A 72,089-nucleotide genomic window follows, 5' to 3' on the forward strand; every position below is an offset into this window, starting at 1 on the left:
ACTCAAAACCCTCAACAATCATATAACAACAATAACAACAAGGATTTTAGTTAGGAATTCACTACAGTTATGGGAAAACAGAACGATGGAGCGGCAACTGCATCAATACCGGCGCGACTAAAAGCAGAAGCAAAACAAAAGACAACAGTGATCCGGGACAAGGATGAATTGCATCAGAACTAGAATAGCAACTCCGGTGTTCTTCTCCAGCATCAAGGATGACAGTTCAACTTACCATCATCAACAGCAACGAGCTAGGATCCAGATTGACGACAGCGACGGCAGCACTAAACAGGAACATACACTATTTTATCCAAAATAAAAATATAGAAAAATAAAATCAGGAAGCAGAGTACGATCAAGAGTGTTATATTTTCAAGAATAGGAGAATTGAAATCAGAATAAGGCTGGTGCTGTCTTCGACTCTGGTGGCGGTGCACGACTCACCGGTGACTGAGGCAGCAACAGCTTCAACCGAAACAGAACAGAATCAGAATCAACGGCAAAAATCTTGGAACAGTTCCGGTTATCCCCATCAACGGCGACTTGAACCCTTTCTAACGGCGGTTCCTGCAATGGCTTCGTTCACCACCTCTCCTCTCTCGCTCCCTTACGTGACAGAAACGACCATGGAGACGCGGCGGCGGATTCGACTCCACCAGCGGTAGCAAGGGGACCCGCCGAGGATGACGATGGCGAGCCTTGAGGCGACGGCGGCGACCTCGCGCAGCACAGCGGCGGAAAGGGGACTCACGGCGCGAGGTAGCGGCGGCTCGTGAGGACGGTGCGAACTCCTCCCTCCACCGGCGCGCTCCTTCTCTCTCGGATTCCCTCTTCTCTTCTTTCATCTATTTCTCTCTGGTTCTCTTTTCTTCAGTGTGCGTGTGTGTTTGTTACATTGAGGGAGATGAGGTTGTGTGTTGGTGTTTCAGAAAGGTGAAAGGGGTAATGACAGCTGGGAAAGGGAAATTAGGTTTAAAATTAGGGATTTGGAATTAGGATTAGGGGTAGTTCAATCATTTTACTAAAATTAGGAGTAATTGAAAACCAAAAACTAATTTTTAATCCACTAATAATATTTATAAAAATACTATTTAATTATCAATTTATAAATTATTTTCAAATAAATACTCTAATTCAATAATTAGAGATAATGTAATTAATTTTCTTTATTCATAAAAATTAAAATATTAAATTCCAAAATCTCTATTCTTTAAATCAATTTATACAAAATTCTTATTATTTTGAAATTACTAAATTTTATAGTTCAAATATAGAAAATTATCCAACAATTATAAAATTATAGAAAGATTCTAATTTAATTATCAAAATTTGATTTAATTAGCTTTAATTAAATAATTTCTAAAATTAAAGTCTTTAATGAATAAATAAATTGAAATTAACTCATAATAAGGCTTTTCAAAAGTTTTGGGTCTTACAGGTAACATAACTAAGACAACAACTTTCACACTAATTCTTAGAAGCATCATTTCTTGAAAGGCTGGTTCAACTCTCGTGTTGGAATGAATTTGAACAACTTAAATACTGTGCCACTGGTTGCAGCTGATATTGTCTCAACACTAACACTCCGCGAATTCTTTGCCCTAATTACTGTCTCCTTTAGACGTCTAAAAGAAAGCTGAGCTTGGAATAAACAGTATTGTTATCATCATGTTTCACACAAAATTTCAGTATTGCTGAAACATGGTGATAACAATACTGTTTATTTCAAACTCAGCTTTCTTTTAGACGTCCAAAGGAGACAGTAATTAGGGCAAAGAATTCGGGGAGTGTTAGTACTGAGACAATATCAGCTGCAACCAGTGGCACAGTACCTAAATTGTTCAAATTCATTCCAAAACGAGGGTTGAACCATTCTTTCAAGAAATGATGCTTCTAAGAATTAGTGTGAAAGTTGTTGTCTTAGTTATGTTATCACCTTTTGTTATGTTGGAGGAAGAAGACGTTATGTTATTTAGAATGGTTTCGTTTAGTTTGTGTTGAAGAAAATAAACCTTCTTTTGACTTGATTTGGTTTGTGTTGCTATTGAAACCAAATATTTGTGTGGTTAACATGTTTGGGTTCTCAGGTTTATGTTACCATTTTGATAAATTAACAGGCCAATGTCAATGTATTTTTAAGGTTTGCGTTGAAGTAAATATAGCTTCTTTTAATATCACGAATTATAAGTCAAATAGGTCCCCTATGATACTATTATAAGGCAAATAGGTCCCCCACATGAAAACGACTTCGTTTGCATTCTCTGTCTAAGTGGGGACGAATTTGTCCTCCCCGAAACGACATCGTTTTACCCCTGGTTCCAATATGACGTCGTTTTGTCCAACGTGGATGGGGACCAAAATGTCCTAAAGGTGACATGTCACAGTTAACCTGACACGTCACCACTCTAACCGGATCAAACGGTTTTGGAGACGTATCTAGGAGATATCTGAGAATCTCAGGGTCGAAATCTTAGTTAAATTTTGTGAGAAACAAAATTGTCAAATGATAAATTTTTTGGGGACCTATTTAAAGTATTACTTTATATATATTTATTCACGGTCACACATATTTAATATCCTGTGCTCATAAATCGTTGAATTAACCCATGCTTAGGTCTGCATGCGATTTTGGCATAAATTATAGTATAGAAGCATGATTTTTCCCTTCGTTTACTAAAAGCATAAAACTTGATTTTAACCAACAATTCATGCATGTATTTTTATTTTATAAATCGTGTTGATTTTACAGGTTTTTTCTTTTAATTTGTAGGGTAAAGTAGTAAATTGGTCCCCTAGGTTTGGGCGTAATTCTGTTTTGGTCCTTAAGGTTTAAAGTGTTCTATTTGAATCCAAAAAAGTTTCATTTAGCATCAATTTAGTCCCACAGTGAAGTCAAAATTAAATAATTAACAAAATGTCCTACATAACAACAGTTCAAGAACAAAATCGATAATCTGGAGAACAAGTACAAGTTCCAGAGGCACAAAATCAATCATTGATACATCAATACATTTATTTATCATTTTCTTTAGTTTTATAGAAAATATTTTATTTATATTATAAACAAATAATAAATAAATGTATTGATGTATCAATGGTTGATTTTATGCCTCTGGAGCTTGTACTTGTTCTCCAGATTATCGATTTTGTTCTTGTGCTGTTGTTATGTAGGACATTTTGTTAATTATTTAATTTTGACCTCACTGTGGGACTAAATTGATGCTAAATGAAACTTTTTTGGATTCAAATAGAACACTTTAAACCTTAAGGACCAAAACAGAATTACACCCAAACTTAGGGGACCAATTTAGTACTTTACCCTAATTTGTATAAAAATCACGATTTATATAAATATTGAGAGGATAAAATTATAGTGCATTCAATTTTAGGATAATCTGATAATATTAATATTCAACTAATTTATTTAAGTAAATTATCCCTTAATCTATAATAGATGAATTTTAAACTCAACAATTAATTTTGTATGTTACTATATAATTAATAATATAGATTAAAAGTGGCAGTATTTAAATATCGATAATGTTATTTTAAATTTTGAATGAAGATTATATTTCACGATAAAAAAAATGCATATAAGTATGTTTCAATATAATATATTGATTAACTTTCTTACAAAATATGAGATACATACATGAAACATGTTGATAATTTTGTTTAAAAATCATCTGTCATGCATTTATAACACCAAGGTAGAGAGGGCTAGCTGTTGATTAAGGAGCATAATTATAGGGGTAAACAAAACATGAACGAAGATACTTGCCTCTACTATTGAACAAAAAGTAAAATGGGCATTTACAATAGTGTCACCCACCAATAAAATAAATATTTAATTATTCTGTGGTTTCTTATAGTTTTACGAAATTTTTAATTAGATTTTTATATATTTTTTTAATTGAATTCTTGTACCAAAATTTTTTTAATTAGGTTTTTATATCTTTTTTATTTGAACTTTTGCACCAAATTTTTTTGTTTTAGTTAGGTCTCTATACAATTAAATCAATTACTATCAAGAAGGACCTAATTAAAAAAAAATTTAATGCAAAGACCAAATTAAAAAAAATATAAAAATCTAATTAAAAATTTTACACAACTATAGAAACAAACAAATAATTAAATCTAAAATAAAAGATGAACAAATTAGACAATACTTCAAAAGGAAAGAAGAAGTTGCCACAAAATATAGTGATGAGGACCCAAATAAATGAGAAATAATTATAATATTTATACTATTTTTTATGGTATGAATATAAAAGATAATTTTTTTATTTTTTATCTTATCAATTATTATTGACATTAAAAATAAAAAATATAAAAAAAAAACATACACAAAGATATGAATATATTATTTCTAGGGGTTTAAGATTCGATCCGATATGGATTCAAGACACATTTTATCAGTTTAAATTTATTATTTTTGTTTGGTTTATTTTTGAGTCTGATTCGAATTATGTTTCGAGTCACCCGATCCAATTTAAAGTTATTTTTTACAGTAAAAATATATATTTTAATTTAAAATAAAATTAGTAATATCATATTATACTTCTATATTTTTAATTAATATTTTTTGTATTATATAAAATTATTTTTGTTTTAAAATAATTTATTTTTGTATAAATATAATATAATATTTGTTAAATTTATTTTTTAAAAATAAAATTTTATTATTTTAATATATAAAATTTACATATTTATATATGCTAATTTTATATAGAGTGAATCCAATTTAACTTAAATTACTTTCAAATCGAATTAAAATAGACTTATCGTTTATTTAGAGCAGGGTCTCAACCATGAACATCCTCTTAATAAATAGGGCGTAAGGATTAAGTGGGAAGACCAAACAACAATACCTTAGCTTCAAAGTGGAGTGGGGTCGTGGGGAGCGAGAGCGAACGCTTTAAAAGGTGCTACTTCAAATCAGAGTAAAATTTCAAATACGGAAAATCTAGGGCCAACAATCTTGTTAAATTCTGTCCAGTATGTAACTAGCAAAAAAAAGTGAGTCATTAAATAAAATTTCACACCAATCTCACACTATTAAAACTATTTTAATGGCTATTTGATGACTACAAATCACAAAAATTGCTGGTCCCTAGCATTCCTCATTTAAATAATTAATCTCCAAATATTTTTAAGTGCCCACTTCAGTTATTTATTTATGACTTTATTGATTTGTTAGTGAATTAATTTCTAAACTTACAAATCATAAGAGAAATAAATATGTCAATATACATATAAAGAAACTACTTATTCTTAATTACTTTTGTTAAAGTCTTCTGTTATTTAATTTATTGCACTTATTAAAATAAGACGTTAATATTTTGTGGCGATCACATTATATATTTGCGTTAATAAAACTTATTTGGAAGATAAAATGGTAGCTTAATCCTCTCCCAAAAAATGACTTTAGAAACTATTGGTGGTTCCACAAAATTTATTTTATCTTATTTTTTGTAATATATATATATATTACCATGATTAAAGTAAAGTAGTATTAGATATTTATCACTTCAACAACTAACTGTATGAATAAGAAAATATTGTTATTTCTGTCCCAAATTTCGGTCTATGAATAACAAAATATCGTTAAAACTTCAAAAGACTTTATCAATAATAATATAATATAGAGGAATGCTAGGGGCAGTAATTTTGGTGTTTTGTAACCATCAATTGACCATCAATAATGTTTTTAATGGTGGGAGATCACTCACTTTTGTTTTGATGGTTAAGTGTTGGCCAAAAAACATAAAAATTGCTGGCCCTAGACTTTTCCTATAATATATTCTTGCTTACGAGATGATGAGTTCAAATATCATTTAAACAAGGAAAAATACGGTAGATAACGAGAATACTAAACAATATGAATAATGAATATGCCAGATATTTAATTTAATAGGTATGCGAATAGTTATCTTAATGTTAAAATTTAAGAATTTAAGAGATCATTTAAAGTGGAATATTTTTTTTATTGGATCAATTTTAAAATTTATTATTTACAAAAATCATTGTCTATCTAACAAAACTATTTAAACAAAACAAAATGAAAAGTTAAAGTTAGAGCAATACCTCCAAACTTTTACAAGAAAGGATTTCTAAATTCTAATTGACTATCATTTAATTTGCAATTATATTGGCACCATACAAAAGAGATAAACGCCATTGGCTTAATTTGTTAGTGGTGGGGATACTTGAACACAATGATTAAATGAAAAAGTTTAACCAATAATTTCCACTTTTTCGTCAATAAATATTTAATGTATATCATAAGAAAATTAATTATTTATTTTATTTATAATGATAAAATTTTTATAAAAACAATACTAAAAAGATAATTACTAATATTATTTTATAATACTAATTAAATTTTAACGACAAATTGTTTTTTTTCTTTTAACAAAAAACTCAACCTAACAAAATAGAGTAACTAAAAAGTTACTAGTCAAACAAAAAAAAAATTAATTTATAATCATTTCTGCTATCAACAACTAAAAGCATCAAAATCAGTTCACAATTTGTAGCTCCTATTCCCAAATTATTTTATAATTAAACATCAACGTGAATTGAATGATAGAGTAATTAATATTCCCTTTAATTTCTTCAGCATATATAAATACCCTTTTGGTAAAGCAGCTATAGGCATGTACACATGTATCTGATCTAGTCCTCCTCTTAAGCTTTTTCTCTGCTTATCATTTTGATCTGCCATGGCAACTATGATTATCTCTTTTTTTAGGCCATATGTTATTTTCAGCCTTATATGGGTTATGATGATTAGTAGTCAAGCCTATTCCAAAGATGATCGAAAGGTAACAAACATATTCATATTTTAATCTCCTGTTAATTATTATACTAGTAGTGTACATGTTCATGGAGCTTATAGATAGATAAAGTAATACAATAATTATGGTGTAGAATTTCCTCCCTAATATCATACTTTAATTACAGACTTACATTATTTACATGGGTGATCATCCTAAGGGTATGGACCCAACGTCATTACCTTCTCTTCATACAAGCATGGCTCAAAAAATTCTCGGCAGGTTTGATAGATATTATATTTGTTTTTATTTGTTCATCAATTCATTTTTCAAGATAATACTGATAAGTGGCCATGTTTATATGAATCAACAACTAGCAATACATTTCAGTGGGTAATAACTTCACTACTTTAGAGTACACAAGTTTTAATATCTTAGACTATATACTAAGGTGGAAACTCAGGTACAGTTGACTTCACATAAAGTTGATAGCTGAGAGCCGTTAGATGATTTGACTGATTTGATTAAATTTTTATCAAACGACTCTCAGCTATCAACTTCACGTAAAGTTGACTTCACGTGAAGTCGACTGTACCTGAGTTTTCACCATACTTAATAATAACAAATATGAGATTAGTTAAGATAACGATTAATTTATACTCTAACTAAGATGTTTTGGATTAAGGAGTCTTAATTGATAATATCTTAGGTAAGAATAATACTGTAAAACTCAATCTATATTCTTTTGTTCTTTATCCTTAAAGCATATTATAATTAAATTGACCATCCAAATATGCATTATTTATCCAGTGATTTTAAATCAGAAGCTATACTCCATAGTTACAAAAAGAGCTTTAATGGATTTGTAATGAAGTTAACAAAAGAGGAGGCAAAAAGGATGTCAGGTATGATAATTAATTTCCATTGATCATACAAATTATTACAAATAGCATTTTAATGTTTGACTTTGATATTGCAATAGAAATGGAGGATGTTGTGTCAGTTTTTCCAAACAAGAAAAATGGGCTTCACACAACAAGATCATGGGATTTTATAGGGTTTCCCCAGCAAGTGAAAAGAACAAATAAAGAAAGTGAGATTATTGTTGGAGTATTAGACTCTGGAATATGGCCAGAGTCTGAGAGTTTTAGTGACAAAGGATTTGGTCTACCACCCAACAAATGGAAGGGATCATGTCATAACTTCACTTGTAATAGGTAATCATCTTTACATTCAAATTCTTTGGATTAGAAACTCTAATTTTGCAGCCAGTTAATTCAATTAACGAAAAACAATGCCATATTAAAGTTTCTTTTTCACCTTCACTTGCCACCTAAAAGCTAGACTAATTTCTTAGAAGGGCCATAACTAAATAATATAATTTAAAGAGGACATAACTATTAACTAACATATTGAGGGTCACAACAGTAAAGTTTTTGTTTTTATAAGATAAATTATAATAATTTTGGGAGCCACTCTTAAGTCATATGAAGAAGCTTCGTCCCTGCATCTAAACAAAGCTTCATGGGCCTACTTTTGCAACTTAGATACTAATTTATCTTTTAATTCAATAAAGTTTAAAAGCTAATTACTAGTAAACAAAAGAACAGAAATTAAAGTAGCCACTAGTAAAAATTATTATTTTTTACTTAGATTTATTATTCATATATCTTTATATAAAATTAATAATGATAATATAAATTATAAATATGTATTATATTAAAGTATTCAATCAAATATGTCAAATTAAAACATCTCAACTATTATATTCATAAAAAAATTCTTAAGTGTGCCAAACATAAATTATAACTCTTTCACTAATGAATATTTATATCACAATTATTTTAGTATGACTCACAAATTGGTTGAACAAAATAAATTATTTTATTGAATCCGTTAACATTTAAGAATAACCGTATTTACACAATTTTGAATAACGATTATGTTATATATGTGTATATAAAAAAAATTAATTTTGATATATTTTTAATGTAAAATCGTTTACACGTGTATTCAAAACTAAAATTTTTACTTTCTGAAAATAATGAAGTGACTAAAATTTGGTGTTTCAAAACTAAAATTTTAGTTCTAATATCTAACTATCAAATACAATAATAAATCTTAATCTCTGTCTCTACAAATAAACACTAATATAGTATCCGATTTAACGACTAATTTTCTTAATGCACGTATTTGAATAATTACCGGTTAAATAAAGAGTTGATTGACACAATAGGAAAATCATTGGAGCAAAATCCTACAACATCGAAGGTAGCTATGCCAAAGATGACATTAGATCTGCTAGAGATTCAAACGGCCATGGATCACACGTTTCATCAACAATTGCTGGGAACTTAGTTGACTCTGCAAGCCTCTTAGGGTACGCTTCAGGATCAGGGAGAGCACGTGGAGGAGCACCCTCAGCACGCATCGCCATCTACAAGGTCTGTTGGTCATCGGACGGCTGTGATGACGCCAACGTTCTTGCGGCATTTGATGACGCTATCCATGACGGCGTTGACGTCATCTCTATTTCAGTCGGGGCAGATGTGGCTTTTCCCTTTTCGTATTTTGAAGATGCAATTAACATTGGGAGTTTCCATGCAATGAAGAAAGGGATATTGACTTCTAACTCTGCCAATAATCTGGGTCCTGATCTTTCTTCTATGACTAATTATTCACCTTGGTTGCTCTCTGTGGCTGCCGCCACTATTGATAGAAAGTTTCTTACAAAGGTTCGGTTGGGCAATGGTATCACTTTTGAGGTAGCTATTCACTTTCTAATTAGTTTTAAGACACATGACTTGCATGTTTTTTTTTTTTTTTCTAAAATTAGAAACGAGACTATGCCATTTGAGTTATAATTCGTTGGCCACATGTTTTGCATGTTATTATCTTGTATTGTATAGTTTTTATTAGAAAAAATAATTCTATTGATTTTCTAAAAAAAATTGGAAAACAAATAACTATGTCATATGGACAGGGGGTTTCAATAAATACATTTGATCTCAAAAACAAAATGTTCCCTTTAATTTACGGTGGAGATGCACCAAACACTGCTGGTGGGTATAACAGTTCCATATCCAGGTATATCAACAAATGAAATTTTACTACTTTTCTTTAATGGATTGTCATCTTCTTTTTTATTAAAATATTCATTATTTTGAAATGTATGTGCTTATTAGGTATTGTTATAAGGACTCATTGAATAAACATTTGGTGAGAGGCAAGATCGTTTTGTGTGAGAGCATTCTTGTTCCAACAGATATAGAGTTACTATCCGGTGCAGTTGGTATGATACATGGAGCCATATCCCCAAAAGATTTACCAAATAATTATGCAGTGCCTTCAACTTTCTTGAGTCTAAGGAACTTTAGATTAGTACATTCTTACTTAGCTTCAATGGGGTATGTATAAAACATATTTGAATACATACACTAGTGTCTTGAAATTAAAAATCTTTTTAATTGGATCTATATTATATATTGCTTTATCAGTAATAATGCAACAGCTACAATATTCAAGAGTGACGAAGTTAGAGACTCATTAGCCCCATATGTGGCTTCATTCTCATCAAGAGGTCCAAATCCAATCACACCAAACATTCTTAAGGTAATTAACTTTTAATTGTATATAATTCCGTAACAAATAAATTAAATTATTAATTACTAATTACTTCATAATTTTAATTTGTAGCCCGATGTGGTTGCCCCAGGAGTTAACATTTTAGCCGCATGGTCTCCAATTTCTCCAATTTCAGATGTTAAAGGTGACAAAAGATTAGTCCATTATAATATTATTTCTGGCACTTCAATGGCATGCCCTCATGCCACTGCAGCAGCTGCATATGTCAAATCATTTCATTCTAATTGGTCTCCTGCTATGATAAAATCTGCACTCATGACCACAGGTATATTTATAAATAATGCATTAATTAATTAATTATAACTTAACAAAATGGTTTATCTAAAAAAAATGGCCTTTAATTAGACCACTATTCTATAAATCATATGTTTAGTTAATATATAAATATTAAATTTTACTTTTTTGTCATTATAAGTCTATGAAAAATTACAACATTTAGTCACAATTTATTTTTTTGTCAGGAACCTATAAGTCTAATGTTGCAACTTTTCAAACAACTATTTTTTTTTCTTAGAAACTATACATTACAAAAAGTTTTCAAATACTTTTTGAGAGATTCATTTATCTTATAATTTAATTTTGATATACTATTATAGTAAAATAGTTTTATAAATATATCTAATTATGTAACGTTATATCAATAAAAACCATGAATAATCATCCAAAAGTTTGTTGTAAACTTTTTACATGCCTAAATCCTAATTATTCTTTTAATACTTTGTGTTACATCATTTGAATCAACAGCTACTCCATTGAGTGCCACTCTTAATCCTGAGGCCGAATTTGCATATGGTGCGGGACTAATTAATCCTATTAAGGCAGCAAATCCTGGTTTAGTGTACGACATTAACGAAGTTGATTATGTCAAATTCTTGTGCCAGGAGGGAATTGAAACTAAAAACCTTGGGATTCTCACTAAAGATAATAGCAGTTGCAAGAAACTGGGAAAGACAGAGAGTGTATACGACCTCAACCTCCCATCAATTTCTCTCTACACAAACGTGTCATCTTTCACTCGAATTTTTCATAGAACAGTTATGAATGTTGGGTCCGCAACATCTACATATAAAGTGAAAGTGATGTACCCATCTTTTTTGGATATCCAAGTGAAACCGGATACGTTGTCGTTTGAATGTATAGGCCAAAAGAAATCATTCTCGGTCATTATAGAAGGGAGTTTGAATGTAAACACAGCTTCTGCTTCGTTGATTTGGGATGATGGAACATTTCAAGTTAGAAGCCCTATTGTAATGTTTAACCAATTGCCTGTCCCACCATTTATCTTTATCTAAATGTGGGATAAGGAAAGAGATAAAGATTTTTTCAAGGTTTAATTGTAGGTGAAAATTCACCGTTGTTTTCATGTGAAGTTATAATTTAGTCAAATCTGTAAAATCATCTAACTATTTTTAATTATCAATTTCACATGAAAATATGTGGACGTAAGTTTTCGCCTTATTGTAATATAGATAACTTGTTATAAGTTCTTGATGATGGCTGTGCTGAAGGATTAGTGGCTAAATTGCTTCATTTGCTCTGTTTGCATTCAAATCAATAAAGGATGTGATCATCAATTAATCTTATTGCAATGCATTTTTTTGCCTACAATAATAAACTAGGCATTATTGTGTTGCATTGGTAAGAGAAGTTAAAAAATTTTTATGTAGGATACCAGTTATCATATATTGCTAATCACATATGACATATGCATCTATACAATTGTTTAGACATGACAATTCTAGATCGTAATCTTGATAGTGAATTGATTATTAAAATACACGAGTTAATCTGTCTAAAATAGATTGTGAGATTCTCCTTAGTTTGTCGAACAACAAATAATTATGCATATATACTTGTAAGAAAAGGAGCAATAGATATATAGTGGAAATTCACATGTAATGTAGTTCTGAGTTTTTAATATCTATTTCTCAATAGAACATAAATTTTATGTATTTTTTCTGTATTTAAATTCAATTAAAATATATTTATACTGTCAAATTTATTTGAGTTTAATTTTAATATATTGATAGTGTAAAATATTTTATATAACTGTTTAAACATAACTTTTTTTTAAATGATTATTCATAAAGTTAATATAAAATTTAGTTATTTTTGTTAACGTGATATTATATAATTAGATGCATGTATGAAACTGTTAATAATATTTTGTTGACGTGATATTATATAATTGGGTAAAGTATATTTTTTGTTCCTAAAGTTTGACAAAAGTTTCAAAAATATCCCTAAATTTTATTTTGTTTCAATTTTGTCCCAAAAGTTTTCGATTTGCATCAAATATACTCCTAATGGCTAACTTTTTAAAAAATTTAAGACCAATTCAACAACAATTTCATAAGAATAACCCTCAATACAAGCAAATCAAGGATAATTTTCATACATTATTGTTGAATTAGTCTTAAATTTTTTGAAAATTTAGCCGTCGAGGTATATTTGATGCAAATCGAAAACTTTTGGGACAAAATTAAAACAAAATAAAACTTAGGAATATTTTTGAAACTTTTGCCAAATTTCAGAAACAAAAAATATATTTTACCCTATATAATTAGATGCATACATGAAACTGTTAATAATATATTTGTTCCAGATCGTACTTGAAACAAACTTATGAGTAATGAGTTTGAGAGATGAGGTTGGAGGTGGTGATGAAGCTATTCAAGTTGGTTTCACATTAGCTCTAAAATGATGGTGGAGTATTTATAAGGGATTCTAATTCTTAAGTCAACAAGAATTTTAGACAAATTTAAGTGAATTATAATTGAAAAATATCTGAGTTTACTTGAAAATTTTTAGTGAGGATGGTGGTAGTTATTTATTGAATGTTCAACTAAATAAAAGAGAATGGATCCTTTTAATTTTTTTTAATTAAGTGAGTAAAGTATGATATTTAATCTTTTAATATTTTTTTTTGGGCAAAAAACAAAAATAAACTAAGGGAGAAAATAATTTACGTGAATAAACCAAAACGAAAACTGCTTCATGAATCTACCAATGCACGTTTATATGTAGTTCGAACCAGCTTGGTTCGAACTCCATTTTTACATAATTCGAACCAGCTGGGTTTGAATTATACACAAACACACGCACACACTAATTCGAACCAGCTTGGTTCGAATTACACACAAACACACTCACACACTAATTCGAATCAGCTTGGTTCGAATTACACACACAGTAATTCATGGTATAATTCGAATTATGCTGTTAAAAAATTAATAATTTATTAAAAAAATTTATTAAAAAAATTAATAATTTAAAAATTAAAAAAATATATATTTTATTTCATACGTTAAAAAAAGCTAACAAAATATTTAATTACGAGACTTCTTTAAAATATTAATGAGCTATCAATTCGAATTCCATACAATACTTTTCTGTCCATTTTTAATAGCTCATGAATATCTTTTAATAAATTTTTTTAATAAATTTTTTTAAATTATACTATAAAAAATATTTTATCCTATCCAAAACAATTTAAAAAAAAGGCTTAAAAAATGTTAGGATTACTATAAAAATTTGTAATGTTCTAATAACTTAGGTAAATACATGCATGTACTCAAATTTTAAATAAAATATTCTACATAGTCAATAATAATTTAGAAATGAAAGAAAATATTTTATTCCATACAAAATAATTAAAAAATATATTTTATTCTATACAAAATAATTTTAAAAAATAGCTTAAAAGATGTTATGAGTACTATAAAAGTTTGTAATATTCTAGTGATTTAGGTAAATACATGATAAAAATATTTTTTCTTTAATTTCTAAATTATTAGTGACTATGTAGAGTATTTCTTTAATGTCCTAAGTCATTAGGACATTACAAATTTTTATAGTACTTCTAACATTTTTTAAGTCATTTTTTAAATTATTTTGCATAGAATAAAATATTTTTTTGTGGTATAATTTAAATAAATTTATTAAAAAATATTCATGAGCTATCAAGAATGGGTAGAAGAGTATTGTATAGAATTCGAATTGTTCACCATATAATTTGAATCAAAGTGATTTGAACTTCCCCCATGCGTAATTCGAATCATGTAATATCTCACCATATAATTTAAATAATTTTATTAAAAAATTATCATGAATATTTTTTAATAAATTTATTTAAATTATACTAAAAAAATATTTTATTCTATGCAAAATAATTTAAAAAATGGCTTAAAAGATGTTAGAAGTACTATAAAAATTTGTAATGTCCTAATGACTTAGGATATTAAAAAAATACTCCACATAGTCACTAATAATTTAGAAATTAAAGAAAAAATATTTTTATCATGTATTTACCTAAATCACTAGAATATTACAAATTTTTATAGTACTCATAACATCTTTTAAGCCATTTTTTAAAATTATTTTGTATAGAATAAAATATATTTTTTAATTATTTTGTATGAAATAAAATATTTTCTTTCATTTCTAAATTATTATTGACTATGTAGAGTATTTTATTTAAAATTTGAGTACATGCATGTATTTACCTAAGTTATTAGAACATTACAAATTTTTATAGTACTCCTAACATTTTTAAGCCATTTTTTTTAAATTGTTTTGCATAGGATAAAATATTTTTTGTAGTATAATTTAAAAAAATTTATTAAAAAATATTCATGAGCTATTAAAAATGGACAAAAAAGTATTGTATGGAATTCGAATTGATAGCTCATTAATATTTTAAAGAAGTCTCGTAATTAAATATTTTGTTAGCTTTTTTTTTAACGTATGAAATAAAATATATATTTTTTTAACTTTTAAATTATTAATTTTTTTAATAAATTTTTTAATAATTTTTTTTAATAAATTATTAATTTTTTAACAGCATAATTCGAATTATACCATGAATTACTGTGTGTGTAATTCGAACCAAGCTGGTTCGAATTAGTATGTGCGTGTGTTTGTGTGTAATTCGAACCAAACTCGTTCGAATTATGTAGAAATGGAGTTCGAACCAAGCTGGTTCGAATTACATATAAACGTGCATTGGTGGATTCATGAAGCAGTTTTTGTTTTGGCTGATTCACGTAAATTATTTTCTCCCTTGACTTATTATTGTAATTTGCCCTTTTTTTATATTTTTTTTATTCTACCTATAAATATATAGTAAGAGATTACACTTTAGCTTCTCAAATGAAAAACAAAAAAAAATTAAAAGATCCAATTCCCTAAATGAAACGAGTAGTTTCTTCCCTTAATGCATGGATAATTTATCCCACATTGTGTAAATGTTATCATGTGATCGATAAATAACTATGATAGTGGAGGAAAGTAATGACTTGTTCCCCAAGTTAGATTGAACATGAACTATAGTACCTGTGTCCTAAGTAGGTAGAATAAAATAGACACACACTTAGAAGTTAGAACTGATTTGTTAGATCAAAGGTCTTAATTATTTGGATCTTGGTATGAATTATGAAATATGAATAATATTAAAATTATTTACATTATCATTATTGTCTCTCTTTTAACTTATAATCAAAATTTTAGTCACTATTCAAATGGGCACTCAAAATTTTTTATATAAAATATTATAAATTTTAGGACAAAAAACTTAAATAAGTCAAGCTGGGTAATTTTTTACAGAAATCAGCCAAAGTAAAATCTGGTTTATCAATCAACCAATTCACGTTTATATGTAGTTTGAAGCAGGTAAGTTCAAACTCAATTAATATATAATTCGAATCATGTAGATTCGAATTACACAGTGACACGCACACCAACATAATTTGAATTCACCTGATTCGAATTACACAGTAACAGTAATTCGAATCAGGTTTATTCGAATTACTCCCCAACACGCAATTCCATGTAATTCGATATGGGTTGATTCGAATTACATCAAGTATAGTTTGAATTAGGTTGGTTCGAATTATAAAGGACCAGAGGTGTATATATATGGTGTGAACGTGAGTTGATCTCATTAGAGGGGGAAAATGGCTACTGAGGAGAGTTTTGTAGTCTTGGTTCACCATAGAGGAAAACACATTCCGGTGTGAAGTTCACTGATAAGGATCCTCTCAGTATTTTTATGAGGCCTACGACGAGGTATGATGACCTTGTTAATTCTGTACTGCTGAAACTTAGTCTGGAAGGTGTGAAACGGGTTAAGAAGTTTTACATTCGCATTCCAATCACGGTGCTCCAAGAAACCGTGAAGTATGATTGTTTAACAATCGGGAGCGATGAGGACTTGCAGGTCATGTTTCATTGTCGCCAGCAGTTTCCCGAAGTGAGGACACCAGAGCTGTTGGTAAAGTTGGTTGATGTGGTATCCAGCTCGGGGGGTTCGAACCGGAATACCCCCACTTTAGGCATGGTAGCCGGTTCTAGCTCCAGACCTGTCGGTGCATATTCGTCTGTCCCTGTGTACGAGTGACCGGTCCAGCCTGTTGCCTCCCCTTCGTTCGCTGTTGATCTCAACGGCAGTGTAGGCGGCGAGGTTGGAATAGGGGATTTTGTGCCGACCTCTTTAGAGTGTGCTGCACCGGCCGGAGTTGGAGATGGATTGTTGGATGATCAAGAGGACGATGATGTGGAGCCGGATATGATTGCTGATGACAGTGGCGATGATATTGGAGCGAGTGAGCCTGCTGGGGCGGGAGGTGGTTCTAGCTCTGGCACACAGCAGTACCCTCCATATTTTTCATCTTTGGACTTGGATGCCATGAGGTAGGAGGGGGTTCCTGGGGAGCCTGCTGGATTTGGCGCTAGAGATGCGGAAGGGTCTGCAGGTCTGACAAAGTTTCAGGTTGGTCAGAAATTTCAGGATAAAGATGAGGCCGTGTTAAGTGTCAAGACTTACAGCATCTGACGATGGGTACAGTACAAGGTAGTGGAGTCTGACTATCGCCAGTATGTTGGCAAGTGTTCTGAGTTTGGGAATGTGTGCACATGGTTGATTCGGTTTAGTCTCCGGCAACGCAAGGGCATTTGGGAGGTAAAAAGGTACAATGGACCGCATACGTGTCTCGTGACCTCCATCTCCAGCGACCACAAGAGTTTGGATTATCATGTGATCTCGGTATTCATTATGCCAATGGTTAGGGCTGATGCATCCGTCAGCATCAAGGTGCTCCTAAATGCCACGGCCGTACACTTTGGGTTTAGGCCGACGTACATGAGGGTCTGGTTGGCGAAGCAGAAGGTTGTTGCCCTCATCTATGGTGATTGGGATGAGTCGTATAAAGAGCTCCCTAGGTGGGTGTTAGGAGTTCAGTTGACGATGCCTGGTACTGTTGCAGTCCTTAGGACGAGCCCTGTTCGAGTTGGGGGACAGCTGGACGAGTCTCAAGCTTATTTTCACCGACTGTTCTGGACGTTTCCACCATGTATCGAGGCATTCCGTCATTGCAAGCCGTTGGTTAGTATTGACGGCACCCATCTGTATGACAAGTATGGGGGAACGTTGCTCGTCGCGATTGCACAGGACGGAAACTCCAACATTCTTCCTGTTGCATTCGCACTAGTTGAGGGTGAGAATGCCGAGTCCTGGTCCTTCTTTCTCTCCCACCTGTGTCAGCACGTGACACCGCAGCCGGGTCTGCTAGTTATATCGGACAGGTATAACGGCATCAAGGCCGCACTTTAGGCTCCCGACGGAGGATGGCTACCTCCAGCTGCATACCGTGCATTCTGCATTCGACATGTAGTAGCAAATTTTGCCCTAACCTTCAAGGGCAAAGATGCAAGGAGGCTTCTTGTGAATGCAGGGTATGCTAAGATCGAGGTAGAATTTGATTACTGGTTTGATATTCTGCGGTCTGAAGACCCTGCCATGTGTGAGTGGGCGAACCGAATTGAGTATTCATTGTGGACATAGGGAGTCAGGAACCTCCCTGTGTGTTAATTCAAATATCTCTGAGTGTGTTAATTCAATCCTTAAGGGGGTCAGGAACCTCCCTGTGTGCTTGCTGGTGAAGGCAACTTACGGAAGATTGGCCGAACTATTTGTCTGCAAGGGGAGAGAGGCTAAGGCCCAGCTGGATACCGGACAACAATTCATTCAAACACCTGGTGAAGTGTATCGAGGCCAATTTGAAGACGATGAGGTGCTTCACGGTGACTTTGTACGACCGGGATAACTCGGAGTTCACCATCACGGAGATAACTCCCACTGGTTCGTTCTCACTGGGTAGCTACAGGGTCTCACTTGGATCTCAGACATGTGATTGCGGATACTTTCAGGCACTTCATTTCCCGTGTCCTCACGCCCTGGCATGCTGTGCCTATTCACGGCTAACTTCGCAGCCGTATGTCCACCAGGTGGATCGTCTTAGTTCGGTGTTCAGTATGTATCGGATGGGGTTCACACCTCCCATTTCCGGGGGTTTCTGGCCACCATACGATGGGCCGACAGTGATCCCAGACCCGAACAAGAGGCGTGTAAGCGAGGGTCGTCCCAGGTCCACTAGGATACGGACCACTATGGACGAGGCAGATCCGAACCGGCCGAAGAGATGTGGCCTCTGTCGGCAACCCGGACACACACGTCGGAGTTGCCCACAGGTCGGAGGACCAACCCGTACAGGGGGACATGAGTAGGTGTATTGTCAGCTTTATTACTTCGTTGATTTCACTTTTGCTTTTAGAGTCCACTGTTATAGGTTTTGTTAGTTGGAGTTGATAAGTGATAAAATTTGTTAAACTTAATGTGATGTACTTTGCATGGGATATTAATTAATGAATATGTTCCGTTTCTGACTTGAAGTATGAAATGTCCAGCCACCTCCACTCACACTGGCTCCGTCGTGTCCCCACACGAGCTCTCCTCTCAACCCGACGCCTATCTGGCACGTCGTCAACACGATCCATATCAGGAACTCGCCCAGCACCCTTCTGCGTCGCCTCCACAGGAATAGGAACGGCTCTCAGATCCCCAGGTACATCTCTGGTGACAAGAACCTCTTTCCATGCTGACTCCACCAGTCCAAGAAGTCATGTGAGGGTCCAGGGTCTACGACAACATCGAACCAGAGAACGTGGTCTGCACGGCTCTCCCAATGAAGATGCCAGAACTACAAACTGTACGGGAACCAACGATCACCTCCTCTCCCATCCTTCGACATTAGAAAGTCGATGATCAGGGCGGGCTGGGGACGGGACTGGACTCCGCCGAATTGCGGTAAGACCATATCTATCTTATGCCACTCTATCACGGCAAAATATATCAGTGACGTCACAGACCACCATAACGCCGTATGACGAGGCTCCAACACCTCTGGATGCACAACCTGAAGGACGTCGGGGGAGCTATAGGGCATCCAGATGAACTGCAAAAAGATTTCAACATTGTCAGGCCAAATCATGATCTGAAGTCCTAAAGCTTAATTAACTAAACATTGGCGGTTAGTATACTCACATCCCTGGCCTGTAACATGTCTATCCTCAGCCTCCACATCTGCACTCTAGGTCCCTTCTCGCTACCGAAAGGGTTGTGACCTGACCACCTGCATCTCACATCGATGTTATAGCGTGTTAAGAGTGTGACAAAATAGTATAACATTATAAGCGGACATGGAATTAAATAATTTAACTTGAAATAGAAAAGTCTGAGAATGGTACCTCGAGGCCAACGGCCAGCTGAACGTATCATACCCAGCAGGCCTAAACCTAGGAAAGCGCCAAAATATCCAAGACTGAAGTAACTGTAACGGGCCAGCTAACTTCACCACATGTCTGTTGGCCACTCGGTACATGCACCGGTACAACATGCACATGCACATGCACTCGGCCACATGCACATGCACCACATGTCTGTAGCCACCCATCTCCTCAAGCCTAGCCACGTAGGGTAGCCATCTGATGTGAATACGGTTGCTGGACTTGTCGGCAAACAGCTGAGTGTCCAACAACATTATGATATAGGCACGAGCAAAGCACCACACAGTCTCCTCATCGGCTCCCGCGGGGCACTCTCCAAAAGTCTCCTGGAACCAGGTGCAGTTTACTGCGAACTTCTGAACTTGGTTCGTAGGAAGAATCACTCCAAGCAACTCCTGGAACCACACCCAAGCTGGACGGCCACCCTGGATGTATATCTGAAAATCTGTCAGGCAACCACTGACATAACATCCGTCGACTGGCAACCCTAACTGGTAGGCCACGTCCTGTAGTGTGATCGTGCACTCTCCGAACGGCATGTGGAAGGTGTGCGTCTCAGGACGCCACTGCTCGACGAAGGCACTGACAAGGGGCTCATCCAATCGGAACCATCTATCGTTTAGTCTCGCCAGATGGTATAAACCGGCCATCTGCAAGTACGGAACGTACCTCTCATCTAGTCGCATGCCTTGCTGCCGCCGCATGCTCGAGATGCATCACTGGGGCTGCGCATAAGATAGACCGCATAATTAGAACCACTTACAAAACCGCTAACAGAAACCACTAACAACGTAAACCACATATTGAAACCACTAGCAAAACCGCATGCATAAACTGCTAACATAAATCACTAACATAAACCGCTAAGATAAACCACCGGCCAAACCGCATACAAAACCACTAAGATAAACCACTTGCAATACCACTAACATAAACCACTAAAATAAACCGCCAACAAAACCGCATGCAAAGGCACTGAATAAACCACTTGCAATACTACTAACATTAACCACTAACATAAACCGGCAACAAAACCGCATGCAAAAGCACTGAATAAACCACTTGCAATACCATTAACATAAATCGCCAACATATATAAGGTGCAAAACCACTAAAATAAACCGCTTGCAATAGCACTAACATTAACCGCTAACATAAACCACCAACAAAACCTCATGCAAAACCACTAAATTAAACCACTCGCAATACCACTAGCATAAACCACTAGCATAAACCACCAACAAAACCACTAGCAAAACAACTAAATTAAACCGCATGCAAAACCACTAGAATAAACCACATGCAAGAAACCACTAAAATAAACTACTAGCATAAACCACCAACAAAATAAACCACTAGCGAAAAATTTTCATATCTACTAACCTCGTCGTTGATGACCTCGGCTATATGAGCAACTCCGTCCAAACGATATAGCTTTTCCGGATCGTCCCCCATCGGTTGAGTATTCTGATCGGGTCTTTGTCGGAGCGAATCTGGGTCGTTTTCTCTGGGATTTGGTGGGGTATGAGAATGGATAAGGAGTTCGAATGAGGTGGGTTCGAACTCCTTATATAGCCGAATCCAGTGTAATTCGAATCAACCCCATTCGAATTACTATTAGAGGCAAAATGTGAGTAATTCGAATCAACTAGATTCGAACTACTTAGGGAATAGTGCACAAGTATAATTCGAAGTAACCTGGTTCGAATTATACTTTTTTATAATTCGAATCAAGTAGATTCGAATTAGTGTGTGCGTGTGTTTGAGTATAATTCGATGTGAGTTGATTCAAATTATGTACAAATGTAGTTCGAATTTACCTGTTTCGAATTACATAAAAATGTGGTTTGGTTGACTCATGAAGCTGTTTTCAGATTGGCTGATTCGTGTAATATTGTGCTCCCCTTGGCTTAATTGGGGTTTTTTGCCCTAAATTTTAGTTTAAAAACATAAAAAAAATATATAACTTTGAACAATCTTTTAAATTTTGTAAAAATATATATATTTTTTGTTTTGATAATTTAATTTTATTTTCCCTTAAAATTTTGGTCTATATAATGTGTTTTCGCCATAACGGGCATAAAGTACCATTATCATAATTTAAATATGAGAACAACTAGGGAACCAAAAGCATATCAGCCAAAAACCAGCCAAAATGTATTTGAGCTCCATAAAAAATTGGGTTTTGGTTTGTGCTCCGTGATTTCAGGAGCAGTTTTCAAACATATTATTCAAAAATGATTCTAATTAAACGGTTTTGTTTATTTTTTGGCTGATTACTTTTGGTTACGTATACTTTTCCTTTAAATATTTACGTGACAGACTAAAACATATTAGGTCGAACAAAAATTGAATAAAACAAGAGAATCTCATAAAAAACATTTACTAAGAAAACGGAAAAGGAAAACATATAGATAGCGAATTTTGCGGGCAATGAAAGGGTGGGCGTTTCAAAAGTGGTGTGTCGTCCGTTAATTCAGTTATTATTGGGGTGGTTCCAATGTTAATGTGCGTCTTTTCTTTTCTTCCCTGTTCTTCACTCGTCTCTGATCTGCAGGGAAAAATAAAATAACGCTTCCGCAAACTTGGAATCTCTAAGCCATTCCATTTTGGCAATTGTTCTGTTGGCGTAATAATAATAATAATAATATTAATAGATATTAGATGGCGTACAAAGTGGACCATGAATACGACTACCTCTTCAAGGTTGTGTTGATTGGGGACTCTGGGGTTGGAAAATCCAATATCCTTTCCAGGTTTACGCGCAACGAGTTTTGCTTGGAGTCCAAGTCTACCATTGGTGTTGAATTCGCCACCAGAACATTGCAGGTTTTTTCCTCCTCTTTCTCTTTTGTTTCCTTCTTTTCTTTTCAATCGGTTTTCGTTTGATTTGGTTTGGTTCAATTCGATTCCATGATATGACATGAAAATTCACTACGATTACATGAATTTATCAATCAGTTAGCGTACCGTGTATCAATTTATCTGTGTAGAACATTAAATATACATATATTCAGAATAAAATATTTTACATATGGTGTACTGCGTACTGGATACACGTTTCTGTACTGGAACAATGTTACTATGTGATGGTGCGTGGATCACAAAATGTTTTTGCATTCCTGTTGAATCTTATATTGAAATGTTTTTAATGTAAAATTTTGGAAAACTGACTACTCATATAAAGTTGTCTTTTATACGAAAATAGTTGAGAATCGTTAGATAATAATTTAGTCAAATATGTCAGATCATTTAACGATTTTCAACTATCATTTTGTGTGGAAGCAATTTCAAGTGAATAAGACAATTCTAAAAATGTAAAAATATTTCACGAAACACATCCCTTTCTTATTTGAATTTTTGTTATGAGATAGATTAATGTGTTATGTTTTAACTAAATTGTTTGGATCCATACATTATAGAGTTTAGAATAATCAAATGTGTTAATGATTGAAGATTTAATTGCTGATGTTAAAAACAATATAATGCAGGTGGAAGGGAAGACTGTAAAGGCACAAATATGGGACACTGCAGGGCAAGAGAGGTATAGAGCCATCACAAGTGCATACTACAGAGGAGCAGTTGGTGCCCTCTTGGTGTATGACATTACCAAGAGGCAAACATTCGACAATGTCCAGCGATGGCTTCGCGAGCTAAGGGACCATGCCGACTCCAACATTGTTATCATGATGGCCGGAAACAAATCCGACCTTAATCATCTGAGAGCAGTGTCTACTGAAGATGCTGAAAGTTTGGCTGAAAAAGAAGGACTATCTTTTCTTGAGACTTCAGCATTGGAAGCCTATAATGTTGAGAAGGCATTCCAAACCATATTGTTTGATATATATCACATTATAAGTAAAAAGGCGCTCGCGGCGCAGGAAGCCACTTCTGCCGGTGTTCCTCAGGGAACCACCATAAATGTCGCGAACACGGCCAATAATGCAGAGAGTAGATCTTGTTGCTCTAATTAACAATTTGTAGAAAAAGAGGTGACACAGAAAAAATGTTTGTTTTTTTGTTGGAAATTTGAATACACATGATGAGTAGTTGCTAGTTGTTGTTGTTACCATTTGCTAGTTGTTGTTACATTCTTTAATTTCTGTAAGATGGGAGAGGCAGATCAACAATTTACACCTTTGGCATTAACTGATTCTGAAATGCTTGCAATTCAGAATTTGATGAATCTTAGTTCTCTCTAAGTCAGAGTTTTAGTCACAGATATTGTAACTTTAGTTTTTCAGTGAAATTGTTAATGCAGCTTTCTTCTGTAACTTTCATCATAATAAATTCTTTGCATTTGTTCTTTGTAAAACACTTTCTGTAATTGCTGAAAAGAAGGTGCTTGAAATTGTTTGTACTGATTTCATCAGTGTGGTGTTCATCATGTGGGAAATTTGATTCTCCAATGAGTCATATTTTTTCAGCTACTAACTAGAAAATGGTCCAAAAACCAGTGTTTAGTATAGTTCATACTTCAAACCGTAGGTTCAAGGTGGAACTACACGTCTCTTACCATAAAAAGGTTTGGACAAACACAAAAATTGGAAAAGTTCAAAACTGTTCAAAGTCCCTTCAACTGTTTCTTCTGCCAAAAACTGTTCATAAATAGTGACTCTACTAATTAACCTCACACCAAAGTTCTCTAAGTTTCATCTCCTTCACCATTCATCACTACTTCACTCACCTTCCTCTTTTATCACCTTCTCCTTCATCTCCACCACTAAGCAAAGTTCATTGATGGAGGAAAATTTTGAGTCCTCTCATGTCCCACAACAAAGCAGAAGGAACAAGCTCAGAGAAATGGTCCAAACCCAAAAACAACCACCACCACCACAACCATTTCCTCCATCATTTCAAACCAGCATAGCTCAACCCTTTGAGACAAATCCAATTTCATCTACATTTATTAGCACCAAACCACCCTATCATGACTCCTTTCTAGCAAAGAGTTCTTCACAACTAGAACATTACCCTGCAAGCTTTCACAATCTTCTTCTTCCACCCTATTTGGTGGATCAAAATCATCATGTGCCCCAAGAACCATGCAGTGATGTTAGAAACATTGGTCCTGTGGTTGTTCCTTTTACAGGGTATGCTTCCATATTGAAGAGATCAAGGTTTCTGAAGCCAGCTCAGCAGATTCTTGAAGACATGTGTGGCAGTGTTTTGGATCCTCCACCAAGATTGAATGAAAGTGGTGATGATCATGAAGAAGATCCCATCATTGGAACTAATGGTAGGGATGGAGTTCAGCATCATTGTAGGGATTCTGTACTTGGTTGCATGTTAGATGAGGTATGTGAAATGTCTTTGGTCCCCCCATTTTTTTTTTCTTTTCTTTTAATTAATGGAAAATCTTAGTCAGACTTTCAACATTAATTACAAATCTGACTATAAATATCACTATCACTAATTGTAATCTTATCTAAAGCATGTTTGGAAACAGTACATTTATCTTTTTTTTCAAAAATTGTGATCCTAGGTCCTAGCAAACTTCTTTTGTATAAGCTAATTTGGACCCAAAATATGTTTCTTTCTAAATTCTAAAGTCTAGTACTTGAGATATCAATTGAATTCAGTTTTCTATCATTCAAGCTTCAAATATATAGCAGACTACACCCAGAAGGTGTAATGTGTGCGATTTAAGCCCAATTTGGGTAAACAGCTTAATTAAGCTCCTTTTGAAAAAATAGCTTAAACAATAATGGTTATGTGAAAAAGTAGCTTATAAATAAGTTATTTTGTATTTGAGTTTTTAGTTCTAAAAATACTTATTTTATAGAAATGTGATAAAAAATAGTAGTATTATGAGAGAAGTTATTTTTTTTTACTCTTCTATAAGTTCCTAAATAGCTTCTTAAAAAGTTGCAATTTGATTTTAAAAATCGCACTAAACACTAATACTACTATTTTTCATAAGTCAAAAGCTCAAAAAAGTTACTTTTAAAGTTTCTCAAACGGACCTTAATATGGTAATTAATGGCTTGAACCCGTGAGACCATGACCTTTAGTTCACACGGAAACATATCAATCGTTGCTCTAAGGCTCCCTTTCTAATTTGCAAATAAATGGGTTAAAAAATTTCATAACTTACCCAAAATTGAAAGAATAGGTAGTAATTTTTTTTTTTTTTCTTAAGGTATACAAGAAGTATATACTATACTGCCAACAAATGCAATCAGTGGTGTCATCATTTCAGAAAGTAGCTGGGCTTGGAAATGCCACTCCTTACATATCCTTTGGAATCAAATCCATTTCCAAGCATTTTGGATGTTTGAAACATGCTATCTATGATCAACTTCAGTTCACAATGAAGAACACTACTCCTGCATCTAACAATGTTGTTGAAAAGGGTCTTCAATCAGTGCAAAGCTTACACTCAGTTCAACCTGTTTTGAGATCCCAAAGAGGGCTTCCGGATCATGCTGTAGCTTTGTTGAGAAGATGGCTCTTTGAACACTTCTTACACCCGTCAGTGATTCTAGTTTTGAAGCTTATTTTTGTAGGGTTGTTAATGTTTTCGCAGACTCTCATTCTTGTTTTATGGCAATTAAGCTAAAACAATCCTTTTTTGTTATTAGATAAGATGTGAAACTTATTCTATTTGAGTTTTACATCTCATCTAATAATAAGAAAGATGTGTTAGCTCAATGCACGACAGAAAAATGAGTATATAAAATATTTCTCTTTGCTATAAATGATTATTTTGTTTTACTTTTCTTAGGCTATGGAAACTATTTATTTTGGTTTATGTGCTAATGATTGTTACTTAAACCTGTTCATGCAGTTATCCTACTGATTCTGAAAAGGATACATTGGTTCAACAGACTGGCCTATCAAGATGTCAGGTGATTCTTCATTCCTTCCAAAATTGTGTTACAACTTATAAGCTTACAATTTGAGATTTATAATTCAATATGAGAACATGACCTAACCAACCTAAAGCTCTAAAAAGTTGAACGAGTGAATGCTTAAGTTGGTAGTAAAAAAAAAATACATGAAACAAGAGTTTAGTCATTTATTGTATTTTTGCATTAATTTGGTTCTTTAGAGTGTAAAATACTAAAATAGCCATCAACTCAATATACATTTAAAAGACTAAATTGATGTCTCTTTTAAATACTAACAGGCAAATTGATGTGCAAGCTCTTAAAGAGTATAGAATAAGATTAATAGTCAAATTAGTCTCTAAAAAAATAAGTTATTTTTTAAATTCGTCTTTAAAAGATTTTATCAATCAAATTAATCATTTAAAGATTATAAATTAATCATTTTTTACTTTCTGTCACTCCATTAATAATTTTCATCAACTATTGATAATGTAAAATGTTGATTAACAACATACATGATCTCTAACATGTCTATGTTTATGAAATTTTATCAGTTTAATCTATTTTTCCAATTACATAAACCCTAATCCCAATATAACATAGCGATTAACTTGATATATTTTTATAAACATATTTATTCAACATCTAACTAAATATACTAAGTATCATGTATGCTGTCAATTAATATTTCATATTATCAATAGTTGACGAAAACAATTAACGGAGTGAATGAGTGATAGAAAGACAAAAATAATTAATTTATAATTTTAAAAGATCAATTTAATTGATAAAATCTTTTAAGGATAAATTTAAAAAAATTTTCATTTTTCAAGAACTAATTTAACTAGTAACCCATGCATCATCTCACATCAATGTTGCATCACTAAAATTAGTAATTTTAACAGGTTTCAAATTGGTTCATCAATGCAAGAGTAAGAATCTGGAAGCCCATGGTGGAAGAGATGCACATGAATGGGTTACAGAAGACTCAAGAATCAGAAGTGATCCATCATGCAAGGAAGCCCACTATTGGCCCTTAAACCACAGTTATTAAGCCCATGTAAAAAGCCTGCCCCAATAACCAAGAAGAAGAAAAAATTACTAAATCCCAAACTCCCCAAGCAATGGTTCAAATTCAAACATATGTTACGTATCAAATGTTGCTTGCATTATATTAGTTCTTGTTAAATCAAATCCAAAAAAAGAAAAATTATAACATGTGAATTGGGAAAGCAATGGATTATCTTTATAGCACTAAACTAATCACCTGAAAAATTTGGGCAATTATTTTCATTTGGGTTCCGTTTCAATTCAGAAAAACCAAAAACCATAATGAAACCGTAAATGGATGGTATAACAGCATGCGTGCATTCACGTGTGGTATATATGTGTGTGTGAGACAAGTGACAACACTACTTTTGCCAATTGAATTCTTCCAACATTAACAACGGTTAGTTTTTATCTAATTAATCCGTAAAGGTTTCTAACTAAATAAACAGTGATATATTCTTGTTAATTTAACAAACTAGTATATTTACCTGTTCATTAAGAGCAACTCTAATGCTAAGAAATAGAGTTCCTCTTCAGACATATGGGAACTTAATTACCATTGAAGTGAAAAGGAAAAGAGGGCTCTTCACGGGATCAAGGTTGAGAGTCTCTCTAAGCAGGGACTTGCAACAATCAATAAAATCATGCCATATACTAAGTTAATAAAAAAAATAATAAATATATTAAATATATATATTAAATACTTATATATCTATTTAATTAATTATTTATATTAATTATTTAATAATTAGTTATATTAAATTATAATTAATATAAATAATTATATTAAATCAATATCAAATATTATTTATATTGTTATATTAAATCATAATTAATTAAATTTATTTTACATAAAAAATAAATTTAATTTTTATATATTATAAAATAATTTTTAGTTGGATTATTTATTTTTATTTATAAAATTTAAAATACTAATCAAATTTAAGTTATTTATTTTAATATTTTATAATATTAAATTATTTTGAATTTATAAATTTAAATAATATTATTATAAAAAATAATAATTATATTAATTTTAATTACTTAATTAATTAATTAGGTGGGACCACAATAAGGATTAAAGTTAGTTCCTTCTAATGGAGAAGAGAGAGATTCTTTGAGTTCCTATTTATTGGTTATGACGCAAAATCTGATGTGGAGTCATTTTTTATGTCAGGTGGGCCATAAATAGGGATTGAAATGAGTTTCCTACTAGAGATGGTCTAAAGCCCAATCAATAAACATTATTCGGATGGACACCTACCTGACTTTATGAAGGTCGGACATAGTAATATTGAACTAGTTTTACTTTTTTAAATAAATAACTAATTCTTACAATTTCTCTTATTCATATAAAAAGGAGATCTCAACAACCTCTTTATAAAAAAAGGAGTAAGTAGTAACCAACAAGGCAACAACCCACCATTAAAATGGGACGAATCAAAAAGTAATTATTGACTTTATATCTATACTTATAAATATTCTTATGTCCTCAGATATTATTTGAACTCCAATCTACTAAAAATCTACCTAAAATTCTTACTAACTTAAGCATCGGAGTCCCTTGCAGGTACCACCCCATCTTTGCTTACAAAGAACTCGGACTACTTCACCTTGACGGAGAAGACGTTGAATCAATCCCTCTTAGGAGTCTGAACCTCAAGTTTAAACCCAAATCCATCAGTTTCAGTTAACTCTCATAACATTGGCGCCGTTGCCGGTGACTTAGTAATCGACATCGTATGATGGCAGACGACATTCCAGAAAACAAACACACTGCTTCTGATTCTGAAACCCAGGAAGAAGAGCAGTACAACGACAACTGCAGACTAGTCATACCTCCCCGACCTGACAAAGGGAAAGGTATCGCTGGGGAGGCACATCCCGCAAATCAAAGAGGACGGAGAATAAGTTCGAAAGTCCATCAATCAGGAGAATCAGGAAAAAGAGATACTACAGAGCTCATGAAACTGATTCATAGACATCAAGGTTGGCTAGAGCAGTTCAAGAATGAATTTGAACGACAACGTGATCAAAAAGAACTCTGTGAAGGGAGGTACGACGGCGAAGAAAATTGGAAGAAAAAATCAAGAAGCTGAAATCCGATCTAAAAGGTCGGAAATCCTGAGCTGACCGAGCAGAAATGTCTTTGGGAGGTAAAGATCCATTTACGGAAGAGATCATGCGATCAAAAGTTCCCAAAAACTTTAAGAGCCTCGATATGGATCTCTATGACAAAACCACTATCTGAGACACCACTTAAGTAATTTTAAGAGTCGCATGTACTTGGCTGACGCGTCGGACACAACTCGTGCAAAGTTTTCCCGACTACGCTAACCAGGGCGTCAATGAAATGGTTTGATAGCTTGCCACATAGGTCAGTCACCTGCTTCGACGACTTAGCAAGGAGTTTTCTTACCCCATTTTCCATTCAAAAAGACAAGACCAAGCATGTCTCGAGTCTCTTGGGAGTAAAACAAGAGGTTGGAAAATCTTTACGAGCCTATATGAAAATGTTCAACAAAACGTATTTGGAGATCCAAAACCTACCTACACCTACGGAAGTGGTCATTATGGGGCTAATTAATAGCCTCAAAGAAGGCATGTTCTCTCAATCCATATCAAAGAGACATCCAATATTTTTGTATGAGGTTTAAGAGCAGGTCGAAAAATATATCAACATAGAGGAGACGACAAAATTAAGAGAACCCACCTTAGGATAAAGCAATCAATGTCAGACTCGAAGCAAGGAAAGAGAGTAAAAAAAAGAATACAGCTCAAAAAAAATTCGAAGGTATTACAATTATATCCTATTACAGGTTTTTATTGTCGACATTTATAGAGAGATCTGCCACACAAAAAATATTTCACCTCCTAAACCAATTAAAAATAAAAAAGGTGAAAGTCAGTCAGAATACTGCAAATACCACAAAATTTACGGTCATTCCACCAATGATTGATATGATTCAAAGTTAAATAAAAACATATATAGTTATTTTTGTTTACAACTTTTATAAGGTTAATTAAATTTAAAGTTTAATTATTTTAATATTAAAAATAATAAAATCAATGAAATAATTTTATTTATTTTAAAGTATAATAATTGACCTAGAAAAGGCTTATGACAGGGTGAGTTGGGAGTTTTTGGAGCAATCTCTCCTAATGTTTGGCTTTCCAGGTACTATTGTTTCTCTTATTATGAAATGTGTAAAGTCTTCCTCCCTTTCTCTAATGTAGAATGGTAACCAGTTGGATGGTTTTCAGCCAAAGAGGGGTTTGAGGCAAGGAGACCCGATGTCTCCTTATTTATTTGTTATTTGTATGGAGAGGTTGAGTTGCCTCATTGTTAGGCAAGTGGAGGTTGGTAGATGGAAACCAGTGACTGTGTCTAGGGGAGGTCCTGTAATCTCCCATCTCCTTTTTGCAGACGACCTTATCCTTTTTTGCAAAGCGAAGAAATCTCAAGTGCTTCATGTTTTGGACACTATGGCCACCTTTTGCAGAGCATCTGGTATGAAGGTGAATTTTGACAAATCTCGTGCTATCTGTTCTATGAATGTTTCTAGACAACGCAAGGATCTCTTCACTGGTATTTCTTCTATCCGATTTGCTAATTCTCTAGGAAAATACCTTGGTGTCCCCCTTAAGCATGGCAGAGTTACTAAAGCTGATTTTAATGATGTGGTTGATAAGCTTACTAATAGGCTAGCATCTTGGAAAGGTCGCTTCCTTAATAAAGCTGGTCGGATTTGCCTTGCTAAATCAGTTTTATCTTCTATACCTATTTATAGGATGCAAGTAAGCTTTTTTCCATCAGGTGTGTGCTCTAACATTGATAAGTTTACTAGAAGTTTCATTTGGTGTGGTAGTCATAATCACTGTGTCTTCATTTAGCATCTTGGAGAGTTTTGACGACTCCAAAAAAGTTTGGAGGTCTTGCTCTGCGGGAGTCGCGGTTGGTCAATTTTTCTTTATTAGGAAAGCTAGTTTGGCAAATTTTGATGAATCAAGAGAAACTGTGGGTCAAGATTATGCTTCAAAAATACCTCCAGAATAGAAACCTATTTGCAGTTAAAGCAATGGGTTCTTCATCGTATATATGGAAGTCTATTGTGCACACAGCTTCCGTATTAAAGGAAGGGTTTGTTTGGGAAGTGGGAGCTCTTTCTAAGAATTTCTGGTTTGACTCTTGGTTGCACTCTGGGCCAGTAGGAGCGAGGGTTGAATTTCTTGATATTTGTGAGACTGCTTTGACCATTGAAGATGTTTACCGTGATGGAGTTTGGCATTTGGAGAGGATTTACTCTTTTATTCCTATGGACTTAAGGGAAGACATTCTTAGTTTAGTACATATTTCGGCTTCTGGTCGTGATTTGGGTTGGAGTTGGGAGCACACTCTTTACTCTGCTAAACAAGGATATTTATGGTTAATTCAAAATAAGTTGAATTGGGATAGGAATATCAATTGGCTTTGGAAGGCGCGGGTCCCTGAAAAGTTGAGGCTCCTAGTGTGGCTTTGCCTTCATGATGTTGTACCAACTCAATATCTGCGTTTTCGGCGACATCTCTCCTCCTCATCCTTATGTACACGTTGCAATCAACTTCCGGAGACAATTCTTCATTGTTTTCGAGATTGTGAAGTGGTGCGATCAGTTTGGGTTTCTCTAGGTTTTTCTTATGTGTGTTTCTTTGGCTCTCACGAGGTGCATGATTGGTTCAAGCATGGCCTCCTCAATGAAGGTTGTTCCAAATTTGCAGGTATAATATGGTCAATTTGGCAAGATAGAAATATGGGTAATTTTCAGGGAATTTTTGGATCTGCTGGGTCAATTGCATACAAGGCTCGCAGGTGCATGGTGGATTTTGAATATACAACTCAGAATCGAGTGTCTTGCGTCCAGGGATTAAAATCTCTGTCTTGGTCTCCGCCAGAACCTGGTGCTTGGAAGTTAAATTGTGATGGGAGTGTGAACTTGGGAGATGATTGTGCTGGTTTTGGATGGGTGATTCGCGATAGCTCCAGTCAATGGGTAATGGGATACTCAGGAAATTCCTTTGGATCTAGTGTCATCAAGATGGAGTTGTGGAGTATATGGAAAGGTTTGGCTTGGGCTTGGGAGGCGGGTCTTAAGCTTGTTGTCTGTGAGACAGATTGCGCATCAGCTTTTGAGCTAGTGACTAGTTGGCAAGTTCCACTCTGCCATCTTGAAAAAGAAGTGATACAACTGATCTTTGACTTGAAGTTAAGAAGGGATTGGGATATTCGTTTTGAGCTTATCCCGAGAGAAGCTAATATCGTGGCAGATCGGTTGGCAAAGATGGGATCTGGAGGTAGCGGAGCTGATGAGGTTCACCTTTGGCACCAGCCGCCAGAGGTAGTTTGTCCTCTCTTGCTGTTAAGAACCTGATTTCTTTTCTTTTTCTTTTCTGCTCTTTTGTTTTTTCTCTTGGTTATTCACCAAAAAAGTATAATAATTACTTATTAATAGTAATATATAGTTTTTTATTAAATTAAAATATTTATATTAGAATTTTATCTTTTTAAAGATTTTTATTTAAATAATATTAGTGGTTGAGTTTGTACATATTTTCTCATGATTCATGAATAAAATTTTTAAATTCTCTTGCTTTTATATTAAAATCGATTTGAGCAAGTACAATTTAACTTAGATAAAATTTGTCCTTAAATTACTTTATTTATATTTTAATATTATATTTATTCTTATAATTAAAGTAATATGATTAACATTGTTATCTCTTAAAATTTATTAACATATTTTATCTATTATTAAATTGAAGTAGCTATATTTGTACTTAAAAACAGTTTCATATTTATACTTAGAAACATATTTCTTCTTAGATGCTATACAAAGGCTAATGTAGTTGGAAGTAATTATTTGTTTTAATTCATCCATCTCAAAGTTTAGTACTCTTATAGCTATTCTTTTGACTAACAAAAAAAAAAAATAATAAAGTTGCTAATAAAGACATAAGAAGATAATCTTTTAGAATTTTGTCACAAGATTATAGAATTTCATCTAAATTAAATAAATAGCACTGCTTAATTTAATTATCTCACATGATTAATTTTATACATAATATATATAATATTAAAATTCAATTAACTTAAAATGATCAATAATAAAAAATTTATAATATTATAGTTAATAAAATTCATCCTTCATATTTAGTATTATTTTTTATTAATATAAAATATCATTGAGAACTCGTACCAATAGTTTTTCTATACATATTTTGGCCTTAAGATATTATTAGAAGATAGTCAAATGATAAATAATCTCCTAACATATGATATCGAGCCTATGTACTTGCTTCTTTAATGACATTAAATTTTTTATCCTCTTGTATCAATTCAAGAGTGAAACATGCATCCATATAAATAGCATGGAGCACTTCTCTTATAAATATGTCATGTAAAAATTATAACACTGTTAAAATTATTAATCAAAATACACGAGATAAAAAAATTAATACAAATTAAAACAAAATCAATTCATTTATTGATTTTATTCCAATCAAATCAAATAATTAATATGATTGATTAGTTTTTGTTAATGTAATAAAAAATATTAAATAATTTGATATTGATTTCAAATAAGTTAAATAAATAATTAATTATAATTTTTTAAAATTATTAATTAAAATATATAAGAAAAAATTAATGTAAATTAAAATAAAATTATTTTTTTATTCCAATCAAATTGAATAATAATTAATGTAATTGATTAGTTATAATTAATGTAATTAAATAAAATATTAAATAATTTAATATTTATTTTAATTAAATTAAATAAATAATAATTAATTAATACATTTAAATAAATTAAAAAATATTTTTAATAATATATCACATCAACTATGTTATTAATTGGAAAATTTTGATTTTCATAATATATAATAGATAATAAATTTTAATTATCTATTTGTTATATTCTGTATGTTTAAGTTTAAAAGAATAATTTTTTAATCAGATTAATTTGTTTTTAATAATATTACAAAATAATAATAAAAATTGTAAACATGCTAATTTATTGTTATATATTATTTTTTAAGAATGATACACACTATACTTTTCCAAAAAAAAAAATGTAATTAGCATAGAAAAGTGCAACTATACTTTCTCTCTTTTTCATAAATAAAAGGAATTAAAATGAATTGACTGAATTTATCTTGGCTAAAAACTTAGTCACCAACGCTTTTTTCTTTTCCTATTTTATATAACAACTTGATTTTTTGTTTTTTCTTTCAACTTGGAAATGAATATGAAATTCTTCTTCGGGCACAAATGGTCAGCAAAAGCTGCTGACCAGTTAGCTTGATAAGAGTGCAAAGACAACGAAATGCATAATATATTAGAATATTCAAGATAAATGCATTGGGTACATTTTTGTATATAATATAAATAATAACCGTATGATTGGGTTTTAAGTTGAGTTTAATGATTGTCCCCGTCTCAATGAAAATAAGAATCTGTTTAACAGTTCAAGCCTTCACGTTCATGTGTTACGCTATACGCGTGGAAGATGACCCAATTAAGTTGAATCCCCCTTCAATAACTTACATCTTTCAGGAGTGTTCAAATGTTCGTTTTGATTTGAATATTTGATCGAGTCAGAACCAAAGAGAAAAGTGAAAATACATTCATAGAATCATAGTTGTCATTATTACAATGAATTAATAAATTAAATAATTAATAAAAAAAATTATTGTTGTATAAAAGTGATAAATGGGCTAGTCCAACTTGTTCCACCAAAAACCTGTTTTGTCTAGTGAAGTCTCAAAATTTTATCCCGTCTCACTTAGCAGGTTGGCGAGCTTCTTTTTTTTATTATTAAATCATTAAATATTAAATAATATACATATTTTTATAATTATTTCAATAAATTTATAATTTTTAAAAATATAAAAAAATTATAATTTTTAAATTCACAAACATTAAAGTATTTATAATTCTAAATATCTAATAAACATAATTAACAACCAAATTTTTTGAAACAAAATAATAAAACCAACATTATTCAAAATATATAATTAAATATCTTCAAGTCTTTTCTAATTAATCAAACATAAAACATAATCTAAATTATAACTTAAATAAAAAAATAATGGGCCCGCTAGGCAAGCTCGCCCCATCCTACCGAAATCCGTCAAAATCCACGAATTAGACGAACTTTTTTATTATAGCGGTCTCACAACTTTAGCCCGACCAGGGACGGATGTATGTATATGAGTGTGGGGGCAATTGCCCCCACCCCCACTACGATTTGAAATTTTTTTGAGTAGTATATGATAATAATATTTATTTGTCCCACTAAATTATTAAATTTGACCTCACAATAATTTTTTACTTAAATTTTGGTATTTCATAGTCAATTTAAAAATTTTATATTAGATGTCATTAGAATGATCAATTCTCAATTTAAATAAAATTTGTATTTTTTCTTAGAAATCAACTCGAAAGAGTATTATTTATCTTTTTTTATATTAGTTTTAATTTTTTCTGTAACTACATTAATTGAAAGAACTTTTTCAACTATGAATCTTAATAAGAATTGACTTCTAATTATATAAGAAGTAAATTTCTAAATAAGTATTTACTTATATATATGTAAAAGAAATACTACACATCCAAGTCTTTTTATGAACCAAGTCTAACTAAGTTAAACAATAAAATTTAAAATAATATTAGTCATAACTGATTTTTGTTGTCTTAGACAAATTTGATTGGACTTGGTTAATAAAAAAATATGAATATGTAGCATTATCCTATATAAAAAGACAGATATTTATAAGGGTACAATATATTTTTTTTTCCCCGAAGTTTGGCAAAAATTTTAAAAATACACCTAAGTTTTATTTTGTTTCAATTTTGTCCTAAAAGTTTTCGATTTGCATCAAATATACCCTCGAAGACTAAATTTTCAAAAAATTTAAGACCAATATAACAATAATACTTGAAAATTATGCTTGATTTGCTTGTGTTGAGGGTTGTTCTTATGAAATTGTTGTTGAATCGATCTTAAATTTTTTGAAAAATTAGCTGTCAGGAGTATATTTGATGCAAATCGAAAATTTTTGGGACAAAATTGAAACAAAATAAAACTTAGGAATTTTTTAAAACTTTTATCAAACTTTAAGGACAAAAAATATACTTTATCCTATTTATAAATGATTATTTTAGTGTTTTAATTTGTAAAATTAGATATTATAAAAACTAATCATGTTATATTTACATCGAAAATAACTACCTATGGATATATATTGAAATAAAAAATACACATTAAAATAAATTAAATAATACATATATTTATATATGAATACATAATGATTAATAAATAATTTGATAACTAATTTTTATGTACACATAATATTTTTATTATAAAAATTATTATATATATATATATATATATAATTTTTTTTTGCCCCCACTATCAAAATTTTCTGGATCCAACACTGGCTCGACCCATCTTTTTTGGCAAGTTACGCAAGTCACAGCTATCCCTATTGTTGTGCAAACTGCTTAATTTAGAATATCAGTCTCACATATGACATCTCTATGACTAACATCCCAAACAAGAATAAAATCTCTTTAAATGGCAAATAATTTTCTATAAAAAACACTACTACTAGTTAAAACTCCCATTCAGCCTCGTTGTCAATTACCACTCCAATCTCTACTCACATAAATAAAGTCAATTTTGTCTCTACTGCTACGAAAATTGGCATCACAATTAATCTCACACGTATCATGAGAAGGCAATATCCAACTATTACTAATAGAAGGAGGCAAAGAAACACAATTCATCTCAAAAAAAGGGACCTAAGTTCCTACGCTGAAACTAGAGCCAAACCTATGATTTTATTCGGTGACCACAGTTTGTATAAATTAAAAATATCATTATTCCTTTATCGCCAAATCCACCAAAAAACCCACAAAAATTTAAAAGCTTGTCCCTTACTATTTTTCAAGAACCAAAAATACATATTTTGAAGTTGAAAATTAATTTGTAGATTTTGCCAAACAATTCGAACTTTCACACAACTTCTAGCACAATGTAAGACAATTTTTAAAAAGGCAAGACACCTAAGACACCTAATTGATTATAAAATGTAAATATAAACCATTAAATTTTGGATACAATTTAAATATAATTAATTCAGTCGTTGTATTAAATATGCAATTTACATGTTAAAAAGTGCCATAAATTTGAATATTTTAACTACTTAAACTAATTCAACCCGAATTTATTGATTCCGTTTGAATGTTTTTATTGATGCTGTCAAGCCCTTTCATTAAACATTCCTATTTCACATAAATTTAAAATTTGTATTTTAAAATTGGGTTAATAGTCAAAATCGTCCTTAGAGGATTACCTAATCTTTATTTTGGTCCCCAAAAGATAAACAATCAAAGTAATCTTTGAAAGATAACTGCATTGGTCAAGTTCATCCTTCCGCCATCTAAGTAGCTGACGTGACTAATATTTACTGACTTGGAACGTTAACTGATAGCGTAGCAATCTCAAAAACGACATAACTTTGTTTTTTCCCCCCAAGTTGTGACGACGTCGTTTGATCTCCATAATGGATATTCAAACGTTTCTCCCCATCACTACTCCTCGATTTCTTCCTTTGAAAGTGCGATCTAGAACTTTCTCGAGCATTGTCCCTCCCTCGTTGTTCGCCGCTTCCACTCCTTCACCATTTCTGCTCATTGACTTTCCACCCGTAATTGTCGGCACCGTCTGCTTCCTCGGCCTCAGGCTCCACGGCTTCTGCACCGCCTCTTCCGTCCTGGCTACTTCAGCTACCTTGCTGTCATTCTGCTTCTCCTTCTCCTCTTCGGCCTCATGCTCGTTATTAGTGTTGGTGATGCGGTTATGAAGTGGAGGAGTGTGGTGTTTGTTTTGGTTGTGGCTGTTGCTATGGTGGTTGGAAGGGAAAATAGCATAGCGGTTGGTTCTCGGTGGTTGCGATCTGACACATGATAGGCGGTTATCGGAGTCAGAGTCATGCTCGTGATCAAAGACAAGGTGGCGGAAGCGGTGGTGGTGGTTGTTGTTGTTGGAGATGGTTACGTGGTGGCTCTTGACAATGCCGGTACCTCTCTATTTCAAAAACAGTAAAGTGAAGTTGTGAAGAGGCTGAGACTTCAACGGTGCTGTAGCCATTCACACACGTTTTCTCTTCTTTGTTTCGCTAGTAAAAAAGAAGAACAACAATAAAAGTTGGTTGAAACTCGAAACGTTGTCGTATAGAAGGTGAAAAAGTGAAAAATCCTAGAATAAGGAAAAAAAATTGAATGAGAGATGATTTTAGAAGATTGTGATGAATTTAGAATTAAGTTCCTAACATTGGAATTGATTTGAGTTAATTTAACAAACTTATCTGTTCAACATCAACATAACTAAAGTTTGAAGTGTGCTACACTGTTAGTTCAGTTAATACCGAGATGATGGAAGAATGAATTCGACCAATACAATTATCTTTTAAGAATTACGTTGATTAATTTTATTTTTTGGGGACCAAAATAAAGATTAAATAATTTTTTGGAGACAATTTTTTTTTAGTATCTAATCTAATTATATTTTATCTTTGCTTTAAAGCTTAACCTTCTAAACTTTAAAATTTTAAATAAACAATAGCAATGGCTTTTCTTTTACAATTTCGGCCACCAATCCCCGACAGATTCCAAGATGTAAGAAAGAAAAGCACAAGCAAAAGACAAAAGCAAATTAGGTCGATAGTAACATTTACTTTAATTTCTTAATTAGTTATTTAACATTTTTTCTTATAATAAATAAATACTAGTAACTTATGACACATACATTCTCTTTGTTAAGCACTAGTATCTCCTTATCAAAATTTTCTAATATAATAAAATTATTAAATTAAATTTATTCATTTAAAATTATAATATTCAACAATTTAAAGGATTAAATCAAAATATTAACTATTTTATCTTTAATATTAAAGCAGATCTTTCAAGAATTTTGATATATGATAAAAATCAAGGACACGTGTCTACTTCTGATAGGACACTTTGGTTTAACCGACGTTACCCTAACCTTGACTATAAATGGTTAAATACTGATAGCTGGCCACAATTTCTGAGTTTCTCATCTCTCAAAAATCAAAATCACAATTGGCAGCAACTCGCATATTCCCCACAAAAGCACACATATTCTCCCAAACAGTAACATTCTCCTACACTTGTTACCACGGTAGACTCTGTCCTTCAAATCAAAGTAAAATCAATTCTCACCGTCGATCTTTTATTTCAAAATCTATTCTACCATCTTACTGACGCGGAACACCAAACTACTGTGCAACCCTCGATAGTGAACAACCACCATTTTGCTCTAATTTTCCTCGTGAAACCAACCTAGGCTAATACGGCATCGTTTAACACACGCTACGTCACAAAAACGACGTCGCAAGTGAGTGAAGGCGAGAGAGGGGAAAAAAGGAAAAAGAAAAAAAAAAAAGAAGAAGGAAAACCTTGTTTTGAAATTTCCCTAGCTAAGTCGACGAAGTAAAGAAGAGAACAAAGAGAGTGTGGAATGGGGGAAAGGAAATGCTTGATACTCAGTTTTGGTTCAATCTTCTGATAGTTGAAGTTTGATTCTTTTTAAAGCGATACGTTGCGTTTTGGAGTTTTGGTGTTAGTGTGGATTCGGTTTAGTGAGGGAAGGGTTCGTGAAATTTTTTGACCGATAAGGAAAAAAAAAATAGAAATTGGAGATGCAAACGGAGGCTAGGGTTGGCGTGGCGGTGGAGGGAGGTGTGAGGAAGCTGGTTCAGCCGCCGCAGCAGAAGCCACAGCAGCTTGGGACGGTGTCGCAGCTTCTCGCAGGAGGAGTCGCCGGCGCCCTCGCCAAGACCTGTACGGCGCCGCTTGCGAGACTCACCATCCTCTTTCAGGTTCCAAATTTATGGTCAATTGTTTTTTTTTTATTAATTACTACTTTTTAAGGGGAAAAAATTGAACTTTTTGGTGCTTATACTGAAACTTTGCCACAAATTTTCTGAATATTTTTTCTGTATTATTATTGTCATGAAAGAAATTTTCAGTTGGGAACTAGCGAACTAGTTTTGGTCCAAAATTCAGTGTTTTTTTATTATTAAATTGGAAGAAAAAGGGAATGGTGGATTAATGATAAGCTGGGAAGCGAAAAGAATGAACTTCGAACTTCTTTTGAGTATAGTTTGGGGTATGTTGTGTTTAGCTCCACATTGATTTTGGGGAGTTGGGTGTTTGAATATAATTTCCTTCCTTATTTAGTTTTATTCTTTTGCCAGAAATTTTACCATGTTACATCACCCGTTTTAGAGGATGCATATATTTTCAATGACTTCAATCCTGTTCATTTTCTATTTTATTATCTGATCTATGTCTAGCGTACCATACTTTTCTAATTTTTGCCATCTTTTAGGTTCAAGGCATGCATTCTAATGTTGCAACTTTGAGAAAACTCAGCATATGGAGTGAGGCTTCAAGAATTATTCATGAAGAGGGATTTCGAGCTTTCTGGAAAGGAAATTTGGTTACAATTGCTCACCGCCTACCCTATTCGTCTGTTAACTTTTATGCATATGAGCACTACAAGAAGGTTATTCCTATTCTGATGCATATATTTATTTTCATTGGACTATCTTACAGAGAAATTTTTTATTTAATAAGTTTTTATTGTTCTAAGATTGGTTATTTGTGCAGTTATTGAAGACAATTCCTGTATTGCAAAGTCATACAGATAATGTCAGCGCAGATCTTTGCATACAGTTTGTAGGTGGTGGTCTGGCAGGAATAACTGCTTCTGCATCTACTTATCCGTTGGATCTTGTAAGAACACGGCTTGCTGCTCAGGTGAGATTTAAATATTTAGCGTTTTTGTCTTATTTAACATTCACTCCTTTAGTCTGCCTGGCCTTATGAATTTTGCCAATATGTATGGTTTAAGTTCTAGATTTTCATCCAACATTTGTGCCTGAGTTGTCATCCCAGTCAATTTAATTTTGTCCCTTATAATCAGAATCAATTGCATAAGTAGTCTGTGTTGCACCTTAGTCACTTGTATGCAACGAGCTTTGTGCAAATCTGAACGCTTATTGCCTTATCTTGAAGTCAGATTATATACCTTTGATGTTCATTTAGTCTTGGTGAATTTTGATGTGTAATGTGCTTAATATCAATTGCTGATACTAAAATAATGCAGACAAACACCGCATACTATAGTGGTATATTTAATGCTTTACAAACTATTAGCAAGGAAGAGGGAATATTTGGCCTTTACAAGGGACTTGGAACTACACTCTTGGTATGCCGTTATTAACAACTTAGCACTTTAATATATTACTTGTAAAAGTGTGTTTCTTTCTGTTAGTAAGATGCATCTCCTGGTGTTAATGCAGACTGTAGGACCAAGTATAGCAATAAGCTTCACTGTATATGAAAGCATGAGATCTTATTGGCAATCAAATAGGTAATCAGTCCACAAATTAATATAGTGTTAACATGACCTCTACCTTTGCCTTATTTGATATATTCTATAGCCAGCATGATATTGATGTTCATTATCTATCTGTCCCACATCAGACCCAATGATTCAGCTGCTGTTGTCAGTCTGGCTTGTGGCAGTCTTTCAGGCATTGCATCGTCAACAGGTGAGTGATCTAAAGGCAAATTGATTAGTTGAACTAAGGTGATCCTTGATTCCTTGTCACAAATATTCTTGATATCTTGAACCTTTGTTGTGCCTTGTTACACTAATATTTTGACAATTTGCAGTTTTGATGTTTCTTGCAACTTGGTAGTTTACCTTTTTCCTACATCTCTAAGTAGTATGCCATTGGAGCATTTAATATAGTTCTGTTTTATCTCATTATTAGATTTGCAATTACAGTTAAGAATCCTTCACTCAAACTATTGAATTGCTAAACCCTAGAATATTAAAGGAGTTAATGTCTGTAGTACTTTACTATGCTTTTGATGCAGACAAAGAGAGTCTGGTGCAGGAAGTGCACCAAGTATCTAACCAGATTGACCCCTAGAACCAGAGACCAGGTTGGAATTGTTATTTTATCTCTGGCATATGAGAAGTTAGTAAGGAAGACAACAAACCAAACCTTTTCCTGTCTCTCTATTAACTTTATTATTATATAAGCTCAAGTAATCATCTTTCCAAGTTTTATTACTTGACATGTCTCCCCAAGCTAACCTATGCAGTGAATTCTATCATGGGGTGGCATTACTGATGAAAATTTCCTGAGTTATCAAATGTGAGAGGCGTCCTCTTTGAGGTATGCTTCTCACTTAGGCTTACCTATCACCTGATGCTTGGTTTGGTATCAGAATCCTTCAAGCATTGTTGATATGTTTCTGAGGAATCTGTTCTTGCTGCTTTTATAGTGTTCCTTTCAGCATAGTCCAAAATGAAGGAGATTTTGGTCAAAGGAAACATAGCATACTATAATCGAGTTCCTTCTGATGAAAGTAAATGAATTAAAGGAAATCTCACTACAGTTCTTTGTGGGGGAGTAAACTAAATCTTATATATTTCTTGTCTTTGTATAACTAAGGCTCTGTTTTGTTTTGCATCTTTTATGTTCTGGATTTGTTGAATGCTTATTTTCTTTACAATTGTTTTATGGTTTTATCAAATTTGATGACTAATATGAACAAGTTATGATCTCATCTACAATACAATCCTGTGCTAAATTGAATTTCTTACAAGAATGGATATGGTTCAATTCATCTGTTATGTAATATGCAGCAACATTTCCCTTGGATCTTGTGAGGCGCCGGAAGCAACTGGAAGGGGCTGGTGGGCGAGCCCGTGTGTATACAATGGGCCTCTTTGGTATGTTCAGGCACATTATTCGGACTGAAGGTCTGCGAGGTCTATACAGAGGAATTTTGCCTGAATACTACAAGGTGGTGCCTGGTGTAGGCATTTGCTTTATGACCTACGATACACTGAAGAAGCTTTTAGCCGACATTTCTGCATAATCGCACAATTCTGCTTTGGAGTTCCGAGATACAATTAAGTCGATAAAGTTATATACTGATTTAAGTTCGTAAGTTATACTGATTTAAGTTGATTATATTTCATGGGTTCGCATGGTGGCAATTTTGTGATGCTGCTGTGGGGATTGCAATTTTTCCCTGTACAGATCATCAAGAACATTTAATATTTACCCGTTAGCAGTCTTGTATTCTCATGTGGTCTTCTCTGTCTTGCGCTTGCTCTCTCTGGAAGACAGAGTATTGGAATGAACTATAATATCAGCAACTGAATGCCTTAAGGAGACAGTTTTTGCACATGGAATCTATATACTGTCTTTGTTCACCAGATGAAGTTGAAGATATCCATGTGATTGTAGGCTTTCAGTGTTGTCCAGCATTGCTGTTTTTTCCCTCAAGAAGGATCGTTATTTCAGAAGTGACCTATTCTTACTAATAGAGTAGTTATAGTTAGTAGTTACATGTCATTTTAGTTAGAGTACATTGTCTTACATTCATATTATGAGTAGTTTCAAGAGTTGTCATTTAGAGGAAATCTTTTTCTTACAAATAACAATTAATCTCAAGTGGAATCTTAGTTGGGAACAAATTTGTTGTGAATTAGAAATTTTATGCAGAATATGTTTATAAGAGAAATGTTGATCAACATTGTCAACATAGATCAAGAAACATTTTTGTTTCTCTTTTGCTCAATGGAAGTAAAACTTGTTGAATACAAGCCTACAAGGTTGTGTCTTGAGTTTTAAACCATACAAGACCAATCACTTGTTAAATCAAAATAAAAAAGAAAGTTCTCCAACCCATAATAAGTGATGAACTTGTGTTCTCACTTTTCAGTTTGACTTTTGACTACTCTGGTAGAAGACCAGTGTAACGAATATGGTCAAGAATGGCACGTAAACCATATTTATTAACAGCTTCATTTGCAGCTCTAAAGCCACCACCATAAGCAGGGGAAGAATCATTTGCAATCTGATTCAAGAAAAACTCTCCCAACTTGTTTTCAACATGAGACTTTGCTCCTTTCTTTGAGGAAGAGGAGGATGAAGAAGGATAAGATGATGATGCTGCTGCTGCAGATGTTGATGGCATTACTTCTGACTCAAGCCACATGTATGAGAGAACCTGACATATACCTTCCTCTACTTCAGGATTAAGGTTGCGGTAACCTGCTTTGATCAACATAAATATGATGTTATTATTACGTATACTGAGAGTATAATACAAAGATAATGATGAAAATGTCTGTCACCTTTAAGTCTTAACCATGCATGCATCAACTCATGTGCAAGGATGGCACCTGTGAGTAGCCTGCATCAGATACAAATATCAAATACTTCTAGCATGTACATGATAAAAACATGGTTTTGAGAATCGGACCAAACTGACCGGTTCGACTTAGTTAACTAGAAATCGACTATTAAATCGATTAGGTTTAAGGTAAATAGTTTGACAAAAAAAATCGATTAAAAAATTGGTTAATTAGTTAAATCGGTACTATTTTCCAAAATCAATTTTATTTAAAATCACTTTTTTAATTATATATTTTATATATAAATATATTATTTTATTATATCCAGTTTAATTTTGGTTAAATTTTTTAATTTTTAAATTCTAAACCTTAAGATGATATATTGTCATGTAAATTTATATCATCCTTTATGCACTTTTAAGAGAAAAAGGTATTTGTATTTGAGTGAGAATAAGCATTTACTCTTGTAGTTACCTTGGAAGACCATATAGGACAAGAATTGCTGTAACTTCACATCTTCTAACCAGCATTTGATTTTGAGTTCTCGTCATTCGTCGATGGCCTCCATGTCTTGGCTTTCTATGTATCTGACACATGAAATCGCAAGATACTGTAATTCCCAGACAAATGTTCAATGTATTTTTAAAGAAAAATTTTTCTAATTTCATACACTGGTGATAGTCTGCTCTTCTGAAAGGCATATGCCCCTTGTTTCTGGCATGTGATGAACAGCCTGCAAGAAGCCATACATAGTAAACGATGACATCATTGACTGAATTATTTCATGTCAAATTTTGGTAAAAAGTTAGACAAATTAGTCCTATCGTTATTTAATAGACATAACAGCTATAAGAATTTTTAAAATTCTCAAACTAGTCCTTCCATGTATACGAAGTTACGAGCAATCTAATGTAAGGACGAAGTTGTCTAACAAAATAAAAGTTTGGAGATTAATTTAGGGATTAAAATTTGTTGAGAATCAAAATGTCTGACTAAAAATTTCTTAGGGACTGATTTGGTGTATGACATGTGACTAAACATCATATGCAGTGAGACTTGGAAAGGTATATATATAAAAAAAACATTGGATGGAACTTTTCTTACATTTTTCTCCCCAACAATAGCTTCATTGAGTGCTTCTCTGGCCACAAGAAGCATGGGAATTTGTTGACCTATTTTCATATTCATCCCTTCATAGTAATCTCTGATAGAATGATAAAGAGGCTGGCAATCACCAGTGTCTATTATCGCAGATTCCATGCACTCCATGCACAAACTTCTTCCATCTTCAAGTCTATAGTATTTTACATTCCGAGGCTTCAAAGAAAACACAGATTCAGAAAAAATAAGGGCCTTCTTTACATGTTTCACAGAACTGAAATTATTGAACATATAAAGACTAATAGTTATAGCTGTATTGTACCTCCAATCTTTCGCAACTGCAGCAGCGAGATGTATAATCATATTCATGAGATGGACAGTATTTTTGGGACCAAAAAGGGTGGCACCTATACTCAATCAATCCAGCAGCATTTATAGGAATCTGAAATCACAAAACATGAATGCATATTTTCAATAATTTTAAGAGTCCTGTTTCATGAAGATTACTAGGAGGTATATGAATGCATAGAAATTGACTACCATACTCAGAGGAATATAACAATGATAAGGTAGAGATATCTGAACTAGTAATGGCTCAATGATCTTACAAATTGGAAGCAAACTTCACATTTTGGGTGAGTCAACTCTTTAAAACAGGACTTGTGATATGGATGCTTCCCTGACAAAGAAAACTTGCATCAAAAGAAAAAAGAGACAGTAAGAGAATGATGAAAGACAAGTATGAAAACTAATATTTCTGCAGCACTATACAACTTTGGTGACAATCCAAAACAACATTCATTTGTGGGAAATATCTGAAGTATTTTACACATGTGAGTGCATTTGCATGCTGTGTCTGAAAAATGTGTAGAAAACTATAAACAAACAAAACCAAACATCCAACAAGTATCAGAGGATCAAGATCAAACTACCTCGCGCTCGGTAATGGGATACTGACAAGCGTGACAACGAAAGCAATCTGGATGAAAATAAGTATCCAAGCATCCCAAACAATTTCCATAGAGTATCTCTTGGTTACACCCTCCACATATTTTTCTATTCAAAAGCAAAATACTCATTACAAAGTTATAAATGGTAGTAATATGAGTTTGATTTTGATTATATATTTAGATAGATGGAAGTGGTAGGCTTTAGTCCCCCTCTTATCCCTTGTATTTTTCATTTCAGAGAAAACTAGATTATTAGAATAGATTCCTTATATTTATTCTATCTGATTCTCGAATCAAATAATAATACATAGATATTTTCCTGAGATAAGTATATGCCGTTTTGTTAGTTATTTCAAAACAGACTTTCACATGTCACAATATGATTTGTGAACGAGATGGAGTTAGATGTAAGAAACTTGATGCAAGTTTATGCTTTTCAAAATTCCTCTTGAGGCCTTCTTTAGAGGTTGAGGAGTTGAAGCAAGGTGGTGACTGTATGCCAGCAAATGCATCTAGTTTCTTTTCAACTTTTCTTAATTTGTTTGGAAAAGGTACTGAAAGAACAGATTCTTATTCCTTTTTCAACTTGGTTCATTTGAAAAAACAAGAAATGATGCACCAGGACCATCAATCCATCATTTATTGATATGAAGTCTTTTATCTTCATGAAAATTTTCTTAAACATTGAAAGTATTTGATCAATGAAAAAGATAAATAAAACTTTATGTATAGTAATTTACATTTACATCTGGTTAGATGCTTCCATGTAAATAAAGTGATTTTCTTTTTTTAGTTTTTATTTTTTGGTGAGATGGTGAACACAAAAGATCATTATATATATATAGCCTGAAAAATCTTGAGGATGTGGAAAAAGCATAAAAAGTTATTTCAATTTGTTCTATATGACCAATATCAATAACCTTGATATTGACTAAAGTGGAATAAAACAATTGAACTATGGCATCCATATTTCAGTAAAAGATTCAGTTTTACCTATAATCTCTGGGGTAATATGGAGCAGCATTATATGGAGGGTATGCAGATGAGTTCAAACTATCTTGAAGTGCTTTTCCATAATCATCATTGTCTGTCCCCCAGTTATATCCTTCATGTGCTAACAAATAAAATCAAAGTTTAAAAAGCTATGGTCAGAAGGATCATGATAGCATGGAAATAAACATTTCTTTGAAAATTAAGTACCTACCATTTGGTCGCTTTAAATCTTCTGCTGAAGATCGTGACATCGCATGGCCGAGATCATCATTCTCCCTGTTATGAGCTCTAGAACCATCATCCTAGTTACATCAGCAGTATTATTCAAGATATTCTCTTGTCCTTAATCAAGCATGTAATGGTAAATAAATTCAATAAAGTTCTTCATCAAAGCAATTGATAGTTGGAAGTGAATAATAATTTTCGGTTTCACAAAGCTGAATAATCAATCTAGAGGGGGCATAATTATATGGCATATGCTTAAAACAATTGTTCAGAAAGAGCTGACATGACTTATCAATAAAGGATGCACATGATTCATAAATCATAAGAAATCCATAAATTTCTGGTCCACAAGATACAAAGTAGATTTATGACATTGAATGAAATGTCATCACTTGGATTTGGATATGAAATCTATTTGTACAGTTGTAGGGAAGCATGATGATGACATTCAAATTTTCCCATTTTTTTCATTGAAATCAATGAAACTGTTCTGTTGTTAAAACACAGTGAGAATTCAAATTGACATTAGTACAAAACAAGTTATGCATTGATAAAAAGAGAAGAAGTCACTCAGATGTTCTAACTTTTAAGGAACTATTAAGCATCAGGAGAATGCAACATGAGTGTATAATTCGAATCATAGAAAGGAGAAATATGTCTGTAAAATTCAATTTTGCTAATAGCTATAACTTTTGACTTAGTGGTAAGTGCTTGATTCTACTAGCAACTTGCATTCTTTACTTTGAGGAAAGCAACAATAGACATCATTGAAGAGAATAGGTAATTTAGAGTTTACAAATGGTCTAGGGGGTGCGCGCCAAGCGATGTTTTCCTCGTCCGGTTCTTGCAGGCGACGGCCACCTCTTCCTCTATTGGACCCTCCTTTGAAAAGCTTACTTAACCATTTCATGAAACTAGGCCTTCTCTCTGAGCGTGAAGAACTATAATCCCCTGCTTACAACCAAAATGTTTCAATCAGAATTAGAACCACCATATGAAAAGTGTAACTAAATTGAAAGACTTTGAGAATACCCATCAATTAAATCAACAGAAAGTAGTTGAAAGTTCAATTAATAGCTTCATACCATATATACATGGATGAGAAAAGTGATTGATATCTGAAGGAGGAGCCATATATGAGATAGAGACTTTGAGAGAAGAAAAAGTGAAGAAAGAGGAAGGAAAAGGACAGGAGGGAGAGAAAGAAGAAAGAGGTTGGAGAATGAGAGGTAGGAAACAAGTTCCATGGAATGAAAGAAAGAAGGAAGGTTGGTTAATAGTAGTAGTAGTTGAAGGGTGGTGATGAGGGAGAGGAATCTGTGAGATTCTTGGCTTGGAAAGCAATGAAGAGAAAGTTAGAGGATGGAAGAAAGATGGGGTTGTAGAGGAGGGGGAATCTGATGTGGATTGTAGAGAATCAAAGTGGATTTAGAGAGAGAAACAAAATGTGGGAAAAAAGAAAAAGGGTAGGAAAAGAAAAAGAAGTGCTGTGTTTGCACGCATGCATGAAGCAGAAACAGAAGAAGCAGAAGCAGAAGTTGAAACTTGAAAGTAGTTGTAGTGTTTATAACTAACTAACTGTACTTCAATTTCTTTTCTCTTTGTTGCTTTTTCACATGCCTCTTCTTGGGTTTCCAAGAACTTTTGCCGGGTAACAAAGAGTATAGAGACAGTTTTCAGTTTCAGGTTTTCCTTCTTTTGTTAACTGTCAACTTCAACCATTTTTGTGATTATTCATAGAATAATACCATGTCTTTTATGTGCCCAATTTTATTTGGAACACAACAATGTTAAGTTGTTTTTAGAATGACTTGTAACATTGTTCATTTTTTGAGGACAAAAGTGGATGCCAATTTATACACATGAATAACAGATAATCATTTATCCCAAAGACAAACTACTCTAATCATTCTAAAATATTATATTGATCTTCATTTATTAAACTTATTAGTTAAATTATATTTTTAACTAATTATAAAATGATAATCTTCTGTATCAAATATAATAATGTATAGATATTAAGTAGAAATAATTTAGGATTTAGAATGTACCGAAAAAAAAAAACAAATAAATTTTTAATAAATTTAAATATAAAAACTAATTTATCCCTCCAAAAGAATTAAAAATCTCTATCTCCTCGTCGTCTCATTCCTCTTCTTCTTTCATGAATTCTTTCATTTTACTATCTATCACTCAACAATGTTTTTTTAACCAAAATTTAAAATCACTACACTAACTAGGGTGGCAATGAATAAGGTAGGATGGGGTTTGGATTCAATTCTAATCCTATTAGCGAGTTGAAAATATCTCAACCCTATCTTTAGTTATTCTTAATTTGTGGGTGCCCGATCCTGCTCACAAGTTATTAAAAAGATACAACATTATTATATAATTTGATGATAATTTAAAATAAAATTGATTTTTATGTAAAAAAAGTATTAAATTATCAATTAGTGATCTTCTCTTAATGATTAAGTATATTTTGTATTTAGTGAAAGGTTCTTAGTTCAATATTCACTTGAAATATATTTTTATATAAATATATAACATATATATGTATAAAGTACGAGTTAATCAAGTAAGATTGAGAGTATCTGGATCAAGTTAACAATCATTAAATCGAGTTTAGTACACGCAGATAAAAACCCCTAACACTTGAAAACACTCACAACACAAAACTACAACCATATCCTGAACTCTATGTACGCAACCCAAAAACAAAAAATTAATTATATGTATCTGCTATTATTGTATTGATTCAATGTTTTTTATTTTTTATTCCGATTTTATTTTATTTATTTGTTAAATGGTTATTCTCTCTTGTCCTTTCCACCAAAGCAAACCCTTTTGTGCTGTTTGTCTCCCCTTTGACGTTTGTCTCCCCTTTGACGTGACAACCATTATATATATATATATATATATATATATATATATATATATATATATATATATATATATGAATTTTAGTATGATTATATATAAATATTATTAAAATTAGAGTCATATTTTTTATATTTTGATAAATTTATTTTAACTAATATTTTTTGAAATACCATAATTACAATAGTCACTAAAACATACTTATACTAAAATGGAATATATATATATATATATATATATATATATATTAAAATTGAAAAGGATACGTTTTAATCTCTTCATAGTATACACAGTTTACAACACAGGGAATCATCCTTTCTGTTGCTTGGATTTATACTTTTTTTTTTCTAAATATTAATTAAAAAGAAAAACAAACGCTGCCTTACTTGACAAATTGAATTAAAAAGGAGAAAATTCTCAAGATAAATTCAAAATTTTTAGTGATGTATATTGTATTTGTAACGTGTTGATTTATACCATCAAAATCTGATGCATAAGCATCATGGTTACTTTAGTAGGGTTTAATCAAAGAAGAAAAAAAATGTCTAATAATGTTAGGCCAGTGAAAAATAAGATCAGATTATTCTAAAGCTTGGACGGCTAAATATATATTATAAATGATTTTATACTCTTCAAGTCGTATAGCACTATAGCTGACTTTAAACTTTAAAGCTTTCAATTTTAAGTATATTAATCCCAACCAAATAATGCTCAGATGCACAGTAGTGTTATTCCAAATTACAGAAAAGAATCTTGACATGCTATACTCACTTATATAAAATGAAAACTATTATTTGTTTATACAACTTATATCACATACCACGTTAACTCACACTATTTAGTATTCGATAAAATGTGAAAACAAATAATAAACAATGTATAATATTATATACAATAATATATGTTGAATAACATAATTGATATATAACATATATATAACATATACTAAAGACAAATCAGTTCATTTTAGAGTATTTGCAAATATATATTGTATTGTGTTTTAGATGGCCAAATATATAGATCAAATGATTGTATTGTGTTTTATCATATAATTCTTTTATTTTTTGTTATTTGTCTATCTTTTATTGATCTACTTTTTAATTAAATATTTTTTATTTTCTTCGTATACATCAAAATCATTTAAAATAAAACTCTACCATCTTTTTAATGATATGCATTACTCTAACTTTTTTTTCTTATATCATTACTTTTTATTCTATTCATATGTGTTTGACCACTCATCTATCAAAGTATCCTCATTTTTATTATACTAAACTATGTTTATGTTATTTTTTTGTCATCCGATACTCATTTCATATAACATAATTGGTCTAATAATATATAGTATAATAAAATTTATTTTTAAATTTTAAGAATTTTTTTTTATCACATATATAACCAGATATATTTTATCATTTTAATCTATCGATTTGAATTCTATAATTTAACACCCTAAAAAAGAAAAGAAAAAGAAAAAAAGTAAAGTGAGGGAAAAGTATTATTATGAATCTACTCCCTGCCATTAGAAAATGTGATAACCATTTTTATATTTGTAGAAGAGACGCTGAAAGCTGGGAAGCTGAAAAGCCAATTGAGTAGTAAAGAAGAAGCATTTTACAACCAATCCATCTTCCTTTACTAGTTGTTTTATATTTGTATGAGCTGCTAGATTCGTTATCCAGCTAATTCATTGGGTACTCATAGCAATGCAAGACATAGGACATGGTCTTAATTAAGCCAGCTACGTAGGGACATACCCATAAAGTTTGGACCCAAATTATATTGTGCCTAATACAAATACAAAAAATTGCTTTCCAACAAAAGGAAGGATTGGGAATCAAATTTGAATGGATTATCCAACGTGTACATTAAAATCAGCTATTAAAATTAGTTATTAGTATAAAATATATGTTAAAATATAAATATATATTGAAAATAAATTAAATCACACATGTATTTATATACAAATACTTAGTGATTGATTTTAATAACTGGTTTTGGTATATGAAAAATATTTTTGAATTTGAATAGTTAATTATACATGCTTCAAATATTTGTGATATAAAAAGATCAAGTATTATTTAAAAGTTATTAAGTTATATTTTTAGAATGTTCAATTTATTAGTTTGATATATTTGATTTTGTTTGGCAATTCCACTAGGTAAACAATGAAAATTATGAACAATGTAAACAACGGGCTGCACCCGCAGGCCCAATAACACCTTTACCTACCCTAAACCCTAATTTCACCATAATCAATTAATCATTCCACCACCACAGTTCCTATGTCGACACTCATCATCGCTTCCCTGTGACGCCGCTCACCGTCGCCGACACGAAGCTTCTCAGCGCCGCATTTTGCCCGTCGTCGCTGCAATGAAGCCACCTTCTCCTTTTCTGTTCTGTCGAACGCCACACCTCTGCCCCTACCACCACACTGCGGACGCGAGTTCTAAGCGATGTCCCTGCCCAGCGCGGTCGCTGCTGCAGTCTCAAACCAACGCCGATCGTTCTCTCTATTGCGCGACTTCAACGGCCAAGTTCGACTCGGTCCGTCACTGCGCCACCACCCTCCTCACTAGTAAATTCTCTGTGCCCTGTTTTTATCGCGTTTGTATATGTTTCTTTTTTCATACTATATATTAGAAAGAGAAAAAATGGATGTTTTCTTTGAGTGGTGTTTAATAATGATTAAAGGGATGTTTCTTTTAGTTTGATAGATGTTTATTTGTTTTTAGTGGATGTTTTTTCTGAGCTATACTTATATGGATGTTTCTTTGTTTTGGGTGGATATTTTTTTCACAAGAATTACGGTACAACAATGGTGGTGCCATGGGATCACGGTACAACAGCAGCAGTGTCACGAGAATCGGTAGCGATGGCATCACTCCCTTGACTTGTTCATGCACTGGCAACATGGATGACGAGAAGGAAAGGACGCGCACCTCACGTCAGAGCTCCCACCAGCAGTGACGGCGCATTGCAGTGGTGGATATCCAGCGGCCTAAGCGGCGGAAGATTGAGTCGGAACGGAGACGTGCTATGAGGGAGTGTGTAGTGGAGGTTACGTTGTATGTAATCTTAATAATTTAAAATCAAACCCTAATTGTTATTAATTAATGTAAATATGATTTTTACATTTAATTTAAAATTAATTTTTTGTTTTGTTGTTTACGTTATTCAGTATGAGTGTTGTCCTTCTACACTTTCTCTTTGTCTATTTAATTACTAAATTTGGCTTTATGTTATGGGTTTAAGATTTTTCTTTATTTTAATCTAATAAGAGGTTATAAATACTTCATAAATTATGGTAGTTGTCATTCACTAATTAGAGGTGTGAAATCCCTTTTTTGGTTTCGTGAGAAAACTATGATGTAGACAAGTGAGATTGAGTGAGTCATTCTCCTATTGCATCGAAAAAATAGGTAGAAGGTTGAAGAGTATCTTTGATTCAATTCTTAAACTATAGCGTGGATAAGTTAGGTTAAAGAGTCTCTTTTTTGTTGCGTCAAGAAATTGGGTAGAAAGTAGAATGATTCTCTTTGTATTCAATTTCAATCTATCCATTTTGTTTCTATCTCAATTTTAATATATCTTTTTATTCCGTTTGAATTCTTGTCATTTTATTTATCCTCTTTTTGGTATCAGTTAATATTAGTAAATCTTTTGTTATTTTTTTATTTTTAACTTTTTTTTGGAAGATTTTAGGTTTTAGGATTAGAATTTAGAGTTTAAAATTTAATATTTAGAATTTAAAATTTAAAATTTAAAATTAAAAAATTAAAAAATAAATTATGTTTGCCGAAAAAAATTGACTCTTTAGTTAAGTTCTTAACAAAAATACACATAAATGAAGTTCTCAAAATTTGAATATATTAGATTTGTTACCCATTATTTAAAAGAGATGTATTAGAACTTAATTAGATATAAAATTGTTTAAAACTCTCATAATTTTTTTTTTCTTTTTTTTTTAAGTTTTTTTGTTAGTAACAAAGTTAGATTCATTCTTGGTTAAAAAAAAAAAAAGAGTGCAACTCGAATTTGTTGTTCAAATATAGTTTGATGATTACATGTGGAAAGCTATTGTATAGAAATGAAAAAAAAACGACAATGGCTATATCATTTGGAATTTACCTATAGTAAAATATAAAGGGTATTTTTATATATGAATAGTTAAGTTTGACAGTAGGCAAGGTTCCTGATTTTTCTTTAATTTTCAATGTTCTATAGTTGAAGTTTTCAACTAATATGCAAATAAATAGATAAACCATAGGTACCAAAACATAGAGAAAGTAGAAAGATGTGTGACTGAAAGATTGAAGGCTTGTCAAACACAAATGGATTAGGTAACAATTTATTGGCAATTTGATCTTATCTTTAGTCCGAAGAATTTGTTTGATAAGGATAAAATGGATATGTATGTGGCACATGCTTATGTTTTGTTCTTAGTGTGGGGAGGATATATCATATATTCATATATTCATGTGTCTATCTTTAATTTGATCTCAAAAGTGGGATATGTCTCTCATCTTCAAACTATGTTTCTTTGGCCCATAGAATGGTTCCATGACCGAAAGTTTTGAAGCATTTTTTCCTATGTGTCTAACTAGAATAAAAAGTGCTAATAAATATCAAAAATGGAAACAAAAGGTGCAACAAGAATGCTATTTAATCCACAAGTCTTCTTCTTTTGATTTTATATACTAGAAAAGACATCATATCTGACTCAGACCACATGTTTAGAGAGCACCTTAGCTTCATGCTAAGATACCCCTTTAATTTCCACTTTTTTTTTTTTTTTTTGTCTTTTGTTTTTACTTAAATTAGTTGCAGCATCTTGAAACTTCAATTAAGGTTGGTCATAAAAGTTAATCAAACTATATATGTCTACATGCTCATGTGCAAGGTAGAAAAAATTAAGATTTTACGTGAAATTAAAAAAATAAATTAAGTATGTAAAACATAAAATTTTAACAAGATTCAAATTGTAAAATCGTTAAATTTAGTATAAATTTTATAAAATTGATTGATTCATTTAAAATCGTAATATCAAAAGAATTTAAAAGTTAAATCGAGATTCTAACTACTGTGCTCATGTGTTATTTTTGGTGATTCATGACCCATTCTTAAAAATTTTACATTGTCAACTAACAAAATTCATTTATTTTGCTCATTTTTTAAATGATATACTTAAAAATACGATAATATATAGTTAAATATTTGTATAAACATTTTATAACAAACAATACATGAAAAATATATTATATTATAAAACCTACAAATATTATTGTTTTCAAGGAAGAATATAATGCTTTTAACTTTGCAGCCACAGTTTTAGGATCCTTTTATTAACATTGTTTGATAGTAGTATGTAAAGTCTATTTGATTTGCCTTTTTATTTTAAATTTGTTTAAAATTTATTTTTCTTTTAAATTTTGTGAAAATTGATATAATTCTATTTTCTGTTTTTATTTTTTCTTTCACAAAATTTTAAAAAAATATTTGTCAATAAAATAACAGATAATAAAAACGTGAACTGAAACACAATAAAGATGCTCTTCTTTAATTTTCCAATCACCTTTGTTTTTACCAATTAATAACTTTCACATTAATTATTAGAATTGGACAATTTGCAGACGGTCTTTTACTATTTCTGAAATGAAACCATTTACACAGAGGTTCGATGATTACTTCACTATTAATTTATATAATATTTATGATATTTTTGAGTAAATTATAAGAATGATACGTTTAGCGGTTCATTTTTTTAGATATGGGATAAAGATCAGTGTAATTTTTTAATATTGAAAGTTAAGATGTCTTGTAAAATTATGGGGTTCTAAAATTTACAGAAGACGGATTGTCAGATCAGATTTTTTTTTTAATTTATAAAAATAATACACAGATTACATATTGTGTTTGCATAGAATAGCGTCTCTAAAATATTATAAAATTTCATTTTTTGTAACATTAACGTAAAACTTTACTCACTTTTATATTAAAATAAAAAATCCGTAGTGTTATGCCATCGACCTCAACTTTTAGCTTTTGGTCCACTGCTTGTGGTTCGATTTTCATCCTAACATATATAATAATATCTAGATGCAAATTTTATGTTTCTTCACTCATAAGTATTTTAATTTCAAATTAATTTAACATAAACTTACTTATCTCTGACTCTTGTTTTTACATTGGAGGTAGTGGACTAGTGGTGTGTTTATTTAATACATAGACCAAAAAAACAAATTTAACGGTTTAGTTTGTAAAGGGTCATAATATAATACAATCAATTAGTATTTATTCGAATTATTTAATATATTTAAATATTTATTATAAAATATTACATTTTTATTATTATGATTCTTTTAGTACTTATAAATACACTTTTTTATATTGTATTATTTTAGACAACTTGAATATACTCAATAATATACATTATTTCTCGAGTTTAGTCTCTGGTTTCTAATATGGTATCAGAATCATGGTATCCTCCTTGAAGAGGATATGTTGTTTTTCTTTTGGTGAAATTACCGTATTTTTTACACTTTTCTTCTATTCTATTTTTCTTGTCTTTTGCCACTTCTTTCATGCTTTTTCACCTCATCGACTAGCCTATTTTTTTCGTATTGTGTCTTTCCAAGTCGAATGATCAAACACCATTGTCATCCGCCGTTTACCTATTCTCATGGAGAAATCATATATAGTTTTTGTTCCCTTCCAACAGTTTCATTTGCATTCTCTTGTAGCAGTTCCGTCTACTGTGGCAGTTTCGTCTGCGCTTCCTTCCGACAGTTCCGTCTGCACTTTCTTCAGACAACGGCAGTTCTATCTGCACTTCCTTCCGACAGTTCCGTCTGTGCTTCATTCAGACAGTGGTAGTTTTGATCGTCTGCACTTCCTTCAGACGGCAGCAGTTTTGTCTACGCTTCCTTCAAACATCGGCAGTTCCATCTGTGCTTCTTTCCGGCAGTTACGTCTGCACATGTTCTATCAGTTTATGCATTTTTTTATTTCATTATTTTAAATAAATTTCAAACTCAAGTGACGGGATGTCAGAATATATTAGGATCAATTAGCATTCATTAGAATTATTTAATATATTTGAATATTTATTATAGAATATTACATTTTTATTATTACGATTCTCTTAACACCTATAAATACCATTTTATATCGTATCATTTCAGATAACTTGAATACACTTAATAATACACAAATCTTTTCTCCAGATTAGTCTCTTGTAGTAACAAACTTTTAAGGAAATCTATATCTATATATAGAAAATTGAGTGAGTTCATGATAACTATTTGGTCTCTCACAGGATTTACTATTTATTTAATTTCTTCATATTTCTTTTTTATAGGAAAAAGAAAAAAAATAAAAAAAGTTAAAAAACCAAAGAACTTCGATTTAGAAAATGAAAGAATAACAATCAAAAAGGAAGACTATGGCTGATTACAAAAGAAGAAAAAAAAAAGGTGAAAGAGAAATAGAAAGATATGACCGAGGCTTCTTTAGTTCTTTCATTTTTTTTTTTCTTTTCTTTCTAGGGATGGAGAGAGGAGGATGTGCAAAAATGAAAACTAAGAAACGCAACATCCTAGAATAAACCGAGAGATGGATTAAGTTAAAAAGATAAAAGGATAAATGGATAAAGAGACTGACAAATTAGGTAATTTAAAATGGTGTGTCACTCTAAATTTTAGAGTGTTCTTTTTAACGGTATTTGTATAAAATTTAGATAAATTTTAAGATGTTTGAGATTATTTTAGATGATTTTGAAAAATTTTAGAATATTTTAAAAGGTCTTAAAAAATTTTAGAAGGTCATAAAATATTTTAAAAGAATATAGATATTTGTAAAAATATGAAAATTGATGTAGAATAATTTAAAAGTATTTAAAAAATGTAGTATATTAAATATTTATAATAAAAATTTGAAATATTTGATCTAAATCATTAATTAGATTTAATTCTAGTCATTTATTTAGGAGGTGGATGGCTATATATAGAAAGTGGATTCTCTCAATTTTTTCTTAATTATTTAGTAAAGTGTGATTTTTAACCATTCAATATCTTCTCTTACATATTTTCTCTTTGTCCCACTTAAAGAATGTAAGGTGAGAGATCACACTTTACCAAACAATTGAAGAAAAAAAATTAAGAGGATCCATTTTCATATATATAAGGTGAGAACTTTGAGTTTAAGTGTGCAAGTTATTTGTAACAAACACTTGTGTAATGAAGCAAAATTTTTTTTCTCTTGTGTTCTTAGCTTTTTTCTTAAGTATTGAGGGTTAGGCTAACTTGGTCTTAATTTAAGAGGTTAGGTAAGTTCAAGTGTCGATACGATAGTATTGGAGTGTGTTTAAGGTCGTGACAATTTGACATCAAGCAAAATTCGAGATGGAGCACAAGTGTTTAATGAGTATGCCCATGGAGCATGGTGAGACCCAAAAAGAAAGGAATGCTATTCCTCCTCAATAAACAAATAAAAAGGTTCATTTTTTAGGTGAGATTAAGAAGTAATAGTCTAACTTCTTAGATAAGAGAATTTTTTTTGGTTGGAGAATGTTCTATTCACTATAGATGTGTATTTCCAAAAGATAGAGTATGATAATGAGACCCTAAAAACTCATGTCTTGGGGAACTAAATACTTTCAAGAAAAAGTATGATCCAAATAGAAAACAAGCTCAAAACTGCCTTAAAGCTATTTGAGAATGCTCGAGTTTGATTTGAAGAGGCGAAATCTCAACCACCAATTATAAGAGACATGACAAGGATTGATCTCCTAATGTTAAAGGAGTTCAAGAATATAAAAGATGTTTGAGAGATAGAGAACTTCTCATAGCAAATGAAGAGATATTTCGAAAGTCAAAGAGTAAATAATCAATAAAGGTATACATTATAATTCTCTACATTTCTGATAATGCTACTTTATGGTAAAGGAGAAAGTGTGTGGATATAAAAAATGATACTTATAATATAACTACATGGAAAGATTTTAAAAATGAGTTGAAAAGACATCTTTTTTGAGAATATGATCCATAAAGTAAGAAAGAAATTAAGAGAATTGAAGCACATGAGCACAATCAGTAATTATGTAAAGGAGCTCACTACTCTTATGGTTCAAATTCCTAACTTAGAATCAGATGATGTATTGTTCTTTTTCATTGATGGACTTTAACATTGGACAAAGTAAGAATTGCAAAGAAAAATGTTAAAAATTTTGATGAGGCTATCATGGTGGCCAATCACTCACAATGTATTATTGGAGAGACTCTAAATCTAAGTATTCCTCCAAACCTAGTTTTATTAAAGGTGGGAGAGACAAAGACAAAAATCACTCATCTAAAAAAGAAGCAAAAATACTCATTAAAGCAGTGTGAGAAAATGAAGAAGATTTTCATGCTCAAAGAAAAATGCTTTATGTGTAAGAGACCACAATAAATGAAAGATTATCCCAAACTAAAGACTCTGGCATGCATAGTTGAAAAGCGAGAGGCTCACTTAGGCATTTTTTTGAAATAAAATAAAAAAATCTTTAATGCCAAGAAAAATTAAACCATTTTTAATTTTTAAAAATTTTTTTTTGGACATTGGAGGTAAGTTTGCCGTACCCCTCGGCGAACCTCAACACATTGACCAAGGTTCGGCGAATTTCACAAAAAACGTAAAGTTTGTAGTATCTCTCAACGAACTTCGAGGCATCTGTATCTCCAATTTGGGAAGAACATGATCAAAACTCTTAATTATGAAAAAACCTAGTTTGGTTTGGGTGAGAAAGAAAGCTGCGAAATTGAATACTAGACAATGCAGATTGGACAATGCAAATAACAAGCATGACTTCTTCAACACCACCGACGGTAACTTGCCATTATCATCGTCTCCATCTGGAATACACAGAAACAAGCCGTATTTAGAAATGGCATTACATTTTTATACTTTCATATTAGTTTCTTTAAGAATATGTACTTTTGAAAATCCATAGAAAAAAGAGATGAAATTACATATTCAAGCTTTTACTTATTCAATTGTGTGTGACACATGCATGCTGAGAGTAATGATATAGTTAGGGATGGCAAAAATCCCCAGCAGGGCGGGTACTCGCAGGGATTTATCCGTCACGGGGTAGATATGGGGACGATTTTGTACCCGCGGGACGGGAACGGGGTCCCGTATATTAAACGGGGCGGGGGAGGGAATAGAAGTCTCCGCCCCGTGGAGATCCGTTTAAACCCCGTTTATGTAAAAAGATTAGAATACCCTTAATATATATATCATATGAAAGAAAGAAAACCCTAGCTGTCACACTTGCAATTCACAATCTTCAACCTAGTCTCTGTATCTCTGAACTCTTCACCACCCTCAAACCTCAGCCTCTCGCCCTCTCTGAACCACGCACGGTCGCACCATCACCACCACTGACCGCCACCGACTGCCACCTCTCGCCCTCTCAGTCCTTCACCACTACGGCGCTACCTCCCACCCCTCAGTCTGTCACCGCCACCTCTCACGCACTGTGGAGTGGACGTCACTCAGGTCACGATACATCACGCACACCGCAGTAGGGAGTCCATCATCTTCACCGTCTTCGCGTCTTCGCCGGTCGTCACCTCTTCTCTGGTCGTCGCGCCTTTGCTTGTCGTCACCTCTTCGCCGTCGGGTAACTGGGTAAGTCATAGAACACTGCTCACACATGCTTTAATGCTGCTTCTCCTCTTCACTCCTCACCGTGATTGATTTGATTCTGGATTTCTGATTTAGGGTAATTAGGTTTAGAGTTCTGAATTTTCTGATTATGATTTCTATTTAGGATAATTAGGTTCTTAGTTCTAATTCTGATTTCTATTTAGGGTTATTTGATTCTGGATTTTTAAATTTGGGTAATTAAGTTCTAAGTTGTAAATTTCTGATTCTGATTGCTATTTTGGTATTTTGATTTTTTTTTATAATTTTCTGGTGATCATTACCGGATCAATGTGATTCTTGAATCTAAGAAGTTTGCAACATTCATCCTGGTTTGATATCGACATGCAATATTCCCTGTTTACAAAATATTTAGAAAATTTATGAATTTCAAAAATGTTGTTTACCATTGAAACGATCACAACTCACAGGCAAGATTTTATTAAGATAAAAACAAGTGGTTTGTTGTACATTATCTAACAGCTTCAATTTTTCAATGAGCCACAAAATTGGTCCCTGATTATTACTTAATAATAACATACATATATATTTATTAATTTTTTAATTCCGTTGATTTCCTTTGAAGCATGCTTAAAGAATATTCATCCATCTCTTCAGTTACATGTATAGCAATTGTTAATTTCATGTATCAATTTTGAAGTTTAGCATTTATGTCTTCTGAAGCATTTATAATATAGGTAACGTAATTGACAATTGTAACTCAGATTTTATTTTATTTGATTTTGGATTAAAGTGATTTTGATTCATGATTTATATTTCATGATATATTATGGAATGAACTTGGCACTACAACTAACATAGGATTTGAGTGCTACACAATTCATAACATTGAAGGAGATGTTGACGTAAGTAAACTATTAAATTACATATAGCACACTATATTTTTCTATTATTGACTTATTGAGTTATTATATGATTTTAACTTTAAATTATTTTCTTGGCGATGTAGAATTCAAGTAAGTCGGAATCTACCATCACTACCATTACGGAATGAAAGGAAGATTGAGATGGTGGAATTATGTTTTTATGATGTCATGAACTTTATTTGGTTGTTTATGAACATGGTTGTTGTTTATGTAATATTTGGTTGTTTATGGATATGTTTGGATGTTTATATTTGTTGTTATTGCTATTTAGGTCTTTAAAGATTATGGATATTATGTTTGTAATGGTAATTGAGGATTATCTTTGATTTTCTCTAATTTTTTTTATTTTTTTCAATTTTTATTATTTTTTACAAAAATCCGCAAATATCTGCGGAGACCCAGGTTCCCGGCGGATACGGGGTTCCCGTTACCCGTCATGGGATAGGGCAGGGACGGGGACATATATTGGGGCGGGGGACGGGGGCGGGGGGCATGTCCCCGTCCCATGGGGACCCGTTGCCATCCCTAGATATAGTAGGGATGGTAAAGTGGTTGTGAAGCTTAAACAAGGTGACATAATTGGATCTGACATTTGAAGTTCGTCGAAAGTATTACGAATTTCACGTTTTTTGTGAAGTGCGTTGAGGAGTACGACAAATCTTGTAAACTTTACAAGGTTCGTTAAAGGGGTGACGAACTTGCTCCAGGCGCAAAAAAAAAAAAAAATTGGATCTTACCATTAAAGTGAGAATCATTTTTCTTTAGAAACAAAGTTTTTTTGTAGTATAAAAAAATTATTTATAGGTGATTGAATATCTTAAATTTTTTAATTCATGAATATTGTGAAAGACAAGGAGGTAGGCTTTGCAGAAAAGAAAGTTATGCTTAATGATGTGAATATGTGTTTATTTTTTTTTAATGTTATTATGTTTAAAAATGTAATATTTTAAAGTCTGTTATCATTAATATATATATTATCTTTTAAATATGGTATACAATTATTAATTGTGTAATTTTATATTTTAATTCTAGTTAAATTTTCACAATTTAATTGAACTATTTGGAATAATTAAGAATAATATAAAGTTCAAATTAAATTGATATCAAACATTGAGAGATAAATCTTAGCTTTAGTCTTAAATCACTATTTATGATATATGGTTCCACAAATACTTCTACATTTTTTGGGACCGAAAATGAAATCATAGGTCATAAATATTCATTAAAAATCTATGATGCACGGACATTGATACGGACAAGGGACACAATATGACACACGAACACACCGATTTTAAAATCTTATGGCTGTGTTTGGTTAGTGTCTTTGAGATATATACACAAAAATATATAGACATAAAGATATACAAATTTGTAATTTATTTGATAATAATGTACAAGACACACATGTATAAATCAAATGTCAATTTTATCTTCTTTAATATACTTCATCATTGCCACAACTAGTTAGGGATAAAAATTGGTAATTTTAAAAATAATTAGGGATAAAAAAATCAAATTTAGTGTCTTTTGCATTGTGTCTCCATGTCTCAGCTTTAAGGAAGAACTCTAAATATATGTACTTTTTGTGTATCTGTGTACACTGTGTCTATTCAAATCTATGTCTCAACAAACAGCGATGGACGTGTACCACCGTGTCTAACAATTAGTATCCATGTATCAACAAACAAACACAGTCTATAAAATACGGGGACATGACATATATATAAAATATATTTTAGATAAATTATAATAATATTTTAATATTTTATTGATATTAAGCTATGAAATAATTTTTAACTGTTTTTAATGTCTTTTTTTAATTATATAAATTATTTAAAATATTTTTTGTTTTAATAAATATAATATATTATTTTTAAACTCATTTTAAAAATACATGTTAAGAATAAGATTGGACATGTTGATACGTTATGGTATTTAGGTGTGTCCAAGTGTGTATGGAGAATAATTTTTTATTTTTTATTAAGATACGATTGGATACAATAGACACGTGTGTCAGACGAGTATCGAGTCTGAAAATAAACACGACAATTCAATAAAGTGTCCGTACTTTATAATTAAAAATTAAATATAAAATGTGTCATCCTAATATTTGGTTTCAATTTAATTTTATTGTGATAATAGTATGCCCAAGATCCAATCTATCATGATTGGCTCTCGTGCAAGTGGGAGATTATTGGAAATAAGGAGTATGACCACAATCCAATCAATCATGTATCGAATAATTTGTTATTGTTATTATATTAAAATGTTAATATAATAAAGTCCTTGATTAAATTTAGAGATTTATCATTGTGATATGAACCATAATATTGAGAGATAAATCTTTTATAATTTAATCTAAATTGTTCTTGGTCATAGGATTATTAAAAAGGACATTAATAATCCAGAAAGATCAATATATATATATATATATATATATATATATATATATATATATATATATAATGGTCTTCATTGGATGAACATTAATAGATCTCATTTATTAAATTATATATATAGATGGTGCATATAGAGATATGACCATTGAACTGACTCACTTTGAGAATTCCTAATGGTTATAATTACCGTATATTTGTCAATAGGATATTCTCAAGATGAACATAGTAATAGAGTTTCCTTTACCTGCGACTATCATAGTAATTAACAATGTATTTATTATACTTTGATTCCGGACACCTAATACCCTAGGGTGCTAGTTGAATGGATATTGGGTATGATTTAAATACTTGTAGAATTAATGATTAGTCAATAAGGAATCCGTCAATTCTTAATAAAGAGTTTGAGCTCTATGATTATAATGACTGAGATGAATAAAACCTTGGCCAAGGGGATTGAATGAATGAAGAAATGAGTTTCTTAGGTCATTCACAGTTTATTATAATAATGGTAACAAGTTAGAGTTTGACAATTAAACCATACTTTAAGAGTTAATCAAGAGCTGGAAAGATGGAAGGAATTATACTTTGTTCTTCTGAAGTTTTTAGTAAAAATAGATTACTTCAAACTATCGGGTCGTTAAGGAGTGTTGTTAGACGCCAACCTTGATTAGTAAATTTAGTATGACTAATTTACTACCCGCTTAGTATTGAACCTATGGGGTCACACACTAACGAGTGTTCTAATCTTTGCTGTAGAGTTATTTAATTATTATTTTAATTTGATCAAATAAATAATTATATTAATTCAAATGGAATATTATTATATTCTTTGCTAGCACCAAGAATATAATAATAGTATGATAATTGAGAGTATTAAATAATATTTGAGAATAATTAATTATTCTATTTTTAAATTTGGATGAGATCCTAACTGATTCTGTTTTTAAATTGAGTTATGATATGATTCATAAATTTGAAGAATTCAGATTTATAATTTCAAGATATAATTTAAATTTGAATTGACATTCAAATTTAAAATTAGTAACAAATCTCATACTATATATATGTATGCCAAGAGTAGAGGAATATGGTGAAAAAATGAGAGAATAAAAAGAGTTTTATTCCTTTACCTCTACACACATAAATGTATGTGAGCCTAATTCTTGGAGAAGAATTTTATGGTGTGCAAAGAGTTGCAAGAGGTTTCTCAATTTATATCAGATGTCCATTGATCAAGGAGTTGACAGTAAAAGTTGGTCTCGGTGTGGATACACATAGCACCTTCGTACATCGAAGGAGAAAAAGATTTTTATTAGCGTACTCAGATATTTAGATCTGATCTATACATATATTACATTATTGGAATAAAATTTAAGTACAAAATAGATCTTTAAGGATTACTTTCTTTTCTTCCACTGCGTGTTATGAACACATGGTAATCCCTCAGTGGTATCAGAGCTTTGGCTTTTTTGTGTTTAAATTTTTATTCCTATTTTCTTAAAGTTTATGAATTAATAGGATTAATTCAAATTGTTTTTAAACATGTGATGTATTTATTTACATTATTGAGATGGTTTTCTAATAAATTAATAGTTAATTCATTTTAATTATTTAATTGTGATTAAATTATCATTCTTTTAATATAAAAGTTATATTTATAATAAAATATTTTATTTGATTTTATTTATTTATTAAATTTTATTGTGATTTTGATCATAATAAAAGAAATAAGATGCAAAATATTTTTCGTTTGTTTCTTATATATTTAAGTATATATATAAAGGTCAAATTTGATTTGATAATTTTTTAAGGCTAAACGTTAGTACATGAAAAATCAAATTTTGATTTGATTGATGTATTTTGAACACTATAATTTTAGAAATTAGTTTTTCTAATGTTCTTGATTATAAAGAGCGGCTTAACAACCAGGAGTTTTATTTTCAAGATAATAATTAGTGTATACATTTGATGTATTAAGGATTTAATTTTATATTTTTACCTAGACAACCTGGGAATATAAAATTTAATCCATGAATACTGGTAGAAATTCTCTAACAATTGAGATAAATCCTAAAAGTTAGGAGCTTGCCAAAAATAAATTTATCTCTTGTTTACAAGGAGCAACCTGACAACCAGAAGACTTGTACTCACAGATAGAAATTATTTATGCATATGATAATGTATAAGGAGAATTAATTTTATACTTGAACCTAGACAACTTAGGGGTATAAAATATAATTCAGTTAAATAATTGTCTGACAACCAGATAATTATTTGGGATTATAATTGTATGTGATACAATTTAATCATATTTATTTGAAATAAGTATGAGTAACAACTTGACAACCAAGGCACTCATTCATGATTCTAAATAATTTTAGCAGAAATATAAATTTCTTAATTTACTTTCATATTTTAAATTTTTAAATATGTCCATCTTTTGTATAGCATACTTGAAAGTAATAAATTGACTATACATTGAGAATTGTTCTTATGTATGAAAGAATTATCATGGACATGATAATTCTATTAAAATAATATTGTCCAATAAATTTAGTGATGAAATAGTCAGTACTTGTGAAGTATCTAAAATATTATTTTACCATAATATGAGTTGTTTTGACAACCATGAATTCTAATTTCAAAAGCATATACCCACTATTTATTATTGAACATACATCTTGAGAAGATGTATGGTGCTCAAAGTAAGATAGTATGACTATCAAAGATTTTATTTAAACGAGTGGGAGTATTGGACAATATATTTTGAATTAAACAACTTTAGAAGTTGGAATGCCATTAGCCAAATGGTTTTAGTGAGAATTGTTCTTGCAAGCATTTTTGGAGATTTATTTTGTTACAAACAAAATTTTTCTTAATATAATTAAGGTTTGTGATCTTTTTAGAAAAATTCAACATGAATATTGAGGATGCGATTCAAAATTGCTCTTAAGGGTTGATTTGACTAATAATAAAGATATTGAGTATTTTTATTATAAGAGTTTAAAGTAAAATCTCTAATATCTAATTGATATTTTATTGAATAGAGAATGAGATTCTCTTAATGCACAAATATTAGTACTATATGTACTCCATCATGTTTAAAGAAACATGGAATTTGATTTAGCTGAGGATCACTGTTTGTTAAATATTTGGACTACGTTTTAGAAATGTTGCTAAATTAACAAACTCTCTCACTAAATCAATTTTTTTATCCATATGTATTAGACTCACTTGTACTTACAAATTAATTATGTAAAATTAGATTAGTTACAGTAGTTAGTTACAAAATGCTAATTTTCTACTCTTTCATCCCCTGTATATAAAACCTAACATTTCTCATTCATTACTTGATGAAATGAAATCATTTTTCCATTCTCTGAAATTACTGGTTTAACATGGTATCAGAAGAAATTTTCTAATCTTCCGCTCTCAACACCACTTCCTCTATCCTCTTCAAGCTTCTTCTAGAACCTTTCTTTTCCCTTTCTTGCTACCAATTTCTGCATCAATGGCGGACCCCTTCTTTCTCGCTCTGGCTGATCAACCGAGCTTGGTGTTAGTAACACAACAACTTATGGAGGAGAACTATCATTCTTGGAGCCGTGCTATGAAGAAAGCCCTAAATGCAAAACGCAAACTTGGTTTCGTTACTGGAACCGTTTCCCGACCTGATCCTGCACTCGATCCAGAGCAATTTGAGACTTGGAAATGTGTCAATAATGTGGTAAGTACCTGAATTTTGAATTCTGTGTCCAAAGAGATTGCTACCTCGTTAGTGTATGCTGATTTTGCTGAAGAGCTTTGGAATGATCTTAAAGAAAGATTCCAATATGGAAATGGCCCTCGCATTTTTGAAATCAAAAGGGAATTGATGAATTTACGTCAGGGTGCCCTAACAGTCTCGCAATACTTCACGAAGATCAAGGTCCTTTGGGAGGAATTGAACTCTTATCGCCCAGTCCAATGCAATTGTGGAAATGCTAAACTGCTTCAAGAATTCTTGCAAGCTGAGTATATGCACTGCTTTCTCATGGTTTGGACGATTCTTTCACGCAAATCAGAGGCCAAATCTTGGTTATGGAGCCCTTACCTGCAATAAACAAAGTTCTGTCCTTAGTGGTTCAAGAAGAGAAACACTGCTCTTTGGGGAGTTCATCAGTCTCGAATCAACTTGCCTTCTTAGCAAGAAACCAGAACATACTAAATCCCTCAGGGAAAGGAAGGGGATTCACAAAGAAGGATAGACCTTTGTGCTCACACTGTGGATTGCTTGGACACACAGTGGACAAATGTTACAAAATACATGGTTATCCACCAAGCTATGGCAAAGGCAGAGGAACTAGACAATCTGCACACAATATTACTGATAACGTCACTGAGGCACAGTGTCCAGAATCCAATTCAAGCCTGACTTTGAACGCAACTCAGATCCAGCAGTTAATGAACTTGTTGAATAGTCACAAGATTCAGGAAATACCAGCAAATGCAGCAACTGAAGTATCTACTCCAGCAGGTATTGTCCTCAACACCTCAATCTGAAGATCAAAACTATCAAAACATGATTGGATTCTTGATAGTGGAGCCACTATCCATATTGCTTGTGATCTGCCCCTTTTTCATTCAGTCCACACATCTCAGAAGTATTCTGTTTCACTCCCCAATAATGCCAAATTCAAAGCCAAGTTCATTGGCACTGTCATTATCAGTTCAACCATCATCTTAAAAAATGTTTTATATGTGCCAGACTTTAGTGTCAATTTGCTCTCAGTATCTTCCTTCCTTAAAGCCACTACACTCACAATAACAATTAACCCCTGTAATTTCACTATTCAGGACAGCAAGTCACAGAAGAATATTGGGAAGGGTGAGCTTGATGAAGGCTTATACATCCTAAAAGCTTCAATTCTCTCCAACCAATTGATAATACAAAAAGATAACCATAGCATAAATTTGTGCAATAATTCACAGTTATGGCATTCTCGTTTAGGTCATGCTTCAAATAAAGTTTTGAACTCCCTTACTTCAGTCTTAGAATTTTCAAATAAAGATAGTTTGCTTACAAAAAAGTCTAATTGTCATGTCTGTCCATTAGCAAAATTCAAACAACTTCCTTTTGAATCCAACAATAATTTGTCTTCATGTCCTTTTGATCTTGTACATTGTGATGTATGGGGACCTTACCAGGTTCCAACCTATAATGACAAGAGATATTTTCTTACATTGGTCGATGATGCTACTCGTTTTACATGGATTTATTTGCTCACTAACAAATCTGAAGCTGCAGCATGTATGAAATAGTTTTACTCTTTGATAGAAACCCAGTTTAACAGCAAGATCAAGTGCTTCAGGTCTGATAATGCCAAAGAGTTAGCAATCACTAATTTTTTACAGGAACGAGGAGTCCTCCATCAATTTTCTTGTCCATACAAACCTCAACAGAATGCAGTAGTGGAACAAAAATATCAACACTTGTTGAACGTGGCCAGAGCCCTCTATTTCCAATCCCAAGTCCCCATTGCCTTTTGGGGAGAGTGTGTTTGTACTGCTGTTTTTCTAGTAAACAGAACCCCAACCCCACTTCTCAACATGAAGTCTCCATTTGAGAAACTTTTTCAGAAACAACCAAATTATCAAGCTCTAAGGGTTTTTGGTTGCCTTGCATATGCTGCTACAAAATCAGACTCCAGACCTAAGTTTAATCCTAGAGCCGACACAACGGTCTTCTTGGGATACCCTATTGGCTACAAGGGCTACAGGCTTTACAATCTCAAAACAAAACAATTCTTCATCTCTAGAGATGTCATCTTTCATGAAGAGACACTACCCTTCACTAAAAGCCCTCACACCTTTATACTCCCTGACCCATTTGATCACATTCCACTCCCAAAAGCCACTGATGACTTAACACTCCCTAATATTCCTACCACAGAGAACACACAACGCCTTTCAACAAACTCCTCTAGCTCCCACCAAAATGCCTCACATCAAACAGCTCCCTCCACCAATTCTAACCCACCCCGAAGAACCACCAGGACCATTCAACCACCAAGATACCTAAATGACTATGTATGCAACCTTAATACACCCTACCCTATTACCAATTACATAAGCAACCACAGACTCAACCACATCTACCATGCAGCAATCTATCAAGTCAGTACTATACCTGAACCTCAATTTTATCACCAAGCAGTACATCACTATGAGTGGCGGCAGGCAATGAAGGAAGAGCTGGACGCTCTGGAATCCAATCACACTTGGGAGTTGGTTCCTCTACCCCCTAACAAAAAGGCAATCCGTTGTAGATGGGTTTATAAAGCTAAGCTTAAGGCTGATGGCAGTTTGGAAAGATACAAAGCCAGGCTCGTTGCCAAAGGTTACACGCAACAAGCTGGCATTGACTTCAAAGACACATTCAGTCCAGTAGCCAAGGTCTCAACAGTCAGAGTTTTACTCTCCATTGCAGCAGTGAAAAACTAGAATTTCGTGCAATTGGACATAAATAATGCATTTTTAAATGGGAGTTTGGATGAAGAGGTCTACATGGAGATTCCTTTGGGGCATCCAAAACGAAATCAAGGACTTGTATGTCGACTTACTCGATCTCTATATGGCCTTAGACAAGCTTCCTGGCAGTGGTTTAACAAATTCTATTATACTCTCAAACAGCATGGTTTTCGCCAATGCAAGAGTGATTATTCTTTATTCTCTACAGGAGAAGGCTCCTCAATCAC

General features: G+C 32.1%; 7 protein-coding genes across 13 annotated transcripts in view; 6 read left to right on the top strand and 1 right to left on the bottom strand.

The window, feature by feature from the left end:
• Positions 1-6,563: 6,563 nt before the first annotated feature.
• On the top strand, positions 6,564-12,010 carry LOC112766560 (cucumisin). Its single transcript, XM_025812456.3, has 10 exons — positions 6,564-6,830; positions 6,970-7,064; positions 7,593-7,687; positions 7,765-7,999; positions 9,019-9,547; positions 9,766-9,869; positions 9,968-10,189; positions 10,280-10,394; positions 10,479-10,692; positions 11,172-12,010. Exons 1-10 carry the CDS (start codon positions 6,729-6,731, stop codon positions 11,717-11,719), a joined length of 2,259 nt encoding a protein of 752 aa, XP_025668241.1. The 5' UTR covers positions 6,564-6,728; the 3' UTR covers positions 11,720-12,010.
• Positions 12,011-18,491: 6,481 nt separating this feature from the next.
• On the top strand, positions 18,492-18,989 carry LOC112762820 (uncharacterized). Its single transcript, XM_025808653.1, has one exon. It carries the CDS (start codon positions 18,492-18,494, stop codon positions 18,987-18,989), a length of 498 nt encoding a protein of 165 aa, XP_025664438.1.
• Positions 18,990-22,568: 3,579 nt separating this feature from the next.
• Positions 22,569-24,308, top strand: LOC112766907 (ras-related protein Rab2BV). The gene is made up of 2 exons (XM_025812804.3): positions 22,569-22,877; positions 23,540-24,308. The coding sequence occupies exons 1-2, from the start codon at positions 22,713-22,715 to the stop codon at positions 24,020-24,022; spliced, it is 648 nt and encodes a 215-aa protein (XP_025668589.1). The 5' UTR covers positions 22,569-22,712; the 3' UTR covers positions 24,023-24,308.
• A 281-nt stretch (positions 24,309-24,589) lies between these two features.
• Positions 24,590-28,117, top strand: LOC112766906 (BEL1-like homeodomain protein 9). 2 transcript variants are annotated; one of them, XM_025812802.3, is made up of 4 exons: positions 24,590-25,346; positions 26,191-26,522; positions 26,839-26,899; positions 27,787-28,117. In XM_025812802.3, the coding sequence occupies exons 1-4, from the start codon at positions 24,789-24,791 to the stop codon at positions 27,919-27,921; spliced, it is 1,086 nt and encodes a 361-aa protein (XP_025668587.1). In that variant the 5' UTR covers positions 24,590-24,788; the 3' UTR covers positions 27,922-28,117. The 2 variants fall into 2 exon arrangements, with proteins under 2 accessions (XP_025668587.1, XP_025668588.1); XM_025812803.3 differs by having other exon boundaries at positions 26,251-26,522.
• An 11,925-nt stretch (positions 28,118-40,042) lies between these two features.
• Positions 40,043-44,565, top strand: LOC112767425 (uncharacterized). Of its 6 annotated transcripts, XR_011874979.1 has the most exons (9): positions 40,043-40,876; positions 41,389-41,565; positions 41,670-41,819; positions 42,169-42,270; positions 42,365-42,435; positions 42,549-42,616; positions 42,948-43,252; positions 43,362-43,445; positions 43,726-44,565. XR_011874979.1 is itself a non-coding variant. In XM_025813283.3 (7 exons), the coding sequence occupies exons 1-7, from the start codon at positions 40,697-40,699 to the stop codon at positions 43,001-43,003; spliced, it is 804 nt and encodes a 267-aa protein (XP_025669068.1). In that variant the 5' UTR covers positions 40,043-40,696; the 3' UTR covers positions 43,004-44,565. The 6 variants fall into 6 exon arrangements, 2 of the variants coding, with proteins under 2 accessions (XP_025669068.1, XP_025669065.1); XR_011874976.1 differs by having other exon boundaries at positions 43,362-44,565; XR_011874977.1 differs by lacking the exon at positions 43,362-43,445.
• Positions 44,566-44,633: 68 nt separating this feature from the next.
• Positions 44,634-50,322, bottom strand: LOC112767423 (protein DA1-related 2). The gene is made up of 12 exons (XM_025813279.3): positions 49,583-50,322; positions 49,294-49,448; positions 48,484-48,574; positions 48,273-48,393; positions 47,262-47,385; positions 46,938-47,021; positions 46,652-46,771; positions 46,333-46,545; positions 45,899-45,961; positions 45,703-45,815; positions 45,229-45,287; positions 44,634-45,145 (listed from the first exon to the last, which is right to left on the bottom strand). Exons 1-12 carry the CDS (start codon positions 49,629-49,631, stop codon positions 44,826-44,828), a joined length of 1,512 nt encoding a protein of 503 aa, XP_025669064.1. The 5' UTR covers positions 49,632-50,322; the 3' UTR covers positions 44,634-44,825.
• Positions 50,323-71,898: 21,576 nt separating this feature from the next.
• LOC112762822 (uncharacterized mitochondrial protein AtMg00810-like) overlaps positions 71,899-72,089 on the top strand; it is a 1,158-nt gene continuing 967 nt past the window's right edge. The window contains exon 1 of the mRNA XM_025808654.1: positions 71,899-72,089. This exon is cut by the window's right edge and continues 967 nt beyond it. Coding sequence (XP_025664439.1) covers positions 71,899-72,089 — 191 coding nt within the window.

Source organism: Arachis hypogaea, chromosome 17 (genome assembly GCF_003086295.3).
Source record: "Arachis hypogaea cultivar Tifrunner chromosome 17, arahy.Tifrunner.gnm2.J5K5, whole genome shotgun sequence".
NCBI classification, from domain to species: Eukaryota; Viridiplantae; Streptophyta; class Magnoliopsida; order Fabales; family Fabaceae; genus Arachis; species Arachis hypogaea.

Coding starts and splice junctions, on each gene's coding strand:
- LOC112767423 (XM_025813279.3), bottom strand. CDS start 49,631: ATGGCTCCTCCTTCAGATATCAATCACTTTTCTCATCCATGTATATAT. Junction 48,394..48,483: donor AGATTTAAAGCGACCAAATG/GTAGGTACTTAA, acceptor TTTATTTGTTAG/CACATGAAGGATATAACTGG. Junction 45,146..45,228: donor TGCATGGTTAAGACTTAAAG/GTGACAGACATT, acceptor TGATCAAAGCAG/GTTACCGCAACCTTAATCCT.
- LOC112766560 (XM_025812456.3), top strand. CDS start 6,729: ATGGCAACTATGATTATCTCTTTTTTTAGGCCATATGTTATTTTCAGC. Junction 7,688..7,764: donor GGAGGCAAAAAGGATGTCAG/GTATGATAATTA, acceptor ATATTGCAATAG/AAATGGAGGATGTTGTGTCA. Junction 10,395..10,478: donor TCACACCAAACATTCTTAAG/GTAATTAACTTT, acceptor TTTAATTTGTAG/CCCGATGTGGTTGCCCCAGG.
- LOC112766907 (XM_025812804.3), top strand. CDS start 22,713: ATGGCGTACAAAGTGGACCATGAATACGACTACCTCTTCAAGGTTGTG. Junction 22,878..23,539: donor TCGCCACCAGAACATTGCAG/GTTTTTTCCTCC, acceptor AATATAATGCAG/GTGGAAGGGAAGACTGTAAA.
- LOC112762820 (XM_025808653.1), top strand. CDS start 18,492: ATGAGGTGCTTCACGGTGACTTTGTACGACCGGGATAACTCGGAGTTC.
- LOC112766906 (XM_025812802.3), top strand. CDS start 24,789: ATGGAGGAAAATTTTGAGTCCTCTCATGTCCCACAACAAAGCAGAAGG. Junction 26,523..26,838: donor TTTGAACACTTCTTACACCC/GTCAGTGATTCT, acceptor CTGTTCATGCAG/TTATCCTACTGATTCTGAAA. Junction 26,900..27,786: donor CTGGCCTATCAAGATGTCAG/GTGATTCTTCAT, acceptor TAATTTTAACAG/GTTTCAAATTGGTTCATCAA.
- LOC112767425 (XM_025813280.3), top strand. CDS start 40,697: ATGCAAACGGAGGCTAGGGTTGGCGTGGCGGTGGAGGGAGGTGTGAGG. Junction 41,566..41,669: donor CATATGAGCACTACAAGAAG/GTTATTCCTATT, acceptor TTATTTGTGCAG/TTATTGAAGACAATTCCTGT. Junction 42,436..42,548: donor TCTTATTGGCAATCAAATAG/GTAATCAGTCCA, acceptor GTCCCACATCAG/ACCCAATGATTCAGCTGCTG.